Genomic DNA, 51,070 nt, shown 5'->3' on the forward strand with positions numbered 1-51,070 from the left:
CTCCATGGAGTTGGAAGATGAGTCATCCTTTGTCTGATTATACTGCTCTAAAGATCTACCCCAATGCTCAATGCTCTTGGAGTCCAGGTCCCCACTTGGATACAAAACAAACAAGCATATGCAGAGATGAGGAGGAGAGTGAGTGCCTGAACAGCATTTATTTCCCTAAAATCAGCTCCTCCCCTGCCTTTCTGCCATTTCCTTTCTTTACTTTTTTTTTTTTAAGACATCAAGTTGAGTTTCCTTCAACAGCAATCAGAGTCCCGATTAACATTCAAATTGTCGATACAGAAAGGAATATTTCTGATTAAAATAAGCAATGTGTGCCTGGTATCTTCCATTTGTCCTTCCACAGCCATACTCTGCTGGAAGGCTGGCCTGTACTCACCAGTGGGTTCCCTCGCTCTGGATTCCTCTTGGGCTGAGCCAACGAGGAGCTCTAGCAGAAGACCGGAGGAAATCTGAAAGAGAGGTCAAGGTATTTATTCCCCTGGTTCACTCCCTGTGAGGTTGCGCTGGCTATGTCCTCCAACTGAAGGGACCTCCTCTCCTTTGGGGGACCTCCCATCCCCTATCTTTTCTGCCTTAGGGGTGCTTCTGTTAATGTTGGTTGTTGCATTAATTCTTGTGGTTCCCTTATCCTTCCCCCCCTCTTTGTAAATATCCTTGATTTATCTTAATTCGAGTGTGCCATTTGTTTCCAGCTGGGACCCTGACTGATGCTCATCATGCCACCACTAGATGTATCAGTAGAAAATTGGAAACTCTTATGTTATATGTCAAAGTGAGAGTTAATACAAAACAGTAACATTTTTGGTACAGTAGCAATATACAATATTCTGTTAAATGTAAAGTTACCATAAGACCTTATTAAATGGAGAGAACATACCAAATGTTGAGCATATTCAAAACTCTTAACTTCTAAATTGGAACCTTTAAGAATTTTTCAATTAAATTTCTATTTTTCAAAAATTGGTAGCTATATATGTTAAAACTCCATTGAACAGACTAGTTAGATGTAACACTCCAAGAATGAATGAATCATTCAATTCATGAGTAGAATGAAAAATGAATAGGAATGAGGGGGTGGGAGTGCTGACCTAAGAGAAAGAGGAAATGGAAGAAAAAGGAGGTACCCAGAAAATTAGTAAAACAATAAAAGCCAAGTTAAATGGTATGAGAACCCCACAGTAGCAGGGAAGGCCGACCTTCAAGAAACAAGATGTCTAAGATGCTTGATCAGCTCTCCTCTCTTACCACAAACTTTCCTTCAACTCTGCTACACACCCTGGGTGGGTGGCATTTAGGGAAGTAAAGGGATTAGGGAATGTCCAGAAGGTTGACAAGGTACAAAAAAGGGGATGGGTGGATTTCACACGGAAGAGTTTAAACCTTGTGACGAAATAAAAGTCCGCCAAGCGCTTCAGAGACACTGGGAGGGACAGACACTAGGTTTCCCACATACACAGGGGAGCAGTTCAGTACAGCTTCACTCACATCTTAAAGGTCAAGTTAGCATGAGGAAGCTGGAGGACTTTGAGAATCCGAAGTAAAAAATTGTCTCCAGCCCAAGTGGTAATAGGGACAAGAGAAATAAAAAGAAACAACTTTGCAGTTGGCCAGAAGGAGTGACAGTGATCCTAATAGAAAAACTGAATTATTTAAAGTGGTGTGTCCCTTAAATGTTATGAGAGTCCTTTTATTTACTTACAATTGCTATTTATAATTACCGTTTTCAAGGACAGCCTCAGCCTTTGTCTCCTAAAACATTGAGAGAATATACTGTGGAATTAGCAAACTACATGTATGCTTTTACGTCTCCCGATCCCAAACTCTTTGAAAGGATCAAAGATCTTGGGTTGTTGGTTTGTCTTGTTTTTGTAATCCTTACCACTGCTAGAAAATTAGAAAGATGACATCAATCCAGAAATTTTGAGAAACTCCTGGAACCAGAAGAAACCCAGTCCAAAATAAATACAAGAGAAAATTCTTGGAGAGTTTTAAGTGCAATTTCAGAGAATTCAAACTCAAAATCAACAAATAAAAAGAGGAGGGAGCCCCAGTGCAACATTTTTTTTGTTTGTTTTATTGAGGTATAATTGCATAAAATAAAATTCACCATTTTAAGTGTACAATTAGATGAGTCTTGACAAACGTATACAGTCATGAAACCGCTACCAGAATCATGATCTAGAACTTTTTCATCTTTCCAAAAAGTTCCCTCATGCCCCTTTACAGTCAGTCCTCTCCATTCACTCCTGACCCGTGGCAACCACTGAGGGCCTTCTGCCACTCCAGTTCTACATTTCTAGGTTTTCACATAAATGGAATCACACAGTATGTCGTCACTTGTGTCTGGCATCTTTCGCTTAGCACATGCTTTTGAGATTCATCTTTTTATGGCTTAGAAATTTCCCATTGTATGAATGTACTGCAATTTCATTTTGTCCATTTACCAAGTGATGGATGTTTGGGGTATCATGAATAAGGCTGCTATGTTAAAAAAGAGTCTTTTCATAAGCTTATTTCAAATTCATATATCTTCTCTGGTGGAGGGTCTGTTTTGCCCATCTTTTGATACCAAGTTGTTTGTCTTATTACTGAGTTGTAATTCTTTCAGTATTCTGGATACAAGTACTTTACCAGATACATGTTTTACAAATATTTTTCTCCCATTCTGCACCTTGCATTTTCATGTCCTTAATGGTGTCTGTTGAAGAGAAAGCATTTTCAATCTTGATGAAGTGCAGTTTATCATTTTTTTTCCTTTGATGATTTACGCTCTTTGTATCTTAAAAAAATTTGCCTTATCCAAGTTCACAAAGATATTCTCCATTGTTTTCTACAGAAGTTTTATAATTTTAGCTCTTATGTTTATGTCTGCATTCCAAGATAACTTTTGTATATGATGTAAGGTAACGGCCAAGGGTAGTGTTTTGTTTGTTTTTCCATACAAATATCCATTTGTTCTAGCACTATTTGTTGCAAAGACTTCTACACATTGAATTTCCTTGGCATCTTTTTCAAATCAGTTGACTACGTGTGGGTCTATTTCAGGACTCCTGTTTCATTGATCTACATGTATCATTATGCCAATATCACATTGTCTTAATTAGTGTGGCTTTTAGAATAGTTAAGTCTTAAAATCAAGTAGTTTAAATTGTTTGGCTTTGTTCTTCTTTTCAAGATTCTTTTGGCTCTTCTGGTTCTTTAAATTTCCATGGGGATTTTAGAATCAAGTCCTTAATAGCTACAAAAAATCCTGCTGGGATTCTGATTAGATTGCATCAAATCAGTAGTTCAATTTGGGAAGAACTGATATCTCAACAGTATTTTCCAATCCAAGATTATGAACTTTCTGTACATTTAGGTCTAAGTGTTCAGTGTATAGACCTTGCTTTTTTGTTGTTGTTGTTGTCGTTGTTAAATTTGTGTCTAAGTATTCCAGACTTTTAATACAAAGAGGTATTGTTTTCTAATTTTAATTTCCAGTTTTTAGTTATATTAAATGTAATTGATTTTATTTGATATTTTTAATATTTAATTAATTAATTTGGCTTCACAGGGTCTTAGTTGTGGCACGCGGGATCTTTGTTGGAACATGCAGGCTATTTTAGTTGCGGCATGCAGGCTCTTAGTTGTGGCACGCGGGAGCTAGTTCACAGACCAGGGATTGAACCAGGGCCCCCTGCATTGGGAGCCTGGAATTTTAACCGCTGGACCACCGGGGAAGTCCCTAATTGATTTTAAATTGACCTTGAATCCTAAAACTTGCTAAACTCGTTAATTCTAGTAGCTTTTTTTGGTAAATTCTACAAAGTTGATTTTCTTTTTTAAACTTTTATTGGCGTATAGTTGATTTACAATGTTGTGTTAGTTTCTGGTATACGGCAAAGTGGTTCAGTTATACATATATATATTCTTTTTCGTTATAAGTTATTACAAGATATTGAATAGAGTTCCCTGTACTCTACAGTAGGACTTTGTTGCTTATCTGTTTTATATATAGTAGTTTGTATCTGCTAATCCCAAACCCCTAATTTATCCCTCCCCCCCACCCCCACTTTCCCCTTTGGTAACCGTAAGTTTGTTCTTTATGTCTGTGAGTCAAAGTTGATTTTCTACAAAGACCATCAATCATGTCATCCAAGAATAAAGAGGCTTACTTTATTCTTTCCAATATGCCTTTTGTTTCTTTTTCTTGCCATATTACACTAACTAGGACTTTCAGAACTATGTTGAATAGAAGTGGTGAAAGCAGATATCCTTGCCTTGTTTCTAATCTTAGGGGGAAAGCATTTTTTTACTATGAAGTCAGATGGTGGCAATAGTTTTTTCCATATGTCCTTTATCAGGTTGAAGAAGTTTCTTCTTTTGCTACTTTGCTAAGAGATTTTTTTTAAATCATGAATCATTGTTGAATTTTGTCAAATACTTCTTCAGTCTGTATGAAGATCATATAGTTTCTCTTTTTTAGTCTGTTATTAAGAAGAATAATTACATTAATGATTTTTGAATTCTAAACTAACCTTGCATTACTGGGATAAATCTCACCCAGTCGTGATGTTTTGTCTTTTTTATATAGTGCTAGTGTCAGATTTGCTATTTTTTAAAAAGATTTTTGTGTATATGTTCATGAGTGCTACTCTGCAGTTTTGTTTTCTTATAATATCTTTGTTTTAGTATCAGGGTAATACTAACCTCTTTATTTAAAAGCTGGGAAATGTTCCCTCATATTTTTTTGAGGAGTTTACATAGAATTGCTGTTGTTCCATAAATGTTTGGTAAACAGTGAAGCTGAGATGGCCTGGAATTTACTTTGAGGGAAAATTTTTCACTTTGAATTAAATTATTAAACTTCGTAATAGTTATAGGATTATTTATCTATTTCTTTTTTTTAACATCTTTATTGGAGTATAATTGCTTTACAATGGTGTGTTAGTTTCTGCTTTATAACGAAGTGAGTCAGTTATACATATACATATGTTCCCATATCTCTTCCTCTTGCATCTCCCTCCCTCCCACCCTCTATCTATTTCTTCTTGAATGAACTTTGGTGGTTTGTACATAATCTTCCCTTATTATTGTTTAGTGTTTGTAGGATCTGTAGTGCTGCCTCCACTTTATTTGTAATCTTGGTAATTTGTGTCTTCTCTCCTTTGTTTTTCCTCATTAGTCTGGCTAGTGGTTTATCAATTTTAGTTTGTCTCAAAGAACTAGCTTTTGGTTTTATTGATTTGCTCTATATGCGTGTATTTGTGTGTGTGTATGTGTGCATGTGTGCACGATCACCCATGTGCATGTGTGTTCTGTTTCACTGATTTCCTATCTTATTTCATCCTTTTGGGTTTTATTTGCTCTGTCATTTTGGAGTTTACTCTTCTTTTTCTAGCTTTTTTTAAGGTGGAAGTTCAGATCATTGATTTGAGACTTTCCTTCTTTTCTAATACAAACATTTAATGTTATAAATTTCCCTTTAAATACTACTTTAACTGCGTTCCACATATTTTGATATGTTCTTACCATATCAAAATATTTTCTAATTTCTCTTCTGAGTTCTTATTTGACTCGTGGCTTATTTATATGTTTGCTACTTAATTGTTAATTATTTGGGGATTTTCCAGATATCTCTCTTTTATTCTAGCTTATTTCTGTTTTGGCCAGAGAACATATTTTGTATAATTTCAATCCTCTCAAATGTATAACTGTATTAAAACTCTGTTTTATGGCCCAGAATATGTTCTACCTTGATGTATGTTCTGTTTGTACTTGAAAATAATATGCATCCTGCTCTTGTCAGCTAGAGTGTTCTAGAAATGTCGGTTTGGTCAAATTAATTGATAGTATTGCTCAGTCTTCTATATTTTTATTGCTTTTCTGTTGGCTTTTCCTATCAATTAATGAAAGAGGAATGTTGAAATCCTCAACTATAATTGTAGATTTTTCTGTTTCTCCTTTTAATTCTATCTTTTTTGTTTCATGTGTTGTGTAACTCTTATTAGGTGCATATACATTTATGATTATTGTGTCACAGGACAAATTGACTCCTTTATCATTATTAAATATTTCCCTTTATCCTTGGTAATATTCCTTTGTATAGATCCAGATTTCTTCTGATATCATTTTCCTTCTCCATGAAGTGCTTCCTTTAATATTTCTTCTTGCACAGGTCTGATCATACTGCATTTTAAAAGTTTTTATTTGACTTCCTTTTTGAAATGTTTTAGTTCAGTTAAGAATTCTAGGTTGACAGGGTTTTTTTTTTCCTTTAGTACTTTATAGATGTCTTCACTGTCTTCTAACTTGCATTACTCCTGACAAAAAGTCTTCTGTTGTCCTCAATTTTATTTCTTTAAATGTAGAGTGTCTTTTTTTTTTTTTTCAGAATGTTTTAAAACTAGTCTTTTATTCCTGGTTTTCAGCAATTTATTTATGATGTACCTTCACGTGACTTTCTTAAAGGTTATTCTACTTAGAGTTTGAGATGCTTGATTCAGTGGATTATGGTTTTCATCAAAGTTGGAAATTTGGGGCCATTATTTTTCAATTTGTTTTCTGTATTCACTTCTGGAACTCTACATGTCTACTGGGCCATTTACTATTGTCTCACAGGTCAGTGATGCTCTGTTCTATTCTTTTTCTGTTTAATCCTTCTTTTTGCTTCATTATGGATACTTTCTTTTGCTCTGTCTTCATATTCACTAATCTTTTCTTTTGAAGTGTCTTTTCTGCTTATAATCCCATACAATGTATTTTTTTAATCTTAGAAATTGTAGCTTTCATTTTTTTCTTTTTTGTATCCTTCATACCTCTCCTCCTTATGCTTGTGGTTTCCATCTTGAAGGTCCTTGTCTGAATTTTAGGACTGTTGGGTCTGTTTCTATTCATTGACCTTTATCTTGTTCATGGGCTATATGTTCCCGCTTTTATATATGCCTAGTAAATTTGATTGGATGCTGGACACTATAAATTGTAATTTTTGGTTGCTAGAATTTTGAGGGGGGGCATTCCTTTAAATAATGTTGAATTTTGATTCATGTACACTTTCTACCCTGGCTCGTGGGGACAGGAACTATTTTAAGCCCTGTGGAAACTCCAGGTATTATTTTGTCTATTCTTAACTTGGAATCAGTTGAATCCTTCCAAGTTTTGCATTCAAGTTCTGTTAGATCCAAAACAATCTTTAGTCTTAGGAGACTTTTTCTGCCAGTAAGGCAGTACACATTGAGGATTCTACCTGATGCCCCATGTATTACTAAATCTTCTCACTCTGGCTGGCAGGAATAGGTACCATTCCCTACCTTGTGCAACCTCCAATAATTTTTTTGCCTATTCCTTTCTGGTGACTTTCCTCAAATTTGAATAGTTTCCTCTAATTCATGTGCATATCCACACTTAGCCAAAGATTAGAAGAGATCCTTCTGTTTTCTGCCTCTCAGATTACAGCCACATTGGCCTCGTCAAACACTAATATTAGTCTTCTCAAGTCAGTAAGCCTGCTAGGCTCAGTATGGGACCCCCCTTTCCAGTAGCCTCCAGACAGTAAGCTGGTGCAACTGTAGGGTGCTTTGTTTGTTTTTCTTCTCTCCAAGATCACAGTTCTGCTCTCCTGTGGTCCAGTGTCTGAAGTCCTTTCTTCCAAATATTTTAACTGGTTTTCTAGCTGTGTAAGATGGGAGTATAAATCCTGTCCCTTTTACTTTATTTTTCCTAGAAGTAATGGGGCTATTAATTATAGGGATTTGGATGGGGGGTATGGTCAGCATTTGGAATAGCTGGGTAGCCAGGCCTCTCCCTGTATGATAAACTGATCCAGTCAGTGAGCTGGAATATTAAACCAAAGGATATGCCCAGAACTCAACAAAGAGTCAAAAAAGTTGTGGTTTTTTTGTTTTTGTTTAAGTTAAAGCACGGGTGACAGATTCAGAGGTTTAATATCAAACCAACATAAGTTCCAGATGAAGAGGAAGAACCAATTAAAGGAACAGTAGAGAAAACTTTCCAGAGCAATACATTGCTTCTGGCTTGAAAGAATCCATCAGTTGTAGAGTAAGATTAATACTTAAGTTCATCCTAAACATATATTAGTAATATTTTAAAACCATAAAGAGAAAATCCAAACATTTTCCGGAGAGTGGAAAAAAAACAAAACAAAACTCAGCTTATTCTTTGAAGAATGAGACTTAACATTACTTTTAAAAGTATTCATTTGAACTAAGAATTCTATACAATAAAATCCTTCAAATCTGAAAGAAAAACAAAGACATCTTCAGAACACAAAGTACTCGGAATATATCACCCAGGCCAGAGACCCATTCTGAAAAAAATTGAGCATATATTCCAGCCACACACCCCCAACCCCCAAAATCAAGAAAGCAAAAAATAGGGGTGAACAAATAGGTAACACAATTAAGTGTTAATAAATGTTGATCCGTATGTAAAATTATCTAAATGGCAAAGTGGGTAGGACAGGGAAAAGAAGGGCTATTTCCTATTAACATTCGAATTTCAGACTTCCCTTGGAAAATGTGAAGATGCAGCAGTCCGGGCTCTAATTCCCACAGGGCCACAATCAGCTGGAGCTAACTGGCTGTCCCTTAGCTGCAGAGACTGCCTCTTGCCTCACGTCCCCCCACCCCAAACTTTTGCTTCCTGGTGTCCACCCAGCCTCTGTAGGCGTTTGAGTTAACCATCTCAGTCTTTAGCCAAAGGAATTCATTCAGCGGGGTTTTTGCATCCTTGAGCAGCAGAGGTGACCTGGGTATCCCTGAAAACATCCTTGCCATACCAACAGGAACATATATTAATGGAATATCTATACAGCACTGCTTCCCAAACATTTAATTTTCAAAGCAGTCCCCAGAAGTAGGAACTGAAAGGTGGCCTGCTGTACTACAAGGCAAGGGGTCAGTGACCCCCGCCCCCCAAAATGGTATAAAAACTTACATGGGCACATTGGAGGGGGCGGTGTCCATAGCCTTCACCATGCTGTCAGGGGGATCCTATAGCTCTGAACCCGAGTCCCTGCAACCCAGAGGACAGAGCCCTGGGTTTGCAGCTAGAACTCTCAGCCACTTAACTAGCTTTGTGGCCTTGGGCAAGTCTCTTAAATCAATCTCTCCGAATCCCCATTCCTTCACCAATAAAGTGGACATGACCTGCCTACCTAGTAGGGTTGGGCGGATAAGAGGTCATGTATTTAAAGCACTCTGCATCAGCAAGGGTGTAATAAATGGTGACCCGCCTCTTAATTTATCAGGTGGTAAACAGGCTGAGGTCCCTTAAAAGACCCTTAGGATCTTCTAGCCCAAGGCTGTCCTGGCTGACCTTCCGACTGAGGGCAGGCGCTGAGCTGACCCGAATCTGCTGCTAGGTGATCGTACCCTGACCGGACTCGCGCTCTCGGGCACTGCTCCCGGTAAGGTCACTTTTCATGTTTCTAGTCTGGGCGGAGCAGGGTCCTGCGGGGTCGCCGATGCGGAGTGAGGTGGGTGGAGAACCCGAACGAGTCCGCCTGTGGTGCAGCTCCCCCAGTACGGGGCGGAAACTTGGAAACTTGGCGCGAAAAACGTGTGAGTCATGGGACCCTGAACTGGGCTGGCCACTCCAGTCGGGCCAAGTTCGCCAAGTTCTCGAGCGCGCCCACGCCCCCCGGGCCACGCGGCCAATCAGCGCCCACCGCACACACACCCGCCTCCGTGTGTCCCGCAGAGTTGGCAGCCCCGGGGTGCGGGCGACATGGTGCACGGCAGGATCTCTCGGCTCTCGGTCCGCGACGTGCGCTTCCCCACGTCGCTCGGGCGCCACGGCTCGGACGCTATGGTAAGCGCTGCCTAACCGCCGGAACCCTCCCGCCCCTCCGACGCTGGGCCCTTTAGGCTCGGGGCACCCGACGGGCCCCAGGAAGGTTCCCAACCTTGGAACCGTTGCTTTTGTAAGTGGAGAGGTCGGGAAGGGGAATGAAGGTATCTAGAGACTCTCCACCCTCCTAGGTTTTTTTCTTTTTTCTTACTGTTCCTTTGCTGACGTTTAGTATTTCCTGTTTTTACATTTACAATTCTCATTTTGCTGGAAATGCGAATCGTATTTGCAAAACGATGTTGTTAGGTTCCCACCAGTGAAACCCTAAAACACAGCCTAACTTCTTAACCAGAAGGAGACCAGGAAGCCCCGGGCAGGGTGTTTTAGGTGGTGATCCTGTTTCCGCCACAGCTTGCTGTGTGACCTGGAAAATCTCCTAACCCAAGAGGGCCCATCTGCGAAGTGAAGGAGTCACAGTCTGGCTGGAAAACCAGACGAACAAACTCGCAGTAACTGGGTTGTGTGAGAGGGGGCTCTCATGAAATTACCTGAAAACATGATTATAGAGGATGTGTCACATAAAGAGTCAAGTAGATGTCAGCCTTTGGAGATGCAGTAAAGTAAGCACTGAAGGGCATTTTTACTCCCTGAGAGTGTTAGCGGGACAGCCCACGCCGCCGCCACCACCTTCTAGTGCAGTGGTTCCCAAATATGAGTCTTGTGCAGGGTCTTCTCCAGGCCTGTCCCCACTGGATCCTCACTGCCCCTCCCGGCCCACTCACACATGGCACACTGGAAAAACAAAGTTGCAGGGTTGTAATGAATGTGTGAAACATCCATGTTAGGATAATGATTATCTGTTATTTGTATGGAGGGAGGGGAATGGGTACCCAAGGACTTTCATTCACACTGTAAAGTTTTGCCTCTTAAGCTGGGTGGAGGGCACCCTGATGTTTATTACATTCCCTAGGCTCTTTGTGTACCTGAAATGACCTCTTGTTAAAAAGTGCTAAAGTTACTTAAAAGAATGTCCTTTATTCTGAGATTAGGTTCTTCCTGCTTTTAAAAACCCTTATTTGTCCTTTCTTATATGATGTTATGGTAAATGACAAAAAACACCCACTGGGCAATCCTTTGTGGATCTCCAAACAAATGTTTGAAATTTTACTGACTCGTAAAATTCAAATACCTGATCATGTGCTATCGCCTCTGCCTCTCTGAGGTGTAGCAGCTGTGGGGAAACCACACAATCTCTCCAGGCCTGGGTTTTCTCATCTGTAAAATGGGTATAACAGTGTCTGCTTTATACATGTAAATGAGATGTGTGTAGAGAGCCTGACACAGAGAAGGCTGGCGATAACTGTGGCCATAATTACTGTTTACATATGAAGAAACTGAAGCAGAAGAGTGCTGACCTCCACTTTTCTTTGAATTTGTGAAGTGTTAAGGTTGCTGGCTTACCGTGGAATAATTTAGGAAATGGAATGTGTCTCTGGCCTGAGTGGTTTATGACCTCTGGGTCAGGAGAGAGTATTATCTGACAGCTGTATTTTTTTTTAAATTAGTTTCTGCTTTATAACAAAGTGAATCAGTCATACATATGCATCTGTTCCCACATCCCTTCCCTCATGCATCTCCCTCCCTCCCACCCTCCCCACTGACAGCTGTATTGCAAGCTCATAAATACTGAAGTATTATCTCCCACAGATACAGTGTGTGTTGTACGCTGATTTCCAAGTGCCTTCCTTTTATTTATTTAATTAATTTATTTATTTATTTGGCCACCCCGAGGCATGCAGGATCTTAGGAGATCTAACTCGTGCCCCGTGCAGTGGAAGCGCAGAGTCCTAACCACTGGACCACCAGGGAACTCCCCCCAAGTGCCTTCTTAATCGCAAGTCTGCTTGTCAGTCCTCAGCAGTACTGCCATGACTCTGAGGATTGTTCTCCGCACCCTCACTGCACGCAGCACTCAGCAATTCACCTCCCTCAGCACTTAGCAGCAGAGCGAGCCTTCTTGATCACAAGTAGGGTATTTTCATGAAGGAGCCCTGAAACTGTTCCCCATATTTGTTCAAGCAGTGGGTTCCAGTTACGATTTCTTACCAGCCTTTTAAGAAACGTGGAGCCCTCGGGCCTGCGGTGCTCTTAGCAGTGCTTATCCAGGAGCTCACTACGGTTCCAGAGAGCCCAGCTCCAGCTGAGCCTGCCACTTCCCAGCCAGACTTTTTTTTTCTTTTCCATTATAGTTTATATTAGATATTGAATGTAGTTCCTTTTGCCATACAGTAAATACTTCTTGTTTATCTATTTTATATATAGTAGTTTGTATATGTTAATTCTAAACTCCTAATTTATCCCTACCCGCCTTCTCCTTTGGTAAGCATAAGTTTGTTGTCTATGTCTGTGACACTGTTTCTGTTTTGTAAAGTCCATTTGTGTGTCATATTTTAGATTCCACATATAAGTGATATCGTATGGTATTTGTCTTTCTCTGTCTGACTTCACTTAGTGTGATAATCTCTAGGTCCATCCATGTTGCTGCAAATGACATTACTTCAGTCTTTTTTACAGCTGAGTAATATTCCATTGTATATATGTACCACATCTTCTTTATCCATTCATCTGTCAATGGACACTTAGGTTGCTTCCATGTCTTGTCCCAGCCATACTTTTCCTCTCCATTCCCCGTTGTCTGCTAAGCTCCCTGGAGCTGCTGTCCAGACCACTCTCTCCCGCCTCTGCCACCCAGTCCTGTGCCACTGTGTCGCCACAAAGACTGAAAACTAATGCGCCCTTGGCCCCACCTCTGCGCATCAGCCTCCAGCCATCCCTCTCATCTTTCCCTTTATTCTGTAAGGCGTGTCCTTCTCCAGAACTGATTTACGCCTGTGTCCCCATGCCCACCTTTCCTGACTGCCAGGGCCTGTTCCCTTTTCATTTTAAGTCTCTCCTTTTCTAGTGGCCCCTCTCCATCCCACATGGACAGGGCTTCCCACTTTGGAATAGTCTTTACTTGGCCCTTACACCTCTCCACCCCGTTTCTGTCCCTTCCCCACCGAACCCTAGATTACTGGTCCATGCCTGTTGCCTCCATCCCATACATCTACTTCCTCCTTAACATGAAGTTGACCTGTGTCTCCTTCCTTCTCTTGGAACTGCCCTTTCTATTTCTGCTTCCAGTGTCCTTCACCCTGGTCTACATTTCTTGCTGTCTGCTGCTCACCCCTCCCTCGCTGACCACTTGCCTTTCTGGCTGCTCCTTCCTATACTGACCACCTTCTTCCCTTTCAAGGCTCGGGCCTCAATGCCCTTCCTGTCTCATCACACACTCCCATTAAGACCCCCTCTGTGTTCATGGCTTCAGTGACCATTTTTATGCCAAAGACTCCCAGATCTCATTCCTGGATCTTCACTCTCACCTCAAGTCCAACTGCCATCCTTCAGGAGGACATTCCTTTTGTCCATTCAGAGCTCCTGTGTTTCCTTTGGGGAACATGAACAGTCCCCTCTGATGGGAACTCTTGTTGGTGTTTTCTGTTCTTACGTGATGTCATTCCCGGGTTTATTTGGGGATTTCTCACGTTTGCGGATTTGGGGGGAGCATTTCCCCTGCAGCACACAGACCCTGATTACTCAGCTGCCTACGTTGTCTTGGAGACGGATGCAGAAGATGGACTCAAGGGCTACGGAATCACCTTCACTCTGGGGAAAGGCACTGAAGTTGGTGAGTTGAACATCCCTTGAGGTTCCAGAATGCTTAAGTTTCATTTACATTCCAGTTCTGACCTTATTTTCCTCCGTATTTACACTGCTTGAAGTGAGTAAAAACAATGTTTGATGTTTTATTTCATTGGGATAAATTTTTAAATAGCAGAATTTGACTTATCTCCTTGTAGTCATCCATAGACTGCAGGTGAATCCTTGAATCTCAGCAGATTTCTCTGCAGAGCTTTGAGGACCTGAACCGCGTGAGTGAGTGAGGGACATGACGTAGGCAGGCATACATTCACAGAACAAGGCTTATTGTTGTGTGCACAGAGTCTACTTGCTTTTTTGAATATTCCACACCGAGTTGGTTTCAAGTTCACTGCTCTTCTGGGCAGAAAAGGCTGTAGGTCCTGCCCAGTTTCAGAACTCTCATCTGGAAGAGCAGATAGTGAAGAATGCACATTGAGCCGTGAGTAGGCTTGTCTTTTCTCGGAGCTGGACGAGGGCTCAGCAGTCTTGAGCGTCCACATTTTTGGAGATAAGGAAACTGAGGCCCAGACAGCTGCTTGGTTAGTCCTGACTGCCTGAAGTGCTTTCTCTCCGGAATATTTACATACAAATTATTTGCTTGTTTTTTCTTTTAAATGTATAATTGTTTTTTTTTAATGCACGCACAGTGTACAAAATTCAATATGTACAAAAAGAAGACCTCTGACAGATCAACTCCAATGGCTCATTAGGAGCTGAAGCTGAATTATGATAGGTTGAAAGGTGAGGGTCCAGGAAGGGAGGAAATAGATTCTCTAACTTTGGTGGTGATGCGATACCTCCCTCATGGATATTTGTACTGTCAGCCCTTGCCTAGTTGTAGAAGAAAAGTCTTGACCCACTGAACGATTTTAGTATCATCGAGCAAATAAAAGGTGTGTGTGTGTGTGTGTGTGTAGGACAAGGGAATCTTTCTTGAGCGTTATGTGGATGCCATCAGGCTGTTCCAGCTCCTCCCAGGGCTGCCATCCAGTCATCCGTCAGCTGGGCCTTCCGCAGACGCCTCCTGTGTGCTCCTGTGTGCTAGGCTCTCTGCCAGGCACTGCAGAAATGACTTTACAAACAGAGAGAAAGGGGACAGAGTCCCACGTACAAGGAGAAGGAAAGCACCAACTTCTCAGGGAGACAGACATAAAAGAATCAATAGTGCAGTGCGAGAAGGACTTTTTTTTTGAGTACAAGCTACACGGAAAGAAGTTTAGTTCATTGCCCAGGAGGGTCAGGATGGCTTCAGAGCAATGGTGAGGTTTTGAGATGAGCCTTGAGGGGTAACTAGGAATTGGCTGGGCAGAAGGAGGCACCTCGGCAATGATTCCCTGACCCCCTCCCCCTAAGTCAACCATTCACTGTTGATGTTTTCCCCCAGGCAGTGACTGCTGACCCCCACAGGTTGCTGAGCTGTGTATCAGCTTCTCCTGCAACTTTAATTCTCTGGTGTAAGTTGAGCACTTTATGAAGCTGCTTTCTCCAACTATACAGGGCAGCCCCCAAAGTTTGTACAAAACTCAGCAAGCTTACAAGATGTGTTCTGGGACAAGCCATAAGAACCACTTTCTGTTAACAACCAGGACCTGGAACTGGGCCCGCAGCGGAGGGACGCTGCACTGTCACGTGGTCCCTGGGACAAATGTGTTGCTGAGTTCACTGCGTGGGGACCTCCCTGACCCCTCCCCTCCCCTCCCCACACTGTCCCAATGGATGCCTCGAGCAGGAGAAATCAATTTCCATCTCTCTGTGCCTGGAACAAATGGCTCTTTTGTGGTGATGGAGGTGGCTTCCGCCTGTTTCAGACCACAGCATGACGGAACCCATTTTAATTTTAACCTTGTTGCATTTTTCAGGTGACTCACTGCCACTGCCGTCTCACTGAATGTGTTATGTGGTGTTCAAATTAAAGTTGAAAAAAATTCCATTAGCTCATCACGGTTCTTCTGCAGCCTTTATCAGCCTACTTACCTAATCATCCATCTTTTATGATCCAAGAAAACAGAAAGAAAACAATGCTTTCCTCATTACTGTGAAGAAAGCGCCTATATGTGAGACAGCGGGGAAAGTTATGGTTGATTTTTTATGTATAAATGAGACCAATATAGTTTATTTTAATAGGAAAAGAAAAAGAGGTGAAAAAAGCATAATTTTTAAAGAGAAAAAATGGTCATAAGGGTTCTTGCCAGCATGAGAGTTCAGACCCACAGTCCTCCATAGCCTTTACTGACTTGTCCCTCCCGGGCAGGAGGTGCCAGGAAATGAGTCCTGGACAGATGTAGTCACAGGAGAGAACCCTGGCCTCAGTCAGCATGGAGCTGCCTTCAAGGCCGAGTGTTTCCAGACGGATTTCCCACCCATCGCTTCAGACGTGCACACCTGAAGTAGACTGTTCTCCACACTGGAGTCAGACCACCACCGCCCAGATTTCTGTGGAAGTCACCAAATTTTAGTAAACATCCTGCAGTGGCCTCAGTTTGAGCGAGGAGAATCCACATCCTCTAGATGAATGTATTAGTGTTGCTTGCACTTCTCTTAGAGCTGTGAAAGATGAGCCCATCCTCAACATTTGTTAAATGTGTTTGCTTTGTGATGCAAACAGTCCATGGTTTTCAGCAACCATCTATCTCAGTAGAACAGAGGTTTGATGCAGATAATGATACGGACTCTCTGAGTCGCTGACTTACTCTTCAGATGTCTTTAATCCAAGAGCACCAGCCATCAAGGAGTGAGGAACCCTCTGTCTTCTCACAGTTCTAGGGAATGAGCACCTGAACTGGAATCAGTCTGCATTCCATTAACAAAAGCCCTAGAGAACACGGAAGGTGTGGATCAGCCCTAAATGCTCTATGTGAGAGCCAGTGCGAATTATCTGAGGGCTGCGTCACACAGAGGCCAAACAGATCCTAAGAACATGTTTTAATACTTTGAAAACATCTTTCTCCTAAGATCTGACTGATAGTAAAACTGTGCCTCTACAACTACCCTGTGAAGTGATGTGAGAATTTTAATATTGAAGCAGTGGCTATACCAAACAAAAGTTGATCAAAATTTTTTATAATAAATTCATTGCTTTAGGGCTAAGTTGATGACTTGGTTTGATTATTTTGGCCATTTACACATAGACTGAGTGTTTTATAGACTGAGCAAAGGATAGAAGGATCTTTCCCATACAGTTTGTTACTTTACTTGTTCATCTGACATAACACAATAAAGTCTTTTTAAAGTAGAACGCCAGGGCTTCCCTGGTGGCGCAGTGGTTGAGAGTCCGCCTGCCGATGCAGGGGACATGGGTTCGTGCCCCGGTCCGGGAAGATCCCACATGCCGCGGAGCGGCTGGGCCCGTGAGCCATGGCCGCTGAGCCTGCGCGTCCGGAGCCTGTGCTCCACAGTGGGAGAGGCCACAACAGTGAGAGGCCCGCGTACCGCAAAAAAAAAAGAAAAGAAAAGAAAAATAAATAAATAAATAAGGTAGAACACCAAAAATAAGTTATTGATGGTAATGCTGACCCAAATGAAGATTAACTTTGAAATTAGTTATGAAAAATGTAGTCTATCTTTTCAGAAATTAAGCTCAGTATATAGATTAACAGCTATTCTATTATGTGCTATTAGTTATGACAACCATAGAAGACATATTTGGGGCAATTTTTAAAGGCATGTACCTTTTGTATTTAAAATTATTTTCATTAATGCCCACATTAGATTGTTTGTGGTGCATGCATGTCTTAATTTATTTACACCAGAACTAAACAAGAATTAAATCCCCTTTAATAGTTGTCTGTGCTGTGAACGCCCTGGCCCCCCACCTGCTTAACAAGGACCTCAGGGACATTGTTGGTGATTTCAGAGGCTTCTACAGACAGCTCACGAGCGACGGGCAGCTCAGATGGGTAAGGGACCTGTTTTGTAAAACACTTCTATAAATAACTCAGGTCTCATGTCCTTTGATTGCAGCATTTGTGAAAATAGAGACAGGTTTACAGTTTTAAGGTAAAACATTTTATTCAGATAAATTAGGGCTTGAACCATTTGGGCAATCAGTATTTTGAGGTAATCTGTTCCTTTCTGTAAGACTTGAATCTGGACATATTTGGATCCTGAGAGCTATCTCTGCCCTTATGGACCTCATCTCTGCTCCCTGGATGGGGAGAAGTAGTCTAGACCCTCTAGAGGATAAAGTGCTGAATGGGCAACCTTTTTAAGGGAGACATAATATGAGTAGAATTGAAGTTGTGGGAGGCAGTTATTAAGGACAAACGTAAGAGCAGAGCAAAGGTTAAGAAGAGAAAGACCAGAGCACCTTTATGTGTATAGGGCTATATTTGAACCCTAAGTTCAAAGCATGAAGAAAATGAGGTTCTAGAGAGAGGATTTTATCACAGTAAGGTCAGTCTAGCAGCCAAGACCTTGCCGATGTCTCCTGACATCAGCTCTGTCTTTTCCTAAGTGCTCAGTCTCCTGTCCATGTACAGAGAAAGGCACATTGTCCACATTGCCTCGAATTTCATTCTTAACTTCTGCCAACCAAGTGAAACTTGCTTTTAAAGCATCCCTTCGAAGGAGTTCCCACTGGTCGAATCTGGGACAATTCAAGCATCAAAAGAAGTGTGGTGGTGATGTTTACCAGTCACTGAATAACCTAAGACTCCATGAGTCTGTTCAGATAGCAAACAACCAACCAACAAGGGAAACTTTGTCATTACAATCAAATACACACTAATATAACAGGAATGGTAACATTAGAAAACCACCATATTACAACCATACCTGTAATTGATTGAGGTAAGAATCACCAATGGATGCTAAAACTTGGGGGCAATATTAATCTCCTTACTTAGAAAGGGAAATGGTAACCACACAGTGGGGAAGCCTAAAGGATACTGCCTTACCCAAGTGCTAAAAGATAATAGCCCTAACAAAAAAATGTGGTGGCAACGTTGCAACCTAATCATGATGGGGCTGCAGACCAACCCAGATGGAGGAACACTGTGTAAGTCAACTGGCCTGTACTCTTTGAGAATATTGATATCATTTTTAAAAAGAAGGAAACTTGCTCCAGATAAAGAGAGACTAAAGTGAAATGTCAGCTAAATGCAATATGTGAATACAAGAAAGTACATTATTGGGACAATTGGTGAAATTTGATTATGGACTGTCTTTGTAGGTAATAGTATTCTATCAATGTTATATTCCCTGAATTTGATCGTTGTTCTATGGTCATGTAAGAGAATGTCCTTGTTTTTAGGAGCTACATTCTGAAGTATTTAGGGTTAAAGGGGCATGATATTTGCAACTTACTCTCAAATTACTCAGTGAAATAAGTTTATATTATATATTTTATTTTTCTGTACATATGTGTATATGTGTGTATATATGTATATGCAAAGAGAGAGAGAGAAATACATAGGAGTTCTTTGTACTATTCTTGCAAATCTTCTATAGGTTAGAAACTATTGAAAAAGAGCTTACCCTCTAAGTGAGTTTCCATTGCTGCCTTTTAATTCATGAAACATGTCCCTGGCTAGAAGACCTAAATATCTTTTTCTTTTCTAAGAAGTGCTGGTGTGTTTTGCTTCCTAACCAGATCGGTCCCGAGAAGGGTGTGGTGCATCTGGCCACGGCGGCCGTTCTCAATGCCGTGTGGGACCTGTGGGCCAAGCAGGAGGGAAAGGTAATCCTCCAGACAGCACCTCTGTGACCCTGCAGCACAAACACTTCCTCTACGAGCAAAGGCAAACGCACAGCAGGCTCCCAGGTGACATACGGAGAATTGTTCGATTATTCGTCTCCGCTGAGAGGTACTGGCCACAGTCAGGTTGTTGTTGGAGTAGGCTAGAAAGGGCTGAGCAAGGAGGGGTGGCAGAGACGAGGGGCTGGGAGGCAGCATGAGCCGATGGGCAGGCAGGCAGGTGTTAGTCTGATGGTGGGAATTTGCCACTAGTGCATTTACTGTCAGAAAACAAGTGGGTACTTCACACGTTTTGGGTACTTCACACACTTTACAAATCTTTTCTTTTCTTCAAGCCTCTGTGGAAGTTACTTGTTGACATGGTAAGTAAATTCTTTAATATTCTCATTGTTTCTGTAAATGAAATGGATTTCATGGATTACTTGCCTTTTGATAATCAGTAAATACATTCAGCACTGTCTCTGGATCAATCACTGTAGTGCTGATCAAACAAAACCCAGTAAAGTCTAATATTCTTTTTATTTTTTGGCTGCCTCGGGTCTTTAGTTGTGGCACGCGGGATCTTTGCCACGTGCAGGCTCTTCGTTGCGGCGTGTGGGCTTCTCTCTAGTTGTGGCGTGTGGGTCTTTTCTCTCTCCAGTTGTGGCGTGCGGGCTTCTCTCTAGCTGTGGCTCGCGGGCTCCAGAGCGCGTGGGCTCAGTAGTTGTGGCGCACGGGCTTAGTTGCCCAACTAGGGATTAAACCCGCGTCCCCTTCATTGAAGGATGGATTCTATACCACTGGACCACCAGGGAAGTCCCAAGTCTAATATTCTTTTTCTGGTATTTGAAGTAACAAAGAGCTGTGCTCATGCAGGCAGGGAGGTCCGATGGTCCCGCCTCCCCCACTGTGGCACTTGCTTCCACATGTAATACAAATTCTTGAGTTTCCGTTTCCTAACTGTGAAAAGGGGATAATCATAACTTCTCTAGAAACTCCATAGAATTGGTTTAAAGGCAATTGAGAAAAGTGCTTTACAAACTCTGATGAGCAAGATGTTATTATTAAAATATTATCTGGTCACTTTGACTCCAAGAGTAAATGGCAGATCAGACTCTTGAGCAAGGAGCCCACGGTGAATTCTAAAGATGTGCCCCTGCCGTTTCCTTTCTCCTTGACCTGTTGATATCAGGGATGAGCACCTGGCTGCCAAGGAGGAAAAAACTCTGGGCAGGTTAAGGGGAGTGAACTTCAGGCCCAGGCAGACCTGGCTTTGAATCTGGACTCCACCACTTCCTGGCTGTGTGACCTTGAGCATGCCACTTAACCTCTCTGAGCATCATCTTGCTCGGGGCGATGCCTTAGATGGTTGCTGAAAATCTGGTGGTTAACAAACGAAGGTCCTGGGACTTCCCTGGTGGTGCAGTGGTTAAGAATCCACCTGCCAGTACAGGGGACACGGGTTCGAGCCCTAGTCCAGGAAGATCCCACATGCCGCAGAGCAACTAAGCCTGTGCGCCACAACTACTGAGCCTGCACTCTGGAGCCCACGAGCCACAACTACTGAGCCCGTGTGCCCTAGAGCCCGTGCTCTGCAACAAGAGAAACCACCGCAATGAGAAGCCTGCGCACCGCAACAAAGAACGGCCCCCACTCGCCGCAGCTAGAGAAAGCCCGCACCCAGCAACAAAGACCCAACGCAGCCAAAAATAAAATAAATAAATTTACTAAAAAAAAGAAAAAGAAAAAACAAAGAACCATGGCCTTGAAGACTGTTGGGCCGGCAGACGTTGTCTCTTCTCTGGAGGAAAGCGAAAATGAGAGGCTGTAACATCATCTCTCTGACATGGTTGCGGGTGGCATGGGGGCGCCATCTGAAGGGGAAGGACGTGGACCTCTTGAGCCACCTGCAGGCTCAAGGTTGGCCTCTCAGAGGGGTGCTGGAGGTGGCCCCCAGAACTGAATGATTTGGGGCCACTAGGAAAGTGCCTGAAATCCCACCTGTGGACTTTTCATTCTTTTGGATCCTGTTCCCTGTTTCAATGCCAGTGGTCTTAAAAGAAGCAGAATCTCAGCATTGAGAGCTTTTATGATACTTAAGGGTTACAGTGGAGTACTATTGGTCACAGTACAACCTGCTTCCAAACTGGCTGACTTAGATTGGGGTGGGGGGGTCTCGCCAGAGACCCAGCCGAGAATGTGGGCCTCCCCAGTGAGGCCAAAGCCCCGACTTCGGGGAGGGAGGAGAAGGGGACCCAAAGGTCCTTTCCCGGACAGAATAAGCCCATGTCCAGCAGATTTTTAGAAACATAATCCACTTGTGAATTGATGTGGGCCTTTCCTACCTGCTGTCTTGCTGCCAGGACCCCAGGAAGCTGGTATCCTGCCTAGATTTTAGGTACATCACCGACGTCCTGACAGAGGAGGAAGCCTATGGTGAGTCATCCCCAGGAACTGGGAGCTTTCTGGTCCATTCTTATATGGAAGCAATGGGGCCGAGTGCTTTGTTGTCTAAAAGAGTGATAATGCTTTTTATTTTTTCCAGAAATCCTGCAGAAAGGTCAAGTTGGGAAAAAAGAGCGAGGTGGGTTGTGAGGAAATTCTCTTCATTATTTTTGCTATCATCGTGCACTTTTGAGTGTCCCCGTCCTTGAGTGTCCAGGGGTTCGCATCATCCCCCTGCAGCAGGCCCACGGACAGACGGTTGAGTCTAGATGCAGCGGCCTCCTGGTGTGACCTCTTAGGTTAGAGTTCACTTTGGCCACTGCTGGGAGCAAGGCTGGTTTTAGGGTTACACCACACGCCACGGGCAAGGCCTTGGCCAGCAGGGCGTCCCAGGGGGTATCCTGGGCCCTGGGTGCGACATCCTTGGGATCCGCACCGCCTCCGGGTGCCTGTGCAGGGCGGGCAGGAGAACAGCTGGATTCTCTGTGGGCAGTGCCTTAGCCACGGGCAAGTCTAAAGCTGAAGGTCCCGCAAACACAAAATGTTGACGAGCGTTGTGTTTCCACAGAAGAGCAAATGCTGGTGCACGGCTACCCCGCCTACACCACGTCGTGCGCCTGGCTGGGCTACTCGGATGCCACACTGAAGCAGGTGGGTGCTTGAACCTGGTTTTCTAGACAGGCTTTCTGGAGAGACGTCATGTTTTCCTCTTAGCCTTTCTGAATCGTTAGAGATCCCAGGCCTCGCCCTGGAGGTCCTTGGACGTGAGCAAAAGGAAAGCCGTTTCCGTTGTGGACGTTGGGCCCGTGAGCTGGTGAGCCCCACCTTGGCCCTGGAGGGGGAAGCTGATTCCCGGGCAGAGGCAGCAGCGTGACGTGGTGCCATGTGAGCCCTAACCGTGCTCCGCCTCGGCGTCCTCACTGCGAAGTGGGGAAATACTAGCTGTCCGGGGGCGGGGGTTGGTTCTAAGGATTCCGATGAATGCTGCCGTGGTGTGATGCTCGCAGCACATGGTGGCACCTGGTGGGCGGTCGGCGCCTGCCTGCTTGACTGCCCTTTCCCATCACCCCGCGCTCACCTGCCGCCGAGAGTGAGAGAGAGGGGAGACTAGCTTCCGTTCGTTACTCTTTTATCCACTCATTCTGTGGATGCCACAGAACATCCTGGCTTTAAAAAGAGGGACAGAAATGCTCCATTCCCCAACCAGGAATGTTGTGACCATTAATGAAATGGTTCCCATAGAGATGAGGAAAGAAAGTCACCAAGCGGTCGTGCTCTGTTGGCTAAGCTGTTTCTGCTCTCAATTTCAACACATGGTGGTTCTTCTGGTTCACGGTACAGCCATAGCGTTTGTGAAGCCCAATCAGAGGTGGCCACGGTGCTGCTTAGACCTACGGGTGTGGGTGGTGATGGCTCTGCTCCTCTCCCCACAGCTCTGCAGCGAGGCGCTGGAGGACGGCTGGACCAGGTAACTTATTTGGGTGAACTTGACTCTCCAGTTAGCGAGAGAGGCTGGTCGGTTGAGAGGAGCCAGGATCCAAAGGTACCAAGGAGGCCAGGATTCGCCCAGAGCAGTCTGGTGTGTAAGGACACACCAGGGAAATTTCAGCTGAAGCTCTTTCTCCAAAGATGAGCTCTGAGTCTAGTTAGAATCCTGGAACATCAGAGTTGAAAGAGATCATCGATTTCCAGCCCCGATCTAGAAATCTACTCTTTACTATAGTAACAAGCATTGATTCAGCTTCTACGTGAAAACCTCCAGAGGCAGCGAGCTTGTAGGGCACTTGTGCATTGTTGGAAGGCTCTGAGTGTTAGAAGAGCTTCAGTGTAGCGGACCCTTTGCTTCCCTATAACTTCCAGCCACAGGTCGCAATAATTCTCTTCGGAGTTCTTCTCCCAAGAGCCTGGTCCCCCTCTTCCCCAGGCCACCTCCTCTCCAGACTAAGCCTCTGCCTTCTCTTCTGTCCTTCTCCCGCGTGGTTATGGACCCCTGGGCATCCTGGGGTTTCCTTGGGGTAAACTACGGTGGGCAGTGGCCCCGAATCCCGAAGCTGTGCAGGACACAGGGACTATCACCTTTTGATCGAGTCACTGAGCCCATCCGTGCGGCTCAAGGTAGACATTGTGCCTGTGAGCCGTCACCAGGATCTCTGGGCAAGTCTGGCCACCCGCCTCCTGCCACTCCAGGTGTGGTCTGTGGAGCAGCAGCACTAGCGTGCCCTGCTGCTGCTCGCGGTATTTAGAAAACCATTTGTATAGGTTGCTTAATAAGTAAGGACCAAAAACAAGGTCTCCCCTCACCTTTAAAAAACAAGTGCAGAATCTTGGGCCTCACCCCAGACCTGCTGCATCAGAATCTGCATTCTAACAAGATCCCTGGGTGATCTGCGTACCCAGTGAACTTTGAGAGGCACTGAACTCTGGTTGAATCCTCAGCTAAGTAAAGGGTTGGGGACTGAGAACTTGATGGAGGCAGCATGAAGCAGTGGAAAGAGGCTTGGGATGTGGGGGATTTGGAATCAACATTATGCCTTTTCCCTTCATCTCCTGCAGTGCCTGCCTGCTGTGTGACCACGGGCACATTGTTCAACCTCTCTGAACCTCATTTTCTCTATATAAAATGGGAATAATAATATCTCATGGTTCTCCTCAAAGTTGCTGTCTCTGAAAAGGACCAGCACAGCTGGGATTGGTAGCAGGTGCTCAGTAAGTGCTGGCACCTTCCCTCCCTCCATGTACCCAGGAAAGGCTGGAGCAGACACCGCTAGGAGTCAGAGAAGGCCGAGGAGAGATTCCTAGGCCCCTGAGCATGGGAAGCCCAGCATCCAGAAGCTAAGGATTCCACCCAGGATAGAAAGGTCATCTTTAGTGTGTTTGGTGCTGAGCGCAGGGGAGAGAATGGCACAGGCTGTGAGAGGGGCTTTTTTGTCAGCACAGAGGGTGGGTGTTGTGGAGAGGAGGACCTTGGGCCATCCTGGCTCCAAAGCAGCAGACTGGCGTCCGTGTGTAGGACAGAGAGGCTGGTGAGTGAGGGAGAGGATGCCAGCTCACCCGCCAAGTCTGACTATGCCTTTTCCGTTCTTAACTCCTCTTCATGGCACAGCAAAAACTCAGTTAATGTTATTAAAGATCTAGCTGCTCCGTCCATTGCTGGACTTCAGGACAGCAGGTAATTTAGAGTTACCCGATACTGAGTAAAAAGATACACTTACAGGGTTATTTTTGAGTGGCTTGTCTGAAGATTCATTGGGAAAGGGCAAGAGTTTACTAGAAAATGTGACCTGTGAATTACTGACAGAAACAGTCACTTCTGCAGAAAAGCCACGTATCTTTGCCAAGTCAGGGGACAGATCTAAGTTACGAGACCAAACCTTTTTTTATAGGTTTAAGGTAAAAGTTGGTGCTGATCTCCAGGATGACATCCGTAGATGCCGACTCATCAGAAACATGATCGGCCCTGAGAAGACGCTGGTAAATAACCTCCCTGCCACTGAGAAGTAAGCAGCTGTATTTGAGAAGCCTTGTCTAGGGCCAAAATACAACTTGTTTCAAGTAAGGATTAAAGAACATTGGGAATTTTAACACCATATGTCAGAAGTACAGCTTTGAGCTCTTGGAGTAGGCAAATTGTTTAAAAAAACAAAACAAAAAAACCCCCAAAAAACTGAGGGGGCTGATTGATAGTTTTTTTTTCTGCAGAACTAATTCAGTAAGATCAGGTTTAGGGATTGTTCCTTTGTGCTAGGACAGATGCGCCTGAGCAAACAGGTCTCCCATTGGCGCCCCCGGTATGTCAATCATTCAACCCTCCTTCTTAAGTCCGCCAACCCGCCTTCAGGTAGGTGGGTCTCAGGGAGCCATTGCTCAAGAAATGCTGGAACTTTTGCCGAGATAAATGTTAAGGATCAGTCATTCCTATGTATTTTTATAAAACATTTCTTCCTATGTATAAAATATTTTCATAAAATAGTCACAGTAAGATGTTTTTATATCTTTTTGGAGGCATGTTTCATATATTAAAATAGAAGTTTTGAGTCCTGGACCTAAGATCAAAAGTCCCATTATTTATACATGAATTAATGCTACTTTTGTCTTGCAAGGTCATTCTCATCTAAATAATTTATGACAGGAATAGATTCTGGGCGCACTATCCTCTGGTTCCCACAGAGTCCCACAAGGGACCTCTTATCACTCAGCACATTCTACTAAAGAAATCCATCTCTGTGTCTGGCTTCTCCAAGTGTGATGATATCGGGGATGGAGAGGCCCTTTCTTGTCTCTGCACACCCAGCACCTGGCTTCCTGGCAGTCTCACTGCACACACAGGGCCCAGGCCTTAGGCCCAGGCCTTAAGAGTGAGAGGCCTGGATTTGAACTCACCATTTACTTATCGTCCTTGAGCAAGTTAATCCTCTGCGTATCAGTTTTCTTGTCTGTAAGACGGGTTAATATGAACTGTCTCATAAGAGTTCTTATATTAAATGGGACAAAATCCATTAAATGCCTAGCGGAGTAGATGCCTAGTTAATGGTAAGAGTTTGGGTTATTTATTATTGTGCCAAACACATAGTAGGCAATAGCCAATAAGTGACTATTGAATAAACTCGGTATTAACTGTGCATGATTCAGAATGTGATAAAACAGTGCCTACAAATGATGAACCCTGCAAGACAAATGTATTTGGGTGGTTTCTAAATGTAGATCAGGCTGGAGCTCCAGGGCCAGTGAGCACTTCTGGGCCCAGGCCAGGGCACTTCTGGACCTCACAGTGGCTCCCTGAGTGACTTGCATCTCCTCTGAGACAGTATCTGGAGCCAGAGTTCATCTTGGTGGCTGCTCTCGGGCTCCTTTTGTTATGGTTGTGTGCTGGGCCCCAGCAGTCAGGGGCACCGAGTGACAGCGTTTCCTCCTGGGAGCCACAGCCTGCAGCAAGGTCAGCAGCGGGCACACCTCCCCATGAAGGGTCCCTCCGTCCTTTCAGATGATGGATGCCAACCAGCGCTGGGATGTTCCCGAAGCCGTGGAGTGGATGGCAAAGCTGGCAGAGTTCAAGCCCCTGTGGATTGAGGAGCCCACCTCCCCTGATGATATTCTGGGGCATGCCACCATTTCCAAGGTAAAAAACCTGCTGCTACTGCTAGAGTGGTGGTCACAGATCCTAAGATTCCTGGGCTTATCCCCTTTCACAGTTCTATTTATTTTAGAGAAACTAAATTGCTAGAAGTTGAAAGGCTACCAGCAATCCAAAGGTTAACAGACCTGATTCCCATACTTTGTAAATACAGAAATCTGACTGATACTCAAATATTTTACTCACCCAGATTGAAACAAAGTGTAGATTCCTCTGGCTGATTCACAAGCAAAGGTTTGCTTAGCTAATGTCAAGGTCAGGCCTCCCCATGAGAAGGCTGCCCATCCGTTTCCACAGAGCCCTTGAACCAGGGCGCTTCCTGGGCAAACTCACCTGAATTCGGGCCGGCTTCTCTCCCTTTCATATGTAAGAATATGTGAGAAATATCCTGTCTCTCAGGGAGAGTCTCCCATTAGCCGGGTTCACAGCACAGATCTATAAGCCAGAGCGCCAGGTGGGTCACTCATAAGGAGAAAGTGTAACTTCTGGGAGCCCTATATTTTTGCATCCTGACAGAGCAAGCTCCATGAGCAGCCCTATTTAAACCAAAGGCTGCCGGATGGGTGAGAAATCAGGGAGGAACTGGTTGTGGGATGGAACACGTGCTGGGGTCAGACGGAGATGGCCCAGTGCACCCCCCACCCCCTCTACCACCTTCTGCGGCTCCTTAAACTTCACACGGCTCGACAACAGGGCTGTTTCCTTCTTCAGCTCTAAATAGCTGAACAGCTCTAAATATTTTTAAACATTAGGAGTCTCAGTTCAAAAACCTAGGCAAATAACATCAGGTTGCCTTATATTTCACAGGCACTGGTCCCCCTGGGAATTGGCGTTGCCACCGGAGAACAGGTAAGAGATGTCTCCTCAGGGTCAGCACACACTGGCCACCGACTAGGGACACTGGCATATGCTAGGCTACATCACCTCTGTTGTTCTGAGTTGGGAGATTTTCTTAATCTTAGAAATTGGGTCACCTTAGACCACTTCATAGTCTGGAGTAACATATATATAGTAAAGAGCTTGCATGTTCTTCTACAATTCCTATGACTAAGGTCATTTATCTTTTTCAAAGTAGCTCATCGGAATTTACAAGGCAGCAATTTAAAGCTGCAGGGGCCTAATAAGCACCATGTGGTTTTAAGAAAGCCAGCTTCCAAACTGGGTAAACATGATAGCGTTCCCTTTTTGTGCTTATAAACGAAGCATAAGCGCCTGCCAAAGCCCGCGGCAGGCGGCCCACGAGCGGAGCTGTGTGAGGGAACAGATTCTCGGCTTTCCCAGCAAAAGGAGCAGCGCCGTTCTGCCACGCTTCTGTTTCGTCGCCCGCGCCACCTGCTCATCGCCATCCCCTTATTTCATCCTGATGCTTCATCTCCCACTTAGAGGTGGTGGTTATGCACTGATAGGTGGCGAGTGGTGTGACTTTTACATGACACACACGTGGTTCCACCAGCAAATCTGTAACGAAGTGATCAGAAGGTCCCCGCCTGGCCTGTCAGGGCTCACCGCATGCCAAGTGAGAACAAAAAATGAATACAGTCTGGGCTTCCAGGAGGCCACCGATGAGACTCAGAATGGGCGCAGTGCCAGGTGTATAGATCCTGAAGGCCGAGGCTGACTCTTCTGTTGGTGTATTTTAATTCTACTTCCAGTGCCACAATAGAGTGATATTTAAGCAACTCCTACAGGCAAAAGCCCTGCAGTTTCTCCAGATCGACAGCTGCAGGCTGGGAAGTGTCAACGAGAACCTCTCAGTGCTGCTGATGGCCAAAAAGTTTGACAGTAAGGGCACCGCGGGGTCACGGACCAAACACCATTTCCCTGCCTGGTTCCCTCTGGAGTTCCCCATTTTGACTTTTTTCTAAGTCTCATTTAGGCTTAATCAGGGAATCTCTGATGATTTTCATTCCTAAATATTAATGATTTGATCACCTGCAGGCAACAAGCAAAGCTGCAGGTTCTCCTTCACTTCTCCCTCGCTGCCCTACTTGGCACTCAGTGGGAATCTGTCTTCACTTTTAGTTCCTGTGTGCCCGCATGCTGGTGGAGTTGGCCTCTGTGAACTGGTGCAGCACCTGATTATATTTGACTTCATATCAGTCTCTGCAAGCCTCAAAGACAGGTCAGTGATGTGGCATTAACTTCAGTACTGTCTCTCAATCCAAGCCAGACCCCTGGCCACTGGCACATCCCATAACTCAAAGGTAGTTTGAGACCCACTACTGCATAGTCTTTTTTCTTCTAGAGGGTGGTTTCCTGGTAGCTGACTTACTGTTTTCTAGGTACATAAGCGGGGGTGGGGAGAGTCTGCAACCAAATGGAAACCAGAAACAGCTCCTGTTTCTGACTTTCTAAAGCCCCGCTTTCATCGTATGTATTCTCTCTGCTTCTGTCCAATTTCTTCCCAACACTGGAGTCTTCAGGATCTGGCTGCATCTTTTAGTTCCATCTTATTTCTCAACATGCGCCAGGTGAGCTTTAAATTAGGACAGTCTCCTTCCAGTCACCTGCAGACATACGAGTTTATTATGCCTTTCTTTCCTCCAAGAATTAAATGCGATAGCGCAGAAAGATCACTAGGGGTATACAGTGAAAGCATGAGGACACGCACAGGAAAGGTGAACATCAAGTTCAGGATTGAGAAGTGGTACCTGTGAGGGTCTACAGAGACTTCAACTATAAAGTAATGGTTCTTTCTGCAGCTGGGTATTTAAACCTGAGATATTTTAAACTAGAAAAACAAACACTCCTAGGTTATTCTGCTTTTGCCCCCTCATTTCAGTTCCTTAAAGCAGGACTAAGGGAGGGGCTCCAACCAACCTTGACAGGTCCTGCAAAGTTTTGAGGAATGCAAAAAAGAGGGTCAGCTCTGACCCACTGGACACTATGCCCACCCATGAGTGGGTGAGAACCTCATACCACCCCCTGAAAGCAGACCTCACTGCTTGGGAATGCCACCATGCAGGAGGGACAGCCACCAGACACAGATGCTGTGTGCTGTCACCTGCTTTGTTACCCTGTGTGTGGAGCACCGCTTCCCTGTTCATTCTTCAAGGCCCACTGTCCTCTCCCAAGGGGCCGGTTCTTCATCTGTAGCCTGTTCTTTATAGATTATACACAGTACATATTATAGTCAACAACTTGGTATCTACGGCCATTGAAACCACAAGGCCCTCTCTTACCAGTTCCTTTGTGTCCCCAGCACTGGACACAGGGCCTGCTCATCTCAGCTGTTCATTAACCAGTGGCTGAAGTAAGGCAGTAGAATTAGGTCAGTTGCCCCAAGTCACAAAACTAGACAGTGGCTGACACCAAATTTGAACAGATTGGTCTGATCCTAAAACCTGTGTTCTTCTAAATCATTTGTGTAGCTGGAAGGGACCTCATTTGGTGACTTTAATCTGTTCACCTTTTGGCTAGAGGCACCCAAATAATCCCAGATACATCTAAGTCTAAATTGATGCCTTTTGGTTCACAAAACCTTAAGTTAAAAGATACTTCACAGTTCATTTCATCCAAGCCCCCACACTGCTTTACCTTACAGAGAAGAACCTGAAGTCCAGAGGCTGAGGGACTTACATAGAAATACATGGTATCAGCCAAGCCTTGGCAGAGTCCATCCTTTCTTAGTGGTGCTTGCCCCTTTGCCCTAACGGCACCACATGAACTATCTAACCGAAGGCATTGTTACCCCAACCCGATTCCTTCCTCCCAGGATGTGTGAATACGTCGACCACCTGCACGAGCACTTCAAGTACCCCGTGATAATCAAGGCAGCTTCCTACATGCCTCCTAAGGTGAGTTTGGCCAGGGAGGCCCCCCCAGAGGAGGCGCTGCCAGCCCTGCCCTACTCTTCTCAGGAGCTAGACCCCAGAGCACAAAGCTTTGTCTCCTTCAAGTCTGTTTTCAATATCTAGAAACAAATGGCTCTTTAGTTAGTCAAATTCCCCAGGCCTGAAGGTCAGGATGCCCCTGACAAGGATTCTCTCAGGCCAGCCTTTCCTCACCAGCTGGACCTGAAAACATGCACTCCTTGGGCCCTTCCTGCCCCAAACAAAACTAAACTAAAAAGAAAAACCCGGCACCATCTAGCAAGTTAGTGAAGGGTTTTGACTGCAGTTGTGTTATCTGTGCCATTTAGCCTTCTGTTCAAGAGATTGGGGCTCATTTTCACCAACAGAGGTTGAACTATCAAAGGAAGTGTGAATAGTTAACTAATCCTGAGAAGCAGCCAATACAGTGCGTCCCTCGCCCCCATTTCAAACAACCTGCAAACTTATTTTTAAAATATTAATTCAATTGCCTCTGGCTTTGATTTAAAAGCATTTCTAGGAACAGCAGAAATAAGTAAAATAAATGACTTTTGTTCTAGGTGGTTATTAACATGATTCCATTTTTTGTCTTTGATAGGATGCTGGTTATTCAACAGAAATGAAGGAGGAATCTGTAAAGAAACACCAGTATCCAGATGGTGAAGTTTGGGAGAAGCTCCTTGCTGCTCAAGGGAATTAGAGCTGAATGCTTAACAGCTTTTGCTTTAAGTGAAAAGGCTTAAAATTTCTTGGGTATGGTTTTACAAAAACAGAAAAAAAAATTCATCCTACCAATCAGAACAAGTTCAGCTGAAAGTCATACTAACCTCAGGCATCATTACTTGATCCTTTCAGCAAAAAACACATTCTCCTATGTAATCTTTAAACAAAAGTAGATCCAACTGTCTCAAAGTCCAGGAAGATGTTAAAATTTCTATCACGTGCTGGTACCTAGACATTAAACTTCTTTGAAAATAAGCAGCCATGTTGGAATAATTCCTTAATCTTTTTAAAAACACACTTGTCATAAATTAGCATAATAAAACAGTCGTGCAGCACTATGGGGTATCTGATATGCAGCAAAGGTAAAAACATTTCACTGATCAGCCCTGAGGTGGTTTAGCATCTTTCTCTTGCTCAGTCTAAGCACGTTATTACGAGAATTCACACCATGCTGAAGCTAATGAGGGTAAAGGGATATTTCATAGACTATTTTTATAACCCTTAAAGCCTTTATCCCAAATAATCATTGTATTTTAATGATAAAATGCAGCTAGAATTAGATGAATCATAGAAAAATAGGGTGAAATATAGCTTAGTCAGCATTTCTAAAATATACCTTACCCATCTAAGCAGCATCCAAAAGAGAACACAGCATAGGTATGTTAAATCTGTTTTAGGCAGGAACTGAGCAGATAAATGGCAACATGGAATTCAAAAAAACAAAACAAAACATGAATGCAGAACATTACAGCAAGATATAAAACAAATATAACTATATGTTCATAACCACACTAGAGGGTTCAGTTAAATCTGTTTTAGGCAAGAACTGAGCAGATAAATGGCAACATGGAATTAAAAAAACAAAACAAAACATGAATCCAGAACATTACCGCAAGATATAAAACAAATATAACTATATGTTCATAACCACACTGGGCATTATCGTGACTGATGGTGTTATCCAGCTCGCTCCAAGTTGGGGCAATAGTTATACATAATTCTTGAAGTTCACTGACCATTTTCATAAAAACATTATGAAGTTTGAATTAAGAGTATATAAATTTTCTCTTTCCTGTCTTTATTCACAATCTCTACATTTACACACATCCTTAGTGAGTTACCCTAACTCCAGGTCTTTTACTACTAAGAGAACCAGCACAGTTCTATTTGCCAGTGGTAACATCCTTAAAAGTTAATGAATAATAACTGATAGATCACCAACAGGTTTTGACCTAGTTCCTTCTCCTTTAGAGCAAAATGAACTTTCACCTAGGTGTAAATATCCTTCAAACAACTCCTTCAAAAGCACTCTAAACAGCCATTTCCATTTTAATGGTCGGGTGAGGATTGTAGCCTTCAATATTAAAGTCTTCAGCCTTGAAGTCATCAATTTTCTCAACTTTTCGAAGGATTTTGAGCTTGGGGAAAGGCCTTGGTTCTCGCTGAAGCTAGAAACAACATAAGGCCATTATTTTGCCAGATCCATACAACCTGCTTTAATTTTGCTCCCTGTGTCCCTTCATGAAACAAATAACAGTATTTTACCAATAAAGTATCAATATTATTTTGCAGGGTTGGAATACCACAGATACCTTGTCCCTGGTTATTCAATGCTGCTGACCAATTCTCTCGCCCACGTGGAGTGAAGGGTGTTCAGTAGAATCACATGGTGTCAGGAGCCTTGGTGGCTCACCAGGTTTAAGTTCTTATAATCGACTGCTCTTGGTAAATTTGTTAAAGACAGGGCCTAGTCTTTTACTTTAATAAAAAGTAGCTACAGAATGGTTACTTGAGTCCCTTGAACCCTAGCCCAACTGTCCCTGGCAGAAAGGGCAAAGAAGATGACACGTGTTGACAACTAACAGAAAGGGATGCAAGCCAGGACTCCTGGGATGAACAGACAGCAGCAATGAGGACATGGACACAGGTCACGACCACATAGTATTCCGTCCAGCATGACTGGAGCAGACTGCCAGGAGAATCTGGATGAGCCCTGGGTCACCCTCTAATCACAGCAGCCAAGCTCCTCAAAGACTTGCCAAACCCAGACCTAATCCAGAAGGGGCTAAAGGTTTTTGGTTTGAATTTTTTTCCTCGAGGTTCATTAAGCACACTCATATTTTTATTGCCATCTTAAATCATCCTTTGTTGGAAATACATAAGACATGACACCATAAAATGCCTAGAAGAGAACATAGGTAAAATATTCTGACATAAATTGTATCAATGTTCTTAGGTCAGTCTCCCAAAGCAATGGAAATAAAAACAAAAATAAACAAATGGGACATAAACTAACTACAAGCTTTTGCATAGCAAAGGAAACCATAAACAAAACCAAAAGGCATTTCTCCACAGAAGAAACACAGCCAATAGGCAGATGAAAAGATGCTCAACATCGCTGATTATTACAGAAATGCAAATCAAAGCTAAAATGAAGTACTACCTCACACCAGTTAGAATGGCCCTCATTAAAAAGTCTACAAATAACAAATGCTGGAGAGGGTGTGGAGAAAAGGGAAACCTCCTACACTGTTGGTGGGAATGTAAGTTGGCGCAGCCACGGTGGAAAATATGGAGGTTCCTCAGAAAATGGAAAATAATATTACCATATAATCCAGCAATCCCACTCCTGGGCATATATCCAGACAAAACTGTAATTCAAGGATACATGCACCTCTATGTTCACAGCAGCACTATTCACAATAGCCAAGACATGGAAACAAGCTAAATGTCGATGGACAGATGAATGGATAAAGAAGATGTGGTACATATATACAATGGAATACTACTCAGCCATAAAAAAGAATGAAATAATGCCACTTGCACAAGCAACATGGATGCAACTGGAGATTATCATACTAAGTGAAGTCAGAAAGGGAAAGGCAAATACCATGAGATATCACTCATATGTAAAATCTAAAATGACAGAAATGAACCTATCTATGAAACAGAAACACGAACACACAATAGACTGGTGGTTGCCAAGGTGGGGAAGGGGTGGGAGTTCAGGATTAGCAGATGCAAACTAGTATATATAAATGGATAAACAAGGTCTACTGTATAGTACAGAGAACTATATTCAATATCCTGTGAAACCATAATGGGAAAGAATATGAAAAAAATGTATATACATGTATAACTGAGTCTGCTGTACAACAGTAATTAATACAACAGTAAATCAACTATAGTTCAATTAAAAAAACAACAACAAAAAACATCCAAAAAACAAATCCTTTGTTGGCTGCTGTAACTTATGGAAGTGAACACAGACTTTTCAAAGTTCAGACCTAAGTACTGTATGTTAGCATAAAACTAAGGGAACATATTTGCATTTAAACACTCTTCCAAGTAAAAGAATGAATTAAAATGCCACCTCTGGGAAGGTCCTAAACTTTCTGGTCCAAAGATGGCTCCTCCTCTCTGGTACTAGTACTTAATACCTCACAGCACGTGTCATGTAAAGTGTCTGTGGCCATTGAGGCCTGTCTCCCTTGTCCCTGCCTGCCCACCACCACCCGCAAACCTAGAAGCAGGTCCTCTTATCTCTGTCAGAGCACCGAGGAGAACACTTATTACAGGAGGGATGTTTTCCATATCGACCTTTTATCAAGAGAAGGTACCAAACCCCAAAGTGTGACAGATACATTTCTTACCTGAATTTTCAGCGGCTCAATGTGATTCAGGTAAATGTGTGCATCTCCCAAAGTGTGTACAAAGTCACCTGGCTAAACCCCACGGGAGAAAGCAGAACAGTAAATGCTTTAGTCTGAATTCCTTTAAAACACATCATGTAAAAACACATGATACACAGTATGCAGACATCCCAAAGCTTTTCACAAGGAATTTAACCAGCGTCAATTTTGAGAAAAGTTGATTCATCAAAGTTATAATAAATAACCTATACGATCCCGTTAGTTTATACAGAGCAAAAGGACAGGAAAGCTCCGAGGAGGTTACAGAGTAAGCCAGTTAGTTCCTCATTTACATCTATCACATTTAAAGACTAATTGGAGACGAAATTCTCTGCAATGAGTTTTCCATGTTACAGGATCTAAGAGCTCAGTGCTTGGGACTTCCCTGGTGGCACAGTGGTTAAGAATCTGCCCGCCAATGCAGGGGACACAGGTTTGAGCCTTGGTCTGGGAAGATCCCACGTGCTGCGGAGCAACTAAGCCCGTGTGCCACAACTACTGAGCCTGCGCTCTAGAGCCTGCGAGCCACAACTATTGTGTCCACGTGCCACAACTACTGAAGCCCGTGAGCCTAGAGCCCGTGCTCCACAAAAGAGAAGCCACCGCAATGAGAAGCCCACGCACCGCAACAAAGAGTAGCCTCCGCTCACCGCAACTAGAGAAAGCCTGTGCGCAGCAACGAAGACCCAATGCAGCCAAAAATAAATTAATTAATTAATTTTAAAAAATCATTAAAAATAAGAGCTCGGTGCTTTAGGCTGGCAAAAGCCGTTCCTCCCCGAGAGGAGCCCACCTTCAGGCCCGTGATGTGTGCGATCATGTAGGTGAGCAGGGCGTAGCTGGCGATGTTGAAGGGCACACCCAGGCCCATGTCTCCTGACCTCTGGTACAGCTGGCAGGACAGCTCACCGTTCACCACGTAGAACTGGCAAAGGGCGTGGCACGGGGGTAGCGCCATGAGAGAGAGATCTGAGGAGCCGGCAGAGGAAAGTCAGGAGGGGCAGTGGTTTTAAAGAACACAGCTCTAGGCAAAGTGAAACAGAACCAACTCATACAGCGGAGATGGTGAGAAAGAGCCACTGGGCCAGCGACCCCCATGACCCTCACTGACCGTTCCAACCCCAGGGATGGCGTAAGGTCGACAACAGAGACCTGTCCATCAGCGTGAGACTTCTGTGGATGCATGCTGACAACTGAAGCCATGCTCTTCCATCCGAGCTGAAATGAATTACTTGTGCTACCACCATGGCACCAAACCACAAGTATAGGAGGAATGAATTCATTTGCAGGGGCCACAGGATATTGGCCACTCAGGCACACCCTCCTGTGTTCAAAATCTCTATCATAAATGCAAATACTCCACTCTGGGTATTTACTACACCTTGGTAGAGTTTAGTTTTACAATATAATTGTTTAAAATATTCATAATAGTGAGGGGGAGGTGATCTGAAATTCCATCTGCCCCAATTTAAAATGTTAAAATTTTCATGTGTATTTTTATAGGCAATTTAAAGCCCATAAAATACAAATTTCATCTGGGCCCAACCTCACCCTCTGAAGGTGAAAATGGGACCACGTGCGACATGGCCAGGGTCACAGGGGCAGCCGGGCAGCCTGGAGCAGTTCCCAGGACCACCTCCCACCCACTGCCTCTGCAGGAGGTACCGTTAAGACATGGCAGGGTGACTGGGACGAAATCAACCTTTTGGATTCCAAGCACACAGGATGATTCTTCTGTCGTCAGGGTTGGTTTTGATTGTGTCAATCACTTTTTGCAGTTGATCTACTCCTTGATCTGAATAATCTGCAGAATTGGCAAAAAGAGAGAACACCTCACACGTGAATCACAGCATCCCATGAGAGGGTCTCAGAGGTCATCGACCACACTGTCCTCCCACGGCCTCCCCTGGCCCACAGTTACACGATAGCCAATGAACAATACAAATGTCTTATATTTCGTCGGGTTATATTGAGTCTTGGCTCCTAGGTCTGTCCTCTGGAACCATAACAATGTCTATTTCTTTCTTTCTTTCTTTTTTTTTTTTGCAGTATGCGGGCCTCTCCCTATTGTGGCCTCTCCCGTTGCGGAGCACAGGCTCCGGACGCACAGGCTCATAGGCCATGGCTCACGGGCCTAGCCGCTCCGCGGCATGTGGGATCTTCCCGGACCGGGGTACAAACCCGTGTCCCCTGCATCGGCAGGTGGACTCTCAACCACTGCGCCACCAGGGAGGCCCAACAATGTCTATTTCTTACCTACTTAAGAGTTCTTTAAATACTTGGCCGTGGTGCCCTTCCTCCCCCTTCTCCTATCGCTAACCTTCTTCAGCCTCAACAATCTGTTTCTTCCAGTGGTCCCCACAGGACGTAGTCTCTATACCATCAACCAATCTTGTCATGCTCCACTGCCAGGCACAGGGCTGGATCTTCACTAATTTACCCTACCATACACGGTTCAACTAACAGAGGATGAGAATTCCTTTTTGTCATCTAGACACTATCCTTCCAACACTCCCACCTAAAATTACAATTTAACAGCCAAATACCTACTGACTGTAAATATCAGGAAACCTCTAATTATTATACCACCTTATACTTTTGTCCCATTTCTGGTCTCTGGACTTTTAAGTCCCTGTCTCCTTCTGAAATGAACTGGAAGCCGAGATGTGCAGAGCTTCACACCCCTCTGGTTAAACTTCCACTTATTGGAGTCAGACTATCCTCAAGTCCAGTAGTTCTAAATTTGGGGAAGAAAGTCCTATCACCATCACAGTTCCAGAAAAGTAATATCAAAGATTTAAAAAAAGAAGAACTGTGAAGGAACAGTTCTGTATCTTAATTGTGGTGGTGGTTACATAAATCTACAGGTGCCAAAATTGCACACAAATTTATAAAGCTGGAGAAATCTGGTAAGTGCTGTGGGTTTTACAAATGTTAATTTATGTGAGAGGTTACACTTTTTTGGGCAATTTCCTGTGAACCTATAATTTTTTCAGGGTAAAAATTCAAAACAAAACAAAACAAAAACTCTTGTACTGAAATCCAACAGCTAAGCATTCATACAACTCTAAACTAAAGCCATAATTTCATCAGGTCCCTCAAGGAAGAATAAATAATTGAACACGAGGCAAGATTTAAGGCACAATTAAGCCAGGGATGTAGCCTCACATCCTGAGGATGTCCTAGGACAGAGGCTACATTCTAACAACAGAAAGACCATTCACCTGCAGAGAAATTGTTTGGCCCACAGAGCATTTTTTTTGGTGTGTGGCAAAATTTACATAACATTAAGTTCACCATTTTAACCATTTTAAAGTGTGCAGTCGGTGGCGTTAAGTACATTCCCAATGTTGTGCAACCATCACCACTATCCATTCTAAATCTTCTTCATTTTCCCAAACTGAAATTCTGTACCCATTAAACAACTCCCCGTCCACTTTTGGTCTCTGTGAATTTGCCTATTTCAGGTTGGCATGGCATTTTGAACTTACCAAAGTTGCCACCATTCCAAAGACTTAGGCTTTTATTGAAAAACCCAACAACATCAGGCCCAAATCCCTCCAGCTGGCTAGAGCTGAGGTGTGACTGTCCCCTTTAGATGGCACATGCTTTCCAGGTAACTGGTTTTTGCCCAGCCAACAAACTGTTACTTCCTGTGTGTATGCACATGTGCGGTGTGTGTGCGCACGCGCGCACACACACACACACACACGCACACACGCACGCCCCGAGGTAGGCATTTGCTTTTGCAACCCCTGACCTAGGGATGGGGGGACAGGAAGGGTCAAAGGACCTGGACTGGATTCTGTGACACTCAGCAAGTGGAGCCACCAAGTGACAGAGGAGGGTGGGCGTCCAGGGGTGAGATGTTTCACCTTCCTCCATCCCACCAGGACGGGGAAGAGAGGGTGACCACAGACCGCTCCCCAGCACCACTACAGTGTGCTGGGCAGCTCAGTCGTTAAAAGGGGAGCTCAAGGCCGCCACAGGGCAATCCCTGGGACTCTTGTCCCCCACATGAACTTCCAACCCTACACCCAACACAGTGACCAACCGCCAACCGGGTCACTATCTGCTGATGAACAAGGTATGGAAGGTGCTAAGACCCAGCAAGTACTAACCACCCTGCTATGATCTGATCTGATCCTCCACCTGAATCTGAAGCGCCCCTCACAAGGTCCAAGTTATACATCCACTTCCCCATCACCGGCTTCCTATCCCCCAGGCTTCACTTGCAACAATGGAACAAACTCAGGCTGTGAGAGGCACTCAGGAAATCTGAGGCCCCACTCCATCTCCTCACCTGAAACCATATCTTTGTATTCGGCCCCAAAATGCCTCCACTGAAAGCCATAAACTGGGCCTAAATCCCCTTCTGCTCTGCTGGAGAATCCCAGGCTGTCCAAGAAGTCTCGGGAGCCATTGGCATCCCAGATCTTCACTCCCTTGGAAGACAGCTCCTTAGCATTTGTGGATCCCTGGAAGAGATGGGAGACAGCAGCATCCAGTGAATTCCGTGCCGTCAGAGTTGATCCCCCAAAAGCCTCCCCCCAAGTGGGCCTGTGCTGACAGACAGGGGACAGCACCTGACACATCCCATCATTAAGCAGGCTGGTCCCAGTCCAAACTTTCTGAGGGCCCCCAGGATGGTCCAATCCTTCTTTGCAATCACGATCTCAAATCTTTTTTCCTATTCCCCTCAACTAAAATTCGAAACACCTCCAAGTCCTTTAATTACTTCCATCTCATCTAACAGTTTTGTGTTTCTTAACTTAATGTGTTCTGTGTCTAAGTGTGATGCCCCAGGATGAATCTAATGCCTCATGTGCAATCTGTTTGGTGTATCTTAGACCTGGTATATCAAATATTTCCACCGATTGGCCTAATCAGTCTTAGCTTTTCTGGCAAATATGTCAGTCATACATCTTACAAGTGCCACTATCAAGTCATGTTTACCCCCAACCTATACTTGCAAAGTTAAGGTGTGGGTTTTGGGGAGTTATTTTATTTATTTATTTTTTTTTGGTGCAAGTACAAGCTTTATTTTCCTCTTATATATTTTACCTCATTAGATTTGGCCCATGTCATCCTAACCTGTATCCTGATGGTGCATCCAGGTCAAGGACAGACCCCACTGGCCTCTGGGTATGATACACTGTAAGGTTCCAAGCAAGGCTATGAGGCCATACACGCCTGGGCCCCATGCCTGCCCTCTCCTCCTCCCTTCTCTGACCAGCTTCCTGACCCCTCTAGCCTCACCATCTGCACCCAAAAAAGAGCACAGCAGTAGTAACCACCACCCATATTACTGTGAGTAGAAAATACAAGCAAAACGCTTGGCACTCAACCCAATATTAACTATTGCACAGACCATACGTCTCCATATTGCCCAAAGATCCCAGCTGAAGTGCAGGTAAACTCTGACCCCCCTCCCTTTTTTTTTTTTTTTTGCACCACACAGCACGTGGAACTTCCTCAACCAGGGGTCGAACCCGTGCCCCCTGCAGTGGAAGCATGGAGTCTTAACCACTGGACCGCCAGGGAAGTCCCTAACTCCTGTATTTTTGAGTCACCCATGGAGTGATGATCAGAGGTGAGTCTGATGTGTTCCTGACAAGGGTTTATTAGAATCCTGCACTCAAGCTTTAAGATAAAACAAGCGAATACATTTTATTTCTGAGCATCCCAATTCCTCCCTTTCTGTCACTGAGTTTGTACTAATTTTTTTCACTTCCAACAACTCATTTCTCGACCTTCCGCATGTGGCTTCAAAAGTCTCCCTTCCCATCCATTCAGACTGGGCTCTAGCTGCTTTACAAACATCCTCTTCTGAGATTTGCACTGATGTATTTGGAAGTAGAAGCTCGCTGTCAGTTGAGATAAACCAATGCAGAAGAAAATACCCCGAGAATACAGAACTAAGGGAGACTGGATTGAATCCAAGTCTAAACCTTTTCTTAAAGGTGTTAAGAGGTCTTGGGCCTGCTTTGGCCCAAGACAATACAAGCCACATAAGTGCCCTGTAGAAGGGATCCCAACCTCTAGCCCAGCCCAGAACAGAGCCCATTTCCTCAGGTGCCCTGTGACCAGCACTGGCCAGTATATCACTGTTCTGAACCAGGAGATGGAGCGAGGGGAAGCCCAGGTGTGGCTGCTGCCCATCACCACGGCACTCTAGCTCGTTACTCAAGAGACCCTTCCAGCTTATCCCAACACGAGAGCACAGTTGGGATCTATATTCAGTGATCACTCCATGTTGAGTGCCTACTGTGTGGCAGACTGTGTCTCAGGGGATGCAATAGCAGACAAGAGAAATTCTCTGCCCTCATGGAGCTTCTAATACTTTTCTAAATTAAAAAAAATATATTTTTAAATATATCTTCATTAAAATAATTTTTATTTATTTGATGGTCTGTCTTCGCCCTTGAAGGGGGTAAAGGGGGAGGGCAGACCTTATAGATAAGGTATTTCTCTGTAGAGAAAACAAAGGAGAGGTGGGAGGAGAGGGTGGGGAGGTAATCACAGTTTTAGATCCGAGGCAGGGAAAGCTCACTGAGCAGAGACTTGAGGGTGAGGGAGCGAGTCATGCTACATGGAGCAGAAGGTTCCAAGGAGCAAGACCAGCGGGTGCCTGGGCCCTAGGTGGGAATGTCCCGGTGTGCTCAAAGATTAGCAAGGAGGCCAGGACGGGAGGGGCAGAGTGAGCGGGGCTCTGGCAGAGGCCAGAGCTGAGACAGGATGGTAAGGACCTTGGCTCCTACTGAGTGAAATGGGAGCCACTAAGGGCTTTAGGCCGAGGAGTGACATGACGTGACTTTTAAAAGGATTTGCTGATGCTGTACTGAGAAGAGATTATTGATTTCCAATAGCAGCAACTTCTTTACCTTGATAAACCACAGCAACTCCTCCAAAACACCCTTCCAGAAAACACGTTTGGTTGTAAGCAGAGGAAATTCATCTGGAAAACAAAGTTTATCGTATAATTTCAAGATGGGAAAACAGAACATGCCATCCAACTTTCTCTGTTAAAGCAAACTGCTCCAGGACATAAGGCCCTGGAGTGACCACAGAGCAGCTGGAAAACTGCAACCTCTGCCACGTGGGCACCCCCGGATCAGAGTGGAGCTCCCAAGGCTGCAGCCCCAAGTCAGTGACACAATTCAGACCGAGACCACCTTCCTGTGCCCCTTGACCACCAGACACAGGAATTCCACAGTGATTTGGGGCAGGGAACAGGCAGGGATGCCCGTGTGCACAGGGAAGAGCTACCACCCACTACCTGGTTAGCGTGAACCCTTCATCACAGAGGTGCGAAGACAACACATAGAATGTGACCTAGGACAAAGCCTGAAGGCTCCTATTCCATGATTATCCTGCCAGGGATAACTTGCTCAAGACCAGGGAATAGTAGATACTGTCCTGGCCCAAAATGAATAGTTTCTAGATAGTCGCAAAGAAAATTAACCTCTATTTTTTTAAGTGTAATAAAAATAGTTAACTGTTTAAACACTTGATATGCATGATCCTATTTGATCCTCAAAACAACCCTCCTTGAGGCTCCATTATGACCTCCCTTTTTACGGACACCGGGAGGTAATACGTAAGTTTGCCTCAAGCAATAGAGAAAACTGTAAAAGCTTCTCTCTAAATTTGGTACCTATTCAGTTAACATTATCACTTGTACAGGTGATACTCATGTAACAAGAACAGATTCTTCAAGCACCTGCTTCCCTCCATTTTGAGGATGATTTCCTCCATTTTGAGCACATGGGGACGCTGAAGATGGGAGAAGTTAAGCCACTTGCCAAAGGTCTAAGCAGAGGGGCGGGAGTACAAACGAGGTCTGTGGCTCCCCGGAGGCCACTGCGCTGCAGCTGCAGGAAGGTGGATCCCTCTGCTCAGACAAAACTCCCTAGGTTGTCCAAGCCACATCGGCCACTGCAGCCCCATATTTTCCAGTCTCTCCAATGGGTGCACGGCGGAGGGTTTCTCCCCTGACCTGGGTCAATCTGCTTCACCAACAGTTGGTCTCCCCACTCACAACCGCCCTCCACACCTGTTTCAACTTTCGTCCGGTGCCGACCCCCACCCCGCCCCTCTGTCCCCTGAAAGCCCGACCCTAACAACCCCCTAGACACACTTCTCCCAGGAGCCACCCTGTTTTAAAGACAAAGACAAATAAATATGAACTCCTACTCGGACTCTCGCGTTCCTGTTTCAAGGTTTAAGAGGAAAGCTGGTTCGCGGGACCAGATGGCAAAACTGTCGTGAACCACAAGTTCCCGCCCCTGCTTTTCGGCTCTCTCCTCCCAACGCAGCCCCGCCCACGTCATCTTCGCTCCAATTTTTAAAAACTTTGCAAAGTGGAACAGCAGACGCGGAGGGAAGAGGAGAGGCAGAAAAGGGGCGCTCCAGCCAAGGCCCCGGTCAAGCCCGAGCAGATCCTCTCCCACTCTCTAATCTGGGGCAAACGCTGAAGGATCGCGCCCGCTTTGAGAAACAGCATAACTGCGTGATTAAGAGCCAGAGGACCCGGTTTTACCTCCCAGCTCTGTCCCTCCAGTTCGTATGACCCTACGCAAGTCATCTCTCTAATCCGAGCTTCAGTTTCGGCGTCTGCAAAGTGGGGCCAAGGCCGCTTCCCCTCTTCGCGGGGTTGAGGTTGACTAAACGCCGACCGCGGGGCCCGGCCTCTCCGGAACGCTCTCCCCACCCCAGCTCCGCGCGCACCGGGCGCGCCCGCCCTCCCGCCCGCCCCCGTGGCGCGTCCGCCTCACCTCTCAGGCTGTAGCGCGCCTGCATGCCGAACACCGACAGGGTGCCGGTGCCCGTGCGGTCATCCTTCCGAAAGCCGCAGCGGAGGATGTGCTCAATTTGCCCCAAGTACTGCAGCTCCCCGTGCGGCGGCGGCGGCCGCGACTCGGCGCCCTGCTCCTGCGCGGCGGGCAGCGACGTCGGGCGCGGCAGCTCGGAGCTGGCGGCAGGCATGGCGCGGCAGCGGGCGCGGCAGCGGGGACTGGACTGCAGCTGGCGAAGCGACCCAACGGTCCTCTTTTCAACGGTCCTCTTTTCCCGCCGCCGCTCCTGAGACTCCGCCTCTTCCGGTGACGTAGGCCCCGCCCCTCGCGTCCCAGGGGCGCGCTGGGCCGCCAGCTGGGACCGCGATCGCTTTTCCGAATCGCGTGACCTTTATGACATTTTAAAAGTCAAGAACCTTTGACCTAGAAGGAAATCCTAAAGCTATATCTTGGTGCGTTGCCTGAGACAGGCCGCTCTCGTTGGAAAGATTCAGGGTCGACCGCGCCTTTCGGTGATCAAGGGGACCCTGAAACAATTTACACGTGTTCGCGCAATCGAAAAACAAAACCCTGTTATTTGAGGTGTTTCCTACAACTGAGGGGGGCTGCTGCAAGTGATTTGCATTTCCATTTCCCCCCATCCTCACTCAAGGCCGGCAGCTGGAGCAAATAGAATAAGGCAGCTTTTTTACTTGATTAATAACAGCCAGCCGTTTTCAGTTTTGAATACCAAAATTTTAGTTTTAGTGTAACGTTTATAATATAAACACTGGTGGGTAGAAAATATTTGATAATGAGTTTAAAAGGTACTAATACATGTACATGCAACAGCAGTCTTTTGAATCACATGTTTATTGAGCACATAGTAGATGCTCAATAAATTTCTTGATGTCGCTGCATCTAGGGTTACTAAGAAGGAGGTGTGGGCTCTCTCTGAAACATACTAAACACTATTTCTTTCTATTCAATAAAGTCGATGGTTTTTCTTTTTTCTCCCCTCTCCTCCCCCCATCTCAACTTTATTGTCTGTGGAAGATTCTGGAATCTTTCTGTTAAAGGGCACTTCTCAAACTCAAGGTTAAAATTTTTGTAACAGGAAAACATTCTGGGAGGAAATAAATATCTTTCACCTGCAGCTCTGCCTAATCTGCTTGGCAAAAACAATGTTACATTTGTGTTTTCTTTTGGGTGGAATGTTCTTGCTCTTTGGTTGTATGAGTGCTCACAAAGGGTAAACTGAAATGCACTGGATAGCAGATGTTTTAGATATATTTAATCTATCAAACCTATCTAATCCGTCACCTGCTAGGCTGGCCTTTCCCAGGTCAACTAGATTCATCCTTCCCCTCCCCCATCACCTTCCTCATCCCACCCCCCACGCCCACACCAGTGTAATAATAGTATTAAAAAGTCACCTGGGGCTTCCCTGGTGGCGCAGAGTCCGCCTGCCGATGCAGGGGACACGGGTTCGTGCCCCGGTCTGGGAAGATCCCACGTGCCGTGGAGCAGCTGGGCCCGTGGGCCATGGCCGCTGAGCCTGCGCGTCCGGAGCCTGTGCTCCGCAACGGGAGAGGCCACAGCAGTGAGAGGCCCGCGTACCGCAAAAAAAAAAAAAAAAAGTCACCTGTATCTGCTTTGGGGATGATGGCCGTCCTGTGTTGCGCTGTACTGCTTGGATGGGGTGGACGTGGTGGCTGTCTCCAGACGCGACGGGCTTTTTTTCTGATGGTCATTTGGGCAGAGACTGCTCTGTGGGAAACCTGAACTCAGAAAACAGGCTTTAGACAGGGATGGGGACTCAAATTGTCTGCCTTAGCTTGAGAGCGCCCCTGGGTGTGAGAAGCTAAAATGCTGTGTGGAGGTGCAGTCTTCGCTGCGAGGGATCGCCCCGCACATTAATTACCGCAGGGCTGTAGGTGCCTGCGCAAGGCCAACTAAATGCAGATAGATATTCCCCCAACCCCACGCCGAGCAAAAGTGTCTCCACACATTTCCAACCATGTGCCTGGTCCCAGGCTGAAAATCTCCCAGATTGCCTAGTTGCAGTTACTCTCTGTGTTTATTTCCCTTTTGTTATTTTGAGCTGAGTTTAATTGTTCCAATCGAATATCACTTGTACCACAGGGTGAATCTTGGGACACAAGTGTAGACTCCCCCGCCTGCGTGGAGACTCCTCTTCCATTGTAGTACTTGGAGGACCTTGGTTTCATGATAATGGAGAGAGAACGGTTTCCTTCCCGGTTGCTGCTCCATAAACGAATGATCCTCTCAGACAAGCGTATCATTCATTCATTCATTCATTCATCCAACAGCGTTTACATCATAGTGCCTACCACGAGTCACCAAGGAACAAGATAGACAAGGTCACTCTCACAGAACTGACACTCTAGCTAGAGGAGCAATTCCTAAGTCTGAGAACAAGACATCTGCAGAGAGCGACAAGTGCTATGATGATTACATAACTGAGTTCAGAGAGACCGCTTTAGATCCCACCATCAGGTGAGGCCTCCCTGAGGAGGTCACATTTGAGCTGAGACCTAAATAGTGAGAAGAAACCAGCAGGGGATGATCTGGGGAAAGAGCATTCTAACCTCGAATGCATTATACCAGCAGCTTTCACAGCACTCACATCTATAAAAACGCAAAATAAGGATGATATTGATGCTGAATCCTATCTCATTCTAGGAAGAAATAATAATTATTAATGGATCCATTAACTTACTGGAGGAAAAAGAGCTTTTTCTTCTCATTAAGAGATCTATTTCTGTTAAAAATTTCGCTGTTTATGTTTAATAGCCATAGAAATGTGTAATATATTTATTTTGATCAATTATGTACAATAAATTACAACGATAACTCAATCCAGAATGAATATTTGATACCTAGATTTTTGTGTCCCAGGAAATTTTTAATTTTCAAAATTTAAAAATATTTATATTTTATTGATCAATAAAGATGTTTAAGCATAAAATATATTACATTAGAATAAAATTCTCTGAAGAAAATAGAATGAAAATATAAGAGTTTAAGGAGAAAATGGAATGAGATAAAATTTCTTACTGTTAAAGAAAAACTTGTTTATTTGTTTAAATGGATGATACTGGATATCAAATTGCCATATGTAGATTCCATTGGGCACATTTCAAAAAAGGATGAGATATTTTTAAAGATGCTACTATTTACAATACATGGGAAAATTAAAATTCCCTATTCTTTCAACTTATATTGAAAAATCATGTGGAAGAGCATATATACATTTTTCAGTTTCCTTTTCAGTGTGTATGAGAGCAAGAACATTTGAATATTATTGGTCTGGATATTGACTCTTCTTTACACGACAAATTCTCAAAAATGTTGGCACAATTAGGTAAAGGAAAGCAGGAAACTAAAATTTTTGAGAGCCAACTATGAGTCAGATACTAAATAATAGTATTATTTATATAGTCAAAGCTACCAGCTACCATCAATTGATGCTTATCATTATGGATTATTTACTGTAGTTCTCACAACTACCCAATAAAACAAAAACTATTACTTTTATCATTTTAGAGATTAAAAACACAGAGGTTCAGAGCGATTAAGGATCTTGCCTAGTCAAACACCTGTGAAATCTGGCAGCCAGGATTAAAATCCAGGTCAGCCTGCACGGAAAGTCTTTTCTCTGCCAGATGCTTTGAGGCCAATATCTTCCTTTCCTTTCTTCACTCTACAAGGTTTTGATGGCACGTTGGCTACAAAAGTCAGGTTCCCTTTATAACTTATTTTTTGGCACCTTCTCTGACAAATATATCAAATGTATGGCTGAATAGACTCTTTATTTGAGATTTACTGTACATTAAGGTATCCAGGATTCTATCAATAGTATCCTTTTTTTTTTTTAAATATAGGCTTCAGTTATGATAAAAACAGCTTTGTCTTCATTTGGAATTGACTATATTCGATGGGCTGCCTTTGAACTCTAAGTCTCTCTGACAAGCTTTCCTACCAAATAGCTCGACTGGGTGAAAAATGCTTTAAAGGTTTCAAGTCCTCTCTTTATATTTCTTTTTATAATTTGAAAGACTGACTATAAATATATCCCCAGTGTAATCCTTAGTGACATATACTGGCAAAAGATTCTCCTTTTGTATTGCACCAAGGTCCAAATTCTGAGGTTAAGTATGTGTCGGTCAAAAACACTTTGTGTTTTATGTAAAATCTGTATGGCCTTGTTGAAAAAAGAGCACTGTTGTGTTAATTTTTAAAAGAAACTATGCAGTACACCCATATGCATGGCAGCACTCTCCACAATGGCCAAAAGATGGAAGCCATCCAAGTGTCCAACTCCAGATGAACAGATAAACAAATGTGATACTCACGTGCAATGGAGTAGTATTCAGCCTTAAAAAGAAAAGGAATTCCAGCATATGCTACCACGTGGATGAACCTTGAGGACACTACCCTAAGTGAAATAAGCCAGTTGCAAAAGTACAAATACTGTATGATTCCACTTATCTGAGGTCCCTAGAGTAGTCAGAGTCGGACAGATTGTGGCTGTCAAGGGCTGGGGGACAGGGGAGAAATGGGAGTTATTGCTTAATGGGGACAGAGTTCCAGTTTGGGAAGATGAAAAAAGTTCTGGAGATGGTTGATGGTGATGGTTGCATAACATTGTGAATTTACTTAATGCTACTGAACTGTGCACTTAAAAATGATTAAAATAGTAAATTTTGTTATGCATATTTTACCACAAAAAAAAATCTATGCAGAAGCTATAGATCTTTACTAAACAAAGGAATGAATTACAGATATTTTTCAAGAAGTCAAATATTTTATATTGTAAAAGCAAATTAAAAAAAGAATCTTTGTTAATTAGAAAGTGGCACATTTGTAGTAGAAGTGATAGAACACAGACCCCTTGGTGATTTAATATTTAATTTACAAACTATGAATATACCATAGAATACAGTAACATTTACATTTGATATTTTAAAAAGGAACTTTCATTTTAACTCAATTTGAATAGTTATTAAACTGCCATTTAACATAAGAAAATTAACAGTACTTTACAATATATAACTGACATACTCTCCTGCAGCTACATTTCCTGCATTATCTTATGTATTTCTGGATTTTCAGGTCTCAGCTGAAGAGGTAATTCTACTTGCCGCATATAGGATGCATCAGTTCTTACCTTAAAAAAGCATCAATAATCAAAATATTAATAAATTACTTATAGACTGAGTGCATTTTTTCTTGGAATAAAGTCCGGAATGAGTGACAGAATAAATACCCTTGGCTTTTGAAAAAATTAATACATCGCAAAATAACAGAAAACTCATCTGTATGGATTTGATTTTTTTTTTTTTTTTTGCGGTCCACGGGCCTCTCACTGTTGTGGCCTCTCCCGTTGCGGAGCACAGGCTCCAGACGCGCAGGCTCAGCGGCCATGGCTCATGGGCCCAGCTGCTCCGCGGCATGTGGGATCTTCCCGGACCGGGGCACGAACCCGCGTTCCCTGCATCAGCAGGCGGACTCTCAACCCCTGCGCCACCAGGGAAGCCCTATATGGATATTTTTAATCACACTATTCAAAGGGATCTTCTCAGTTCCCCTGGATTATTAAACCTCTACAATGGCCCCTGCCTCTGATGTGAAGATACTCATTCTGTATTCTACGTGCACATAGTATTTGTTCGATAAACTTCTATTGTTTATGACACATTACTTTATTCAAGGTGTTTCTTCCCTATGTGTGCCTTTCATTCTGATAATGACGGTAAGAACCAATCACCAAATGCTTATTGGATACTTGGGATGTGCAAGACATTCTGTTACAGCCTGTAACTGTGGATCCCAACCACAGTTACAGCTGTGAAAGTCTGGAATAGGGAAATAAACACATCCCAAACCAATCAATAAAGTTAGGCATTTAGGATGCTAGATGACTAGATGAGAATTCCAGAGGAGGGTTCTTAATATATGTTCTACCCTATAAATGGGATTCATGTTTTAACAAGCTACATTCTTGGAGTAAGAGCCTAACAAATATTCATATATTTGAATGGAAATGACAGGGTGATTCTTTTCCCCCATCTTTCCTGTTATTTTCCTTAGTATGTTGCTATTTCACTGTTGGCAGGTTTGAGAGCTTGGTGTGTTGATCTAATCAGAACACACAAAATCTTACCCACTGAATTAAATAGGATGCACAAAAGAAGAAATTCAGGTAGTAAGCAAACGTGGAAAAATGTACATTATAATCAAAAACATAAAAGTTGTAATAGTAAGAAAAGGTTTCATTTATTAGTAAAGTTTTTTTTCAATTGAAATGTTAGGATATGAGAAAGTTGTACTTTAGACATTGCTGCTATCAAATTTGGCAATATATATCAATAAAATGTTAACCTTTAAACAAATAATTCAATTTTTTGGAATCCATCTAAGAAAATGAGTGGAAAATGTGAATAAGAAAAAATAGTAAGATGATAACAGTTTTGTGAAGATGGTGGGACTGCGGATAATCTTTGTCTTCTAAATTTTGGGGGGAATTCCCTGGTAGTCCAGTGGTTAGGATTCTGTGCTCTCATTGCTGGGGCCTGGGTTTGATCCCTGATGGGGGAACTAAGATCCCACAAGCTGGGTGGCATGGCAAAAAAAAAAAATTAAAAGAAAAATAAAGTTTTGGAATTTGTGATTTTGTTACTTTTAGAATTAAAGAACTATAAATTAAAAAGAAAAAAATTAATACTGCCTTTATGAAAGATCATTTTGTGAGCCGTATTAGTAAATAATTTGTTCACTAACTCAATTTTTCAACATATTTTCCATTGTCATTGCAGCCTCTTCATTCCAAAATCTGTGAAAAGATTTTATTGAAAATATTTTTATTATTCAGTCATAAATAAATCATCAATACCCATTTGAACACTAGCACACTGTTTCTTCCCTCAAAATCCTGCAGTGTCTCACCGCGGCCTACTGAGTTTGGGCCCTAGGTACAGCTGCCCAGCTTCCCCACTCATTTTGTGAGGCAGACAGTATCCTTCCATGACTTTTTTTTTAAATATAGAATATAGGAAGGTGTTTAAGCCCTTCCTATATTCTTTTTTTTTAAATAAATTTATTTATGTTTTGTTTACTTATTTGTGGCTGCATTGTGTCTTCGTTGCTGCATGCGGGCTTTCTCTAGCTGTGGTGAGCAGGGGCTACTTTTTGTTGCGGTGCTCAGGCTTCTCACTGTGGTGGCTTCTCTTTGTTGTGGAGCATGGGCT

The 51,070-nt window shown here is 43.9% G+C and overlaps 2 protein-coding genes across 4 annotated transcripts; one reads left to right on the plus strand and one right to left on the minus strand.

The window, feature by feature from the left end:
• Window positions 1–9,612: 9,612 nt before the first annotated feature.
• ENOSF1 (enolase superfamily member 1) lies at window positions 9,613–32,283 on the plus strand. 3 transcript variants are annotated; one of them, XM_082641126.1, is made up of 16 exons: window positions 9,616–9,822; window positions 13,420–13,528; window positions 17,323–17,438; window positions 19,133–19,219; window positions 19,573–19,599; window positions 21,580–21,652; window positions 21,762–21,800; window positions 22,230–22,312; window positions 23,095–23,129; window positions 25,045–25,132; window positions 26,643–26,777; window positions 27,600–27,641; window positions 28,445–28,574; window positions 28,815–28,914; window positions 30,508–30,589; window positions 31,203–32,283. In XM_082641126.1, exons 1-16 carry the CDS (start codon window positions 9,739–9,741, stop codon window positions 31,302–31,304), a joined length of 1,332 nt encoding a protein of 443 aa, XP_082497252.1. In that variant the 5' UTR covers window positions 9,616–9,738; the 3' UTR covers window positions 31,305–32,283. The 3 variants fall into 3 exon arrangements, with proteins under 3 accessions (XP_082497251.1, XP_082497252.1, XP_082497253.1); XM_082641125.1 differs by having other exon boundaries at window positions 9,613–9,822; window positions 30,508–32,283; XM_082641127.1 differs by lacking the exon at window positions 9,616–9,822 and adding an exon at window positions 9,835–10,421 and having other exon boundaries at window positions 30,508–32,283.
• Window positions 32,284–32,384: 101 nt separating this feature from the next.
• On the minus strand, window positions 32,385–44,056 carry TYMS (thymidylate synthetase). The gene is made up of 7 exons (XM_082641128.1): window positions 43,797–44,056; window positions 41,904–41,977; window positions 39,323–39,497; window positions 36,722–36,823; window positions 35,813–35,988; window positions 34,981–35,052; window positions 32,385–32,775 (listed from the first exon to the last, which is right to left on the minus strand). Exons 1-7 carry the CDS (start codon window positions 44,005–44,007, stop codon window positions 32,638–32,640), a joined length of 948 nt encoding a protein of 315 aa, XP_082497254.1. The 5' UTR covers window positions 44,008–44,056; the 3' UTR covers window positions 32,385–32,637.
• Between the last annotated feature and the right edge of the window lie 7,014 nt (window positions 44,057–51,070).

Source organism: Mesoplodon mirus, assembly GCF_964341445.2.
Source record: "Mesoplodon mirus genome assembly, chromosome: 13".
In the NCBI taxonomy this organism is placed as follows: Eukaryota; Metazoa; Chordata; class Mammalia; order Artiodactyla; family Ziphiidae; genus Mesoplodon; species Mesoplodon mirus.

Excerpts from the sequence above, each read along its gene's own strand:
- TYMS (XM_082641128.1), bottom strand. The coding sequence starts at position 44,007 with ATGCCTGCCGCCAGCTCCGAGCTGCCGCGCCCGACGTCGCTGCCCGCC. Across the intron at positions 35,989-36,721 it reads GTGTGCTTGGAATCCAAAAG|ATCTCTCTCTCATGGCGCTA; the intron begins GTTGATTTCGTC and ends CCGGCTCCTCAG. Across the intron at positions 35,053-35,812 it reads CACACATCACGGGCCTGAAG|CCAGGTGACTTTGTACACAC; the intron begins GTGGGCTCCTCT and ends CGTGGGGTTTAG.
- ENOSF1 (XM_082641125.1), top strand. The coding sequence starts at position 9,739 with ATGGTGCACGGCAGGATCTCTCGGCTCTCGGTCCGCGACGTGCGCTTC. Across the intron at positions 19,600-21,579 it reads GGAAGTTACTTGTTGACATG|GACCCCAGGAAGCTGGTATC; the intron begins GTAAGTAAATTC and ends TCTTGCTGCCAG. Across the intron at positions 22,313-23,094 it reads CGGATGCCACACTGAAGCAG|CTCTGCAGCGAGGCGCTGGA; the intron begins GTGGGTGCTTGA and ends CTCTCCCCACAG.